Source organism: Psammomys obesus, unplaced genomic scaffold, assembly GCF_907164565.1.
Source record: "Psammomys obesus unplaced genomic scaffold, mPsaObe1.curated_primary_1811, whole genome shotgun sequence".
NCBI lineage: Eukaryota > Metazoa > Chordata > Mammalia > Rodentia > Muridae > Psammomys > Psammomys obesus.
In genome coordinates this window covers 16,921,354-16,992,548 of record NW_026585504.1, presented here as the reverse complement: position 1 = coordinate 16,992,548, position 71,195 = coordinate 16,921,354, and the positions used below count along the sequence as shown (strand labels likewise).

Here is a 71,195-nt window from a genome sequence, read left to right as displayed (position 1 = left end):
GGTCTCCGCTACAAATAACCAAAAAAGAAGAGGAGGAAGATACTTTTGTCATCAGAGTAATCGCCCCCATCCCATCACATCCCATCACAATTGACAATGTATCCACCTCTCTTTTGTGTTTAAGTACATAAGGGCCACTGAGGGAGAATCGCCTAGGTGCTAGAACTAACCCTCCACCTGCTCACGCTCCTCCTTCATTCTGTCCACCTGCTCACGCTCCTCCTTCATTCTGCTCCCATCTGCTGCCCGCCATCCTGTCAAATCTTCTTTTCCTTTTCTTTCTTCTTCCTTTGTTGTTGTTGGTTTTTAAGGATGTGTGTGTGTGTACATGTGTGTGTGTGTGTGTGTGTGTGCGTGTCTGTATGTCTGTGTGTTTTGAGATAGAATCCTATCCCAGTCCTGTCTCAAACTTACAAGCTCCTGGCCTCAGACTTCCAAGTGTTGGAATCACAGGCATATGCCACCATGTCTGACACCCATACAGATTTTCTTTAAAAAAAAAAAAAAAAGTGTCATGCTGGCATGGCATCTCACACCTGTGATACTGGCGCTTGAGAAATGGGAGTTCAAGGCTGCATATCAAGTTCAATGCCAGCCTGAGTGATCTAAGACCTGCCTCAACATTACAAGTGTTTCTTAAATTGGGTGAGAAGCCAAGAGTAGGTGTCGAGCTTGTGAAGCATTTTGCCTTACATAATTTAAATATGATGTGTCTGGCTGACGAGACGGCTCAGAGGTTTAAAACATAGGCCGCTCTTGCAGAGGGTCTAAGCTCAGTTTCCAGGACCCATGTCAGTCTGAAAACCATCTGTAACTCTAGCTTGAGGGTGTCTATCCCCTTCTTCTGGATTTGTGGGCACCTGTATTCATGTGCACACGCTACCTGCCACAAACAAATAAAAAATAAAATAAAAATTTCATTTAAAAAAACGATAAACTGGGCACAGGCACACACCTGTAATCCCAGCACTCAGGGAGGCAGAGGCAGGTGGATCACTGTGAGTTCAATGACAGCCTGGTCTACAAAGTAAGTCCAGGACAGCCGAGGTTACCACCGTCAGGCATGTGTTGAAACCTGACTGACATTGTGGCAGGATTGGTAAACAGGGCTTGCCGTCTGAGAACCGGGACTAAGGGGTTAGTTTATTCTGAAGCAATGTGAGCAGCCCTACGGTGCGGGAGCTCGTTAACATTACCTATCCTATAGAAACAACACAGTCATAAACCCATGCATTTATCAAGGGCCTCAGGAAGGGTATCAGGCGGATGGTGGGGTGGTTTGAATAAGAAGGGGCCCCAAAGGCTCCTATATTTGAATGCTTAATCGTCAGAGGGTGGCATTACTTGAGGAGGATTAGAGGGTGTGGCCTTGTTGGAAGCAATGTGTCACTTAGCCTTTGAGGTTTCAAAAGCCCAAACCAGGCCCAGTGTGCCTCTCTGTTCCTGCTGCCTCCGGATCTAGAAGTAGAGCCACTCAGCTCTTCCTCCAGCACCATGTCTGCCTGTGTGCCACCACGCTCCCTGCCAGGACGAGGACCTGACAACGGATTAAGCCTCTGAAACTGTAAGCAAGCCTCAATTAAATGTGTTCTTTTGTAAGGGTGGTGTGGTCATGGTGTGTCTCTTCAAGGCAACAGAACTAAGTGACTAAGACAGTCACTTACAGACTAAGATGGCGCCTGTAGTTTTCAGGTTTTATAGTACAGCACTGTTAGCTTTAGGGCACCAGTGGTCTGCTGAGTAGATACATTCCAAAGTTTTAATCTAATAGTCACAAAAATGCCAGCTCAGATAACAGAGGTTGGTGGTAAACAGCTATTAAGGGGACTAGAGGACCCAACAGAATTTGGCTCTTGAACGAACGACAACATTCCACCTCTCCGCAGTCATTAAATTCTAATCAGCCAGCCTGCACAATCTTCAGAGAACTTTAGTTCACAGGCCTGTGCTTGGTAGTTAGGTCATTAAAGGAACTAATGTCTTCCATGCAGGACCAGTTAATTCTTGAATGAGCTCTTGGTTTCAGGAGACTAGCTGTGCAAGCACGGCTGTTAGAGAGCATGGCTGCCCTACATTTTCCTCTCTTGCATGCCTTTCTGTTTTTCGCCACGAACTGAAGCAGTATGGGGCCGGCAACCCTGTTGCTTCTAGAACGGCGATCTAAAATCTACCTCTTTCTTTCACCTGGTTTCCGCTATTCATCATACTATGGCCAACTGACCCAGCCGTACTTCCTGCCTCCGTTTATGTTCACCAGGACCAAGCGCTTGTACCTCCCTATGCTAAGTGGCTGATTAGCTGAAGCTCAAAGGTAATCCAAGTCTTAGGCCATGACACGTGTTCGAATCACGGCCGGAGTTCCCATCTTGTGATGAAATAAGACGGCTCTCAAATATATTTTACATTATTTAAAATTTTCATCACACCTGGGGGTCACCCAACTTCAGCAGTATACAGCGGGTTGGGAGGAGAGGCTGGACAGTGGGGCGAGGGTCCCACAGCCCTCTCCACCCCTTTTGAGCTAATGAAGACGGCACCAGTGTGGCAAAGATCGTACTCTACTACCGTGGGCCTAACAGATAATGGTTTGTAAATGAAAACACTGGAAACTGAGTGGGACTAAAGAACAAAAGCTGTGACAAAGGCTGGCTAGGTACAACCCATCGTCCTCAGCCTTCCTGCAAAAAATGAGCTTAACCTCTTTGGTTAATGAGATTTTGGAAAAGTGATCACAGGTAATTGTGTTCCTTTGGCATATCTGGGCTTTAAGTAGACAAGGCAACTTCAAAGTCAAAACTCTCCCTGTTCTTGGAAGGTGAAACAGGTCTTCCTGGGGCTTTCCCATTTTCACTCATTCAGAGTGCTCGATAAGCGGCACACTTTGGAGTATATCTTTCCTGAGTCCCAACAGCTGTCTTGTTACTTTAGTTCTCGTTATTAGTTAATCTCGGTGGTTTGAATAAGAACGGCTCCTGTAGGCTCTTTTGGGTTTGAATGCTTGGTCCCCCATTATTGGCACTCTTTGGGAAGGATTAGGAGGTGTGGCCTTATTCCAGGAGGTGTGTTTCTAGGGGAGGGCTTTGAGCTTTCCAAAGCCCACACCAGGCCCAGTGTCTCTCTCTGCCTTCTGCCTACACGTCAGGATGTAAGCTCTCGGCCCCCTGTCTGCCCGACTGTTGCCGTGCCTTCCATCATACTGATCGTGGACACTAGCCCTCCGAAGCTGTAAGCAAGCCCTCATGAAATGCTTTCTTTTATAAGAGTTGTTCTGGTCATGGTGTCTCTTCACAGCAATTAAACAGTGACTAACACATTAATTAATTAATTAATTAATCAATCAATTAATTAATTATTTTTGAGACAAGGCCTAACTATGTAGCCCAGGAAGGCCTCAAACTCACAAACCTCTTGTCTCCAAGCTGTAAGTGGTGACCTGTTGTTTTTGTTGTTGTTGTTTCTTTTTGTTTGTTTTGTTTTGTTTTGTTTTGTTTTGTATTGTTTTTGATGTTCATCAATGTCTCTGGCTCTAATCACTAGATGTCAGCTGCACCCCAGTCAATGAATTCTGGAGACAAAATGTCTGCCAAATATACATCTCTAAAAGGAAATGCATGAACATTCTTGCCAAAGAACCTTGCTCAGCACAGTGTGGTCTTCAGACTAGCAGCCAGCATAATACCCCAAAGCTTGTCAGAGCTTCTAGTGCGCCTCAGACCTACAGAACCAAGATCTGGAGTTTTAAAACCGTCCCTAGATGATTCTTCTACACAATAAGGTGTGGGAAGCACAGCTGTACTGTTTATTCAAATCACTCTTTCTTGAAAAAAAGGGGGCCCCTATGAAGTGTTTCTCAGCGTGTGAATGTGTCGGGGGGATGCTGACATTTTATGATGGTTAGGGTTTTTTTTAATTAAATTTTTATTATTTTAATATTAGTTACAGTTTACTAACTTTGTATCCCAGCTGTAGCCCACTCCCTCATCTCCTCCCATGCCCCTTTCCAAGTCCACTGATAGAGGAGGTCCTCCTCCTCTTCCATCTGATCCTAACTTATCAGGTATCTTCAGGACTGGCTGCAATGTCCTCCTCTGTGTCCTAGCAAAGCTGCTCCTCCCTGGGGGGGAGGTGTCAAAGAGCCTGCCATTGAGTTCATGTCACAAATAGTCCCTGTTCCCCTTACTAGGGTACCTACTTGGATACTGCAGTTTTTTTTTTAAATGATTTAATTTTTATTATTTTTATGTGCACTGGTGTCTTGTCTGCATGCCCGTCTGTGTGAGGGTGTCGGATCCCCTGGAACTGGAACTACAGACAGTTGTGAGCCTCCATGTGGGTGCTAAAAACTGAACCTGGGTCCTCTGGAAGGGCCGTCAGTGCTCTTAACCCACTGAGCCATCTCTCCAGTTCTGACGGTGACATTTTTGGGCAGGACATCATTCTGGTATTATATGGAGTTATCCCCTCCACACACACTTTTCAAGACATCCTGTCAAAACCCAGTGAGTTCTTGTGTCCCAAAACAAGTAGGAAAGTCTTCTAACAAATAACCTCTGGCAGTCTTAGGGACACACAACTAGGTTGCGCGCCTTGGAGTATGACCCTGGAGAGAAGGGTTCTTTGCAACTGGGAGAGTCCTTCCCCTCCTAAGGCCTTCCGTACGTGCAATTTGCCAGACTCCAGCACTGCCCGTGTATAGATGGACCCAGACAGTGCAGTCGCCAAGACGTCATGGTGCTCCTTATCACACCCTTTCTCTTCCCCCTTGGTAGGAGCAGAAGATATAAAGATGGCAGGCATGGACCTGGCCTTCCCCAGCCAATGTCCATGCTGTGGACAGCAAAGCAGTGGAACAAGAGAGGGCCCTGGGGCCCTCCAACCGGTCGGACCAGCTGGGCCAGTTCTCCTTGGCCCTGGCACACTCAGTAAAGCAAACAAATGGGAACAACTTGGCATCAGAGAGTTACGTCTGGGGGTAAAGAAGGGAATGCATCCTGGGGGTGGGGAGTTGGGGGGAGAAGGGCTGGGCCTAGTCTGTGCCCTGCCTATGGTAGGACTAAGGGATTATCAAGCCCTTTTGTCAGGTGGAAGGACTACCTGACTCCATAGTAGAGCCTCTGGAGCTAGAGCAAGCGCTTAGAGGAAGTACTCAGATCGTAGGTACACACACCTCCACCCCCAGAACTGAGCCAAGGAGGCTGGGTTTTCCCTCCAACCTAAAGAAGGGATCAGGTCTGCCAGGCTGAGTTTGGCCTCTGACATTGCACTCACTAGGCTGTGGGCTTCTCCTAGACTAATACCGTTATGACTGCCAGCAATCCTTAGAGGAATTTTAATTCAGAACATGGCTGCCTGGCAAGAAGAGACAAAAGACCAGCCAGGCGAAGTGGTGCATACTTGTGATCCCAGCACTCTGGGAGGCAGAGGTAGGCAGATCTCTGTGAGGTCAGCCTGGTCTACAAAACAAGTCCAGGACAGCCAGGGCTACACAGAACAACCCTGTCTCAAAAATACCTCCCCCCCCCCCAAAAAAAAGTCAAAAGACCTAGGCTTGTGTGATCTGGTTGGAATACAGACACACCTTTAATCCCAGGAGACAGAGGCAAGCAGATCTCTGAGTTCAAGGCCAGCCTGGTGAAGAACAAGTTCCAGGTGAAGAAAAGCTTGGGTCCAGGCGTGGTGATACACCAGCACTCAGGAGACAGAGGCATGAAGATCTCTGTGTTCTGATTAGTTCAGTTGAGTCGGTGAGCTGAGAAGCAGCGCGGTAGAGTTCAGTTTGTGGTGGTTCAGTTGGTGCAATTCAAAGGCAGTTTTACTGGGAGAGTTTTACAGAGACAGATTGACGAGAGAACAAGCCAGAAAATGAAGATTAGAACAGATTTCTGGAGTTAGTTTGAGGCCCAAGCAGAGCAATTCAGTCAGAGGCCAAAAGAGAAGCCAGAACGGATCAGTCACCTTGGAGAGGAGTTTGAGCCAGAACAGCTGAGTTGAACCAATCAGCGAAAGCTCAGAAAGAACCAGAAAAGGCGAACTTATTCAGCAGTAAGTCTCAGAGGGTGAAAACATTCTAGGCCTAGATTAGATTGCATGGAGGCTAGAAGCTTCCAGAACTAGGCCTAGGTTAGCAGATGGAGGCAGTAAGCCTCAGAGAGGAGAATTAAATCGGGAGAAAAAAAGATACTTTAACACTCAGATGTCCAGTGAGCTCTCGTTTACTCTCCTTCAGGATTCCCTTTTGTTTGACCAGACCCCCCCCCTTAGCCGCTCACATTGAGTACCCCTAACTGCAGGCATGTTATAGGTTGTTTTTCTTGGTACAGGGCTTATGCTTTCTTCATCTTTATGTCCCTGGTGCCTGGCATAGCAGCTGACACAAAATATTCAAGAAATGTTTGTTGAGTGAACATATGACGTTTTTTCATGATCCAACAAGGCCACATGCTAGTATTTATTGAGCTCCTGCCTCAGGGTGCTAGCATTTGATGTACAGCAAAACCTGACATGCCCTGTCCTGTGGTTCCTTCACTCCTGTCAGGAAACACCACTGATCCAGAGCATTTCAACACTAGGAGGCTTTCTGGTCCATTTCTTTGTTTACAGTTGTGGAAGAAACTATGGCCCACGGACTTATTGTCATGGAGGAGTTTTCCTCATTGCAGTCACAAGCAATGATGTTCAGCATGAGGTCTGCTCCCAACACACATCTCACCATTGGCAGAAGCCAGCCTGTAGACTGCACAGTTTCCCAGCTGGAAACATGGACCAGAGTTCCCAAACATCCCCAGCCCTCTCTTGGAATGCCCACTGCCTTCTGCAACGCCTTCCCCTGGGTGGACATGCGGGCACAATTTCCCAAGTAGATTAGGAAAATGAGGCCCTCTCTGCAGAATGAGAATGTCTCCCACAGGCCCCAGCTGGTGGTGCAGTCTGTGGAGGCTATGGGACCTTTAGGAAGTAGAGCCTTGCTGTGGGAAGTATGTCCCTAGGGGAAAGCTTTGGGAATCTATCCCTTCACTTCCTGTTTTCTCCCTCTCCTTCTCTCTCCCTTTCTCTCCTCCTCTCCTCGTCCTCTGCTTTCTGTATGTGGATGGAGATGTGATCTGTCAACTTCCTGCTCTAGTTGCCTGCTGCCAAGCCACCCCCACTACCACTCCACTCCCTCTGGAACCATAAGCCAAAATAAACTCTCCTATAAGTTGCCTGTGGTCAGGGTGTCTTATTACAGCTGCAGAAAAGCAACTGATACATGATCAAAGCCAAAGCCTGGATAGAAAACCAGAAACAGGCCCAGCTTGTTTCAAGGAGGTGTGTGGCCCTCCCTGTGTCTTTTGATATTAGGAGAAGATAGTTTTATAATGCACCTGCCTCTGGATTCTTTTCTCTCTGCTTTGGCTTGGAGAATGTGCTGAAAGGAAGGCAATAAAATGTCCCAGAAGCAACATATGCTGAAGACCCCATGGAGAAGATTGACTGCTATGGTTCTGCACTGGCTCTTGAGACTAGGTCATCATCTGTGGATGGTTGAAGTTATGGTGGGCCAGGGTCTCCTGAACATCCCTTACAGCACTCTGGAGTCATCATCTCCAATGGTCCTCAATCTCTCAAGGTTATTTCAACAGAAGTTCAATGTTGACCAATTCTAGCTCTGGCCTACCCTCCAATCAATGTGTGTGTGAGAGAGAGACAGAGAGACAGACAGAGAAAGAGAGAGAGAGGAAAAAGAGGGAGACAGAGACAGAGACTTTGGGGTATAGGTGGGGACAAGGGCCAGATTAGCTTATCCCCTCACTTAACCCTTCTCTGAATCAGTTTAACTCCTACATTCAGCCGAACTGTGTTGTTTCCAATGGTATTGAGACCTCTGACCTCTGCCCTTTCCCCAGAAAAGCAATGGGAGCCCAGACTGAAAGGAACATGGTCCGCTACCCTACCCCGATGGCCCCTTAGAATGTCAGAAGCAAGCTTCGTACAGTGTGTAGCAAGCCAGGCCGATGTGAGGGTGAAGCAACCTCGATTTTGTACTTCCTGCCACCTCCCAGACTTATTTAACTCCACGGCTTGTCCTGTTTCTTTTTCCATTTTGGTGGAGAGGGGCTGCTTTGTTTGTCCCGTAAAGGGTCCCCTGTAGCCCAGGCTAGCCCAGAAGTCTCTATGTATCTGACCTTGAACACCTGGTCCTCCTGCCTCCACTTCCCACGTGTTCAGATTAAAGCCATCCTTGACTGTTTACAAGCCCGCCCTGTAGCTTCGCTTGTTCTCAGCCTATGGTCTGCTCTGACCTTTTTGGTCCTTTTCTGCCAGACGCCTGAAGATTGATGACTGGGACCTCCCCATTCTGCAGAGGCATTTATTGCATATATCAGTGGAAATTTGGGGTTAAGCGATGTCCAACGTTTTTTTGAGATGATCGTGAAAGTAGGATATACTTCTGCAGAAAAGCAGAAGTATAGCCCAGAAAGGAGTTTCCACTGAACTCAAGAGAAAAACCCCAGATTTTTTGGAGGGTTCCGTGGTACCCAGTCAGCAACAGCCACTACTGAGACACAACTGGGCAGCAGCCAGCAGCTTTTCCACCCTCCACCTCCCCTCTTCTTGGCAACAAGTTGGTTGGCTCGCTACACCTCTGTGTCATTGGTTCTCCCACCTCAAGACACCTAATTATTGGTAAATTCAACAAGTCCCTGCTACTCTGATTGGCCGATCTGTTGTCAGGGTAGAGGCCCCAGAGGGACATTGCCTTCTCAGATGTAAAACCCTCTGATGTTGCACACTGTTGCTTTACCCTAACTCTGTTACCCTTGACCTTACTCCTACCCGCAAAAGAGTCTCTCCTCCTGTGACTGTTTACAGCCAATCCAGGGATGCCCTGGAGACCCCGAGGTTCCTATCTTTGGATTATCTCCCATGCGAAAGCCATATCTTGTACAACCCATGAAAGCAAGGCAGAACTGGGCAATCTGCCATGGCAGAGTCGGGAACACACATGCCCTCACGACACTGAACGAGAGACCAAATATAACCAGTAAATCCATCTCAGAGCCACTCATGCAGCAAGCTACCACTTTGAGGAGAATTAAACGCAAGAAATCAAGGAGTTTGCAAGAACAGTCCCAGACTGACAAAAGTCGCCATTATGCCTGAAATTCCACCAGTTAAAAAAAAAAATTGTTTTTTGAGACAGGGTTTCACTATGCAGCCTGGAACTCTCTGTGCAGACCAGCCTGGTCTTGAATTCACAAAGCTCTACCAGTGTCAGCACCGCAGGTGCTAAGACTAAAGGTGAATACCATTATGCCTGGACCCATGAGTAAAAGTTATTCCTTTGTGAATTTTCTTCTATCAACACTCCCTGTTAAAATATAAAAAGCACCGGAGGGAGGGCAATATATTAAGTAATATATTCCCAAATCCATCCTGAAGAAAAAGCATGGAAATTTTTTTTTATGATTAAATAATTTCAGAGACACCGATGTATTTTTTCAATCTGAGGTAGCTAAATAATGGCCAGCCAAATGGTTCCTGTGACCACGTCGCCTTATATTGCCAAAGGGACCCGGCAAATGTGATTATGGTTCATGATTGGGGGCTGCAAAAGTTTTGCTGAGTTCCACCTGATCTCATGAGCCTTTAAAAACAGAGATAATTTCCTGGCTATGATCAGAGAAAGGCTTGTAATGATGGATGCCTGGCTGGGGAGATGTTATATCCCTGCCTCTGAGGAGGAAAGGAAGGAAGCATGAACCAGGGGTGCAAGTGATGCCTCCAGAAGACTGGCAAAAGACAAGCACATTCTCCGACAGCAATTCCAGAGAACAAGACAGAACTGCCAATGCCCCATTCAGCCCAGAGAACCTGGGTCAAACATCTCATCCATGAGACCAGAACGTAATGAGTTTGTGTCGCTTTAAGCTTTTGAGCTGGAGTGTTAGCTACATGAGAAACAGGAGTACTGGGGCCCTCAGATTCCTGGCGCAGTTTGACAGGGTAAGGCCTCAGGGGGGCTGTTCACATAACCCAGCATTTCAGAAACAACTGCACACCAAATCTCTAGCCCCCTATCACACTTAACTGGTGTTTTTAAAACACGTTAACTCCCAGGAACATCTTGTCACCAGTTAATTCTTATGTTTTCCACGTGATGGTTAGGTTATAACATGGAACATGAGTCAGGAACGTTTTGACAGGGTAGCATGAAGGCCCAAGAGGTGAGACCTAAGTGAGGAAACTCACTGCACGAGAGGTGGAAATCTGCCACAGATGCACTTCAGTTCCTCCAGAGCTTGGCTTGTTTCTGTGGATAGGTTGTGCCGACTCATCCTTCCCTCTAAGCTTCACTGTCTTCTGTAGAGAAATCCCATGGCTTCCCTTCCTACTCCAGAGCCTAGTTGGAAGCTCCTTCTATATGCTCATATGACCCTCCCCCGCCCTCCAATATATCTGCTTCCAGTTTGGGTATGGATGCACTGAAATCACTTATTTGTCCCCTCCACCAGCTAAAAGTTCTTAGAGGGCACAAACTCTGTCTGCTTCACCGATCTCATCTTTTCTGTCCCAACTGTTGCTCAGCGCCCTGAGGCTCTCCTTATCTCGGAGTCTCTGTCTTATCTGTCCTCTTTCTACTAACAACGTGTACAGCCTAACTTTGTGCACAGTACCACACAGGAGTCTTGTCTCCTAGTCAGTGGGCACAATACTGCTTGGGTCCTTCCCTAGTTAAGATAAGACACCACGGCCAAGACAACTTATAAGAGAGTTTATTTGCGGATTATGATTTCAGAGGTTTAGAGTCCGTGACCTTTGGGGCAGGGAGCACATCAGTGAGCATGGCGCTGGAGCACTGGCTGAGAGCTTACTTACGTCTTGATCCACAAGCAAAAATGAGGCGGAGAAAGAGGGAGGGAGCTAACCGGGAATGGTATGGGGTTTTGAAACCCTAAAGCCCACCCCTAAGTGACACACCTCCTAATCCTTCCCAGATACTTCCACCAACTGGGGATCAAGTGTTCAAAGATATGAGCCTCCGGGGAGCATTTCCGTTCAGACCACCACAGATGGGATCCAGATATTATGGTCCAGAATTCATGTCCCAAGGAATTATCACTCTCATTCTTGTTCTCACTCTCTCCTCCCCTCCCTCCCTTTTTTCTTCTCTGTGCCTGTGTGGTTCTAGGGATTACACAGGCCCTGATGCCAATGCTAGGCAAGTGCTCACCACTGAGATATAGTCCCTCCCACCCCATCTTCCCACCTTATTGTTTTTTTAAACTGGCTGGTGGTGATGTACACCTTTAATCCCAGCACTCCGGAGGCAGAGGTAGGCAAATCTCTGAGTTTGAGGCCAGCCTGGTCTACACAGTGAGTTCCAGGACAGCCAGAGCTACATAGAGAAACTTTGTCTTGACAAAAACCAAACCAAACCCAATTTTTTTTTTTTTTTTTTTTTTTTTTATTGTGATATAAGTTCTCACTAAGTTGTCCGGGATGGTCTTGAACTCCTGATCCTCATATCTCAGTCTCCAGAGTAGCTGAGATAAGGCCTGTACCACCAAGCCTGACCTTACCTCGGACTTTACAGGACATCTGGCTAGGCTGTATGAAAGCACAAACGGTACACCTCCATGATATTTTAAAGGAAGTTGGTCAAAGTTGGGAAGTTTTAGGGGTGAAAGGGCTGCCTGGGAGAGGCTAAACCAGTACTTGTGTAAAAAATAAAGTGAGAACTACAATCTAAACTTTTTAAATTCAAGGTTTCGACAGGAACCAGCTGGGTGAGAGCGGCCTGACGATCTCTGGACAGGTGTGAGACCTAGGATGCAGGCGGCCAAGATCGAGGGGAGCACAGCTGCCAGTTCTGAGCAACCCAGAAAAGCAAGGTCAGGCACATGCACTCAACGACATGTCACGACACTCAAAACATCAAAGAACCCTTGTTATTAAGGTGTCCCTCCCTGGGTTCGAAGACTTGCCTCAGAGCAGAAACACAGAGCGAACCGGCAGAGAATTCTCAGTGCCTGTGCCTGCTGCGGCGCCTCAATCCCGGAACTACAACTCTCAGTCTGCACCGCGCAGCTCGAGCTTAAACCCAGGACGAACTACAATCCCCAGAATGCTTTGAGAGAGAGGAGCGGGGCTACGTCGGCGTCAAGGGCCGTTAAATTTGAAATTTGGCGGCTTGGGCGTAATGGAGCGTGAGGTGGCGGCTTTGAGAAGGAGTCGGGAGCACGGGGTTCAAAGCTAGCTGAAGGGTGAGGAGGGAAGCCCAGAAAGCCTGCACCCCGAGGAAAAAGGTCTGCGGACGGGCCAGAGCAAGCGCCGGGAATGCAGGATGGCGGCGGCGAGGAAGGAAGGGCTTGTGGCGAGGTGAGGACCGGAGTCAAGGTGCTGCAGCTGGGTGCTTGGCGGTGAGGGGAGGATCGCGAGGTGAGCAGGCTCTCCCAAGCTCCCTTCCTGACGACCTGGAGCCGTGGGACCAAACTGGGAGTGTTTGGAATTTGCCTTGTGATCTGGGTTTGCAACTCACCTCAGTCGTTTTTTCTTTGACCTTGAAATGTCTTTTATGGGCGTCATGTATATATTAATACTGTTTTCTGGAGTTATGGGGAGAATTCGACTTATTAGTAAGTTAACTGCTTACAGCTAATAGGTGTTCTCATTTGGCTGGTAGCACAGGGGTCTAAAAGGCAGAACATTTGCTCCTTTTCCTCATCTATAAGAAAAGAGAGCAGTTTTTTCAAGTTTCGAATTTAGTATGCATTTAATTGTGGAATCCATAATATCTGGGTCATTGTCATGTCGTTAGCTTTTATTCATGCCACAGAATTTATTGACCACCGTTTGAACACTGAAGTGGACAATGAAAGATACAAAATTCCAACCCTTGTGAAGCTTAAGTTGGAGGAATGAAGGTGGAGAAACAATAAGACACATTTGAAATCAGATAGTAATCAGTACTAAAGTATAAAGCAAGAGATGACAGGAAGCATTGGAGGTGGAATTTGTGCAAGTTTCAGAAAGATTAGGAGCTGAGGGTGTAACTCAGGTAGGGCACTTGTCCAAGAAACTTGCACTGCAGGGCCTTGCATTCTTTACCTAACACTGACCTGGAAGAAAGATTTGAACAGAGTCCTCACTGATGGTATTTGGGTCAAAACTAGAAGTAACTAGTCACGGGCAGGTGGGATGATTGTTAGCAGAACTGAGGGCCTCCGTTTGGTCTCTAGGACCCCCACATGGTGAAGGAGAGAACCAACTCTCAAAAGTTGTCCTCTGGTTTCCACACACTTTAAAAAAAAAAGAGCGTACATCTCACAGAAACTTAGGAGTGGAAGCTGCTGCTGGCATGGTCATTGTCATTAGAGCACCATGAACCCAAAGAGTAGAAGGGACAGAGGCAAGGGTGGGGCTGATGGGGCTGGAGAGGTGGCTCAGCCATGAAAGGCTAGGCTCACAACCAAAATGTCGAGGTGAGTGTGCAAGCAGAGTAACTTATATAATGATTTAACCTAGGCAAGAGGAAGGGTAGATTTCTGGTATGTTTTGTTTTCCTTTTGTCTTTTGTCTTTTTTTTTTAGCGCTGGGACTAAAGGCATGTACTGCCATGCCTGGCTTCTATTTGTCTGTTTTAAATTGAAACTTGGAGCATGACATAATAGTCTGACTGACACTAATTTTGAATTAAGCCAGATTGTCCTGTGTTGGACACAAAACTGCTAGGTTTTTGGGTTTTTTTGTTTGTTTGTTTGTTTGTTTGTTTAATCTACTTTGCTAAATTTATGATGCTTTTAAAAATTATTTTTCCTGCCTTTTACTTTATTCGTTTAATACTGTCAACAACACCCTTGCCAAATTCTTCTCTCTTCTGTTGATCATAATAAACTTGGAAAGCAAGTGATAGGCTCAGAAGCTTAAGAGAATAATAATGGGCCGAAGCCTTTAATTCCAGCACTGGCCTACAGAGTGAGTTCCAGGACAGCTAGGGCTATTGCACAGAGAAACCCTATCTCCAAGAACTGAGAGAGAGAGAGAGAGAGATATGCTATCAGGGTAACCCAAAGACCACAAAAAATCACCCATCTGAAAATGGTCACAGTATAGTGCAGTAACAGTGGTGTAAGGGATGTTTCCGTTTCCTTCTTCACAGTGAAGCCCTGTCCCAAGAGGGAGATGAGTGGGAGCTGAGTAAAGAAAACGTACAGCCCTTACGGCATGGACGGATCATGTCCACACTTCAGGGGGCTTTGGCACAGCAGGAATCGGCCTGTAACACTGCTCTGCAGCAACAGAAACGGTATGTAATAGAATGGTTTGGGTTCAGTTTGTTAGCCCCAGCTGTGGTAGGGATCGTGGGTGCGAAGCTGCAGAAGGGCCTAAGGCTCTGATTCTCAACCTTCCTGCTGCTGCTACCCTTTAACGCAGCTCCTACTGTTATGGTAACCCCAACTGTTACTTTGTTGCTACTTCTGTAATTTCGTGACTGTTGTGAATCTGAGGCGGGGATATCTCATAGGCACCTTTCCCCTCCCCCTCTTTCCCTGGCACCCCCATGAAAGGATCCTGCAACCCCCAAAGGGATTGCCGCTCACAGGTTGAGAACCGCTGTCCTAAGGAATGCTCTTCCGTGGTAGTGTGGGAATCTGTTCTCCCAGTTTTCTGACTTGCATGCTTTTTAATTGCATGAGATAGTGTTTATTGTTCATTTTGGGCTGAAATGTAAAACGTAACCATACTCATTGAATTAGATTGCTGTAGAATGTTTATTAAATTCTAGAGGGCTTTTCTATGGCCCGGCTAGCCCCTGAGAAATTGAGACAGAGACCTAGTAGTTTATTTAAACAAGGCTGAAGCACAATAACTGGGCAGGTATGATTTACATTTTTTTAAGCTAGTCTGGCTACCTCCCAGCTGCATTCCCCAAGTTATTTGCCAATAACTCATCCTGTTTAGGCTGGATCTGTCTCCATCTTTTTCTCCTTCCTCCTCCAGCTTCTCCTGGCCTTGTGGTCCCTACCTGAAACCCCCAAGGCCTGGAACTGAAGCTCCTTCTGCCTCTAGTCTGCCCAGTAACTGGCTGTCAGCAACTTTATTAACTAATCAAAGATCAGGGAGCAAAGTTTACACATCACTTGGTGTGAGAATGTACTCATCTGGACTGCAACCAGATTTGGGGGGCCAGTAGTTAGTATTTGAATACACAGCAGTATCAGACCAACACACAACACGAGATCTTTGAAAACTGTTTTTTTATGATTTTGCTTTAGTATTCAGTTCTTGTTTTTGTGTTTTGAGACAGTGTCTCTCCATCGCTGTGGGTGGCCTAGAACTCATTATGTGGTCCTACGCTGGCCTCGAACTCACAGAGATCTGCCCGCCTTTGCTTCCCAAATTCTGGGATTACAGCATGTGCCACTGTGCTAGATGGCATTTTATTCTTAATGCCTGTTCCTGGTGCCTGCAGCTTGATCCTGTACTGGTTTCCCTGCTTGTGTTGAGTTGTCCTTGGTGTTGGCTCCCTGCTGTGTTCCATCCCAGTCTCAGCTCTCAGCTGCGCTTTTACAGCTACCATTGACAGCTCTTTCCTTCTGAGTGTCCGTTACTGTAACGCGTAGACAGTCCCAGGCTTGAGAAGACTCATGTTTTTATGGCTCTGAGTGAGGAAACGATATTCGTTTGATAGAAATCACACCTTGAAAGTTGCTCTTTTCAAGGATGAGGGCTATGCAGGAGGAGAGAGCTGCTGTCCCTAGTGATGCTGAAGCTGAGGCCGAGCAGCGTGCAGTACGCTGTGTTGCTAAGCTGCCGTGCCCGGCAGGATAGATGTTAGTGCTTTTTTTTTTTTTTTCACATAGGCTGTTTTCATCTGTGACAGGCTTATCTGGATGTCATTCTACTGTCAGAAATCTCTTCCCTCCCAAATGACCTTTCTTTTTCTACTTCTCCAGTTTGGTTAATGCTACAAAAACTCACCTGAATGACTCCTATTCATTGCTCTCTCACTTTCTTGTAAAATAAGGTATTTACTTTCAGTTATGTGTATGTGTGTGAGTATGTGTATGTAAGTGTGAGTACAAGTTCCCAAGTTGGTCAGAAAGGGGTTTGAGCCTCCCAGAGCTGGAGCTACAGGCTGATGTGATCTGCCTAGCATGGGTGCCCTCTTCAAGAACAGTATGTCCTCTGAACCCGTGAGTCATCTCTCCAGCCCTCTCATCCTTTCTGGCACTGGCCCTAGGGCCTCCGGAATACTAAGCACACATTTATCACTGAGCCATTGCCGCAACGCTGGGAATTTCTTTTGAGTATAATTTAGATACAGCGAGTGCTCGGATTTTTATGTGTGCTGTTAAAGCCGTGCATCTCGTCCTGACTCCTTACCGTAGGAGGCTCTCCCTTCTCCTCCTCAGTCCTTCTCCCCTCTCCGTGAAGCACCTGCTAATTAGATTTCTGTCAAATTAAGTCACTTTGGAGTTTGGCTGTTTGTTTGTACAGATTGTCTTAACCTATAGCCTAGGCTGCTCTCGACTTGGGCTCTACCTCCCAGATGATGGATTGCAGGTGTGTGTCACCATGCCCAGCTTGTCGTAGAATTTTATATACATAGAATCATATGGATCCTTCATTCAGCGGAATTTTGAGTACTTTTCATGTTACATGAAAAGCAGTTGGTCCCTTTTTACAGCTGAATAAGTACTCTGTTTACCATTCACCAGTTATTGGACGTGTTGGTTCGTTGTTTTGTGCTTTGTAAATCAAGCCAGTGTGGATATTTGACAAGGCTTTTTGTGGACATAATCCCTACCACCACCCTTGGAATGGGATTGCTGGGTCAGAGGGTAGCTTAAACCCAGGACCTTAAGGGCAGATGATCTACTAAAAAACTTCCTTTTTTCATTAATATATTATTGTTGCTCCCCAGTTCCTATCTCATTTTCACCTCTTATACCTTCGCTGTCTCTTCTTGGCAAGTACCATGCCTGCTTTGTATTGTTGATTGTTTTGTTTTGTTTTCACTTGTGTACTTTGCCTTTTTTATTAGGAGTATAATTCTTTTGTGTCAGAATCTGTTTTGTTTATCTACTGTGTGTGTGTGTGTTTGACGGGACTTCCCCAAATATCCTAGACTGCCCTTGAACTCACTATGGTAGCCCAGACTGGCCTTGAACTTGCAGCAGTTCAGTCTCAGTCCCCATTGTGCAACAATTACAGACATGTGCCACTTTGTCTGGCTATTTTGTTGTTAAATTTTAAAGGGTTTTGGGTTTTTGAATTTTCAAGACAGTGTGTGTTTCTCTGTGTAGCCCTGGCACTTTCATATGTGTATATAATTATTTTGGTAACTTTCACATCCTCCCCCTTTACCCTCTTATCCCTCTTCTGCCTCCTGCTGAATTCCTCTTTTTATTCCCAACAAAAACCATTCCTATTTTCATGTCTCTTTTTGTCTTGTGTTGTAGGTTTTTTGTTTTTTTTTTTTGGTGCATATGTTTGACCCACTGAATTCAGGTTGAATTTGGGTTGCTTGTGTGAATCATGGGATCTGGATCACGGGTAACTAATAGTGACCATACCCTGAAAAAAATGACTCCACCCTCCAGGAGCCATTAACTGCTAGGAACCCCTCAAGGAAGGGCGGGGTCTCCTGGCACCTTCCCCATCCATGGCTGAATGTTACTGACCTCATTTTGATCCTACGTTGCATTTATTTATATACTTATTGTATGTGTAGAGGTCAGGGGACAGCTGGTAGGAATCTGTAGGGTGATTCATTTTGTGTGCATGGCCTCTAAAGGACCCTATGCCCTTCAGTGTCAATTGCTTCTTGGACTTCTAGGAACCAGAGAGGATATAAAAAGCCATCAGAGGCTGAGAGCTAGGAGAGTAGGATTGAGAAGTAGACAGGAGGGTATTGGCCTTCCTGCTCCGATGGAAGGGTATCCTGGGACTCAGAAGCCCAGGCCTCACACAGTGCTGAGGGAGAAGGTATGCTCAGTGAAAGTGTTACAGCTCTGAGGAAAGGAATCCTAGGACCTGGGAGCCCAGGGACCACACAACTCTGAGAGGAGGCCCCCTCAGCAGAGGTGTTGCAGCCTCCAGCCGAGCTCAGGAGGTTAGGTACCTCAGCCCCACTCTACTTCTCTTCATTGCTTTTCTTCTTTGCCGCTTCTGATGAGAGCGTCACACCAGACAGCAAATCTCTTAAAAGAGATTTATTGGAGGGATGAATCCAGAAGAGGAGGTACAAATTCAGGAGTGGCTGCCTTTGCTCCCAGGAAAAGGCAGCAGGGAACTGGGCATGGGTGGGCGGGATTTTAAGTCTAAGCTTGGGGAGTTTAGGGATTGGTGAGCTTTCCTGCTCAGGGATTGGTGGGTTTTTGTAGTGACACCAGTACTTATGCCCAGAACTGTTAGAAAGAGTATGAACTTAATTGCTGTATATTATGCCATGTCACTATAAACCCAGTGACGGGACTGGCAAGGGCTCTTCACCAGGTACCACTCCTAGTTTTGGAAAAAGAAACACAAGGGCACACATCCCAGACTATGCAGCTGGTAGGCAATGGTATACATGAGTGCTGCAGATAATTGAGGCACTGTGACTGTTTGGATATAGGGGCAAGGTGGCAGTACTAATGGTTAGGGTTTTATTACAGTGTCTGGACCTCATTGTGCACACGAAGTGTGTTCCTGGGGAATTAAAGCAGTTTGTGATACCAAAGAGAGAGACTGGGGAGAGATAAGGGTTGGTAGAGATATTTGGCTTTGGGCAACTAACAAGTGGTTAAGTGAAAGAACCTAGTAAGACAGTGGGTGAGGCCGTGAAGCTGTGAATGGTGATTGTGAGTTTAACCCAGGAGGGACACAACCAGCATTCCCCAAAGCAGTTAGGCAGAAAATTATTTAATAATTGATGTGCACAGGTTAAGGTCTGAAACAGGAGATGGTATGACAGGGAAGTGGGATCAGTATTATAAGAAACAGATGTGAGGGCCTTTGAGGAACCTTGGACCACTTCTATACCCAAGGGTTGAGGGAGTGGGGTGTGTATTCTCTTTATTTTTGTTGTGCCTGGTGGGTGGCTGTGGTGAATGCTACAGTAAAGTTTACTAATGACCCCTGTCTCCCATCTGGGGTGCCATGGGTCTTTAATGAGGATGTAAAAGATTCCCAGTTCTGCCTAAAAGGTAGACTGTCTTGCTGAACGTGCATCATGTCTTCTACAGGACCGCCAAGGACAGCCTGTGTGTCTGGCCAACACTGACAGTAATCTCCAATTTGATCATTGAGAAAGCAAGAGTAGGGGCAGGTATTTTAGAAGTCGATTTAAGTGTAACAGGGACACACATCTCCTTTTTGCAACCTGCTGGTGAGCTGTCCCACCATGCAAGTGGCCTGCTTGAAGCGTTAAGTATAGGTTTCCCAAACCTCTGAAATCTTAACGTAACAATAGCATCTTAAGTATAGGTTTTCCAAACCTCTGAAATCTTAATGTAACAATAGCATCCAGGGCGAAAGAAATCTGAAACATTTTTCATCACCTTAAGTCATTTTCTTATGCCTTCAGAACTTAGTAAGCTTTCATAGTCTCAGGCCTTTATACACTTTCTTGGACCCTCACAACTTACTTAAGGCTTTCAGAGGGTCCAGCTGTCAAAAGAGTAGGATCAGAGAAAACAGTTGGTGTAGGAGAAAGAAGAGAGAGTAGGGCTAGAGAGAAAAGAAAAGAGATTGAGCAGAGTGAAAATAAGAGAGTTGAAAGTGAATTGGACCAGCAGAGTGAAAAGACAGTTGGTGACAGTTGAGCCAGGAAAAGCTGGGCTGAGTCAGAGAAGTTATTGTTAAGAGAAAGAAGAACCCAGAAGGTAACAAAGTAGACAAGAGAAAAGAATAATTAAACAAACAAACAAAAAAAGACATTAAGCGACAGGACAGGAGTCTGTTCTCTCCTACCATGTGGTTCTAGGGATCCAACTCACGTCCTCAGGCTTGGCAGTGAGTCCCTTATCCACTAAGCCATCTCTCTAGCTAGTGGGCCCTTTCTCATTCAGGTCTTGTGCAGGTAGCCAGCTGCTGTGAGTTGGTGATTGCTGTTACAGTTTTTATAAAACGGTTCATTTCTCTGTTTCTTTCTAACCTGGCTATTACACAAGTAATTGAGACTCTGTTATATTATTTTAACAAGCTTCACAGCACAAAAACTAACCAGTTATTACACTATTCTTAAATCTCTAAGCTGATTTTGTTTCCTCCCAGTGACTTCCCAAGATACTTCAGTCTTTCCTGCTTCAGCTCCTCTCCTGATACCTCCTGGACCTCTGCTAGTTCTAACTCTCCTGCTTCCTCCTCTAGCCCCTCCTTCCCTGGCTGGCAGGAAGTCCAGCCCTGTTCTCTTTCCTGTTTAGCAATTGGCTGTAAGTTGTTTTATTGGCATACCAGGAGACGACTGTATGTACAGTGTATATAACACTGAGCTAGGGGATTCTCAGAACAAGGATTGCAACCAGATGTGGGGGCTGGGGTACAGAAATAAGAATTTGAATACACAGTAACCTTATGTCTACTGGTGCCACAGCCGTGTTGTGTCCAGGAACTTGATTGTATGATGCTGTTCTCCATCCATCTCTTAAAATCTTTCTGCACTCTTTTGTGATGCTCCCTGAGCTTTGGAGGAGGTGATACAGAAGCTATGTACCTGCCAGTTACTATTCTCAGTAACTGCTTTGAGCAGTTATGAGTCTCTGCCTTTACTGTCCCACTACAAAAATAAGCTTCTTTAACCAAGCTGATATGCATTCCCTTTTCTGACCGCCATGGGCACCTATACGCACATACCCACACAGACGAGCATTATTAAAAATAAATCTATAGCCGGGCAGTGGTGGCAATCCCAGTACTCAGGGAGCAGAGACAGGCAGATCTTTGTGAATTCGAGGCCAGGGTGGTCTACAGAGTTATAATGGGACTCTCTTGGACCCGCCAACGGATGAATAAAGACACAGAGACATTATTATTAGTCTCAGTGGCTCATGCCTAATCTCAGCACTTGGGGAGGCAGAAGCAGGCAGATTTCTGTGAGTTCAAGGCCAGCCTGGTCTACAAAAAAGTCCTGGACAGAAAAACTGCCTCCAAAACAAAACAAACAACAATAACAACAAAAGCACCAAAATTGATGTATATGTGTATTTGGGTATGTTCGTGTGGGCACAGGAGCCTGTTAAGGCCTCAGATCAGATCCCTGTCACCTGGACTTTCCGGTGATTGTGATCCACCCTCTGTGCGTGCTGAGAACCGAACTTGGATGCAAGAGCCCTGTTTTGTTTGTTTGCTTGTTTGTTTGTTTGTTTGTTTGTTTTGGAAGGGTCAGACTGGAGAGATGGCTCAGTGGTTTAAGAGCACTCACTGCTCTTGTGGAGGATTCAGATTTGGTTCCCAGCATTCATGGCTGCGCACAGTCACCTGTACTTCTCTCATGTTCCCTTCCAGCCTCCTTGGGCACTACACGCGTGCAGTGTGCGTACATACGTGCAGGCAAACACTTGCATCCATGAAATAACGCTGTGGGAAGTTGTGAGCCGCCTGGTGTGGGTGCTCGGAATCAGACTCGGTAGTCTGCAAGAGCAAGCAGAACACACTTGGGCTCTAGTTGGTGGACCAGTTTGGGAAGGATTAGGAGGCGTGTCCCTGTTGGAGGAATGGTGCTGGTGGGCTTTGAGGTTTCAAAAGCCCACACCAGGCCAGTGAGTTCCGTCTGCCTGGTGCTTGTGGAGCAACACCGTAAGCTCTCAGCGGTGCTCTCATCATGCCTCCCTGCTGCCATGCTCCCTGCCCCGGTGGTCACAGCCTCTCATCACCTGAGACTGTTGGCCCCAGTAAACCCTTCTGTCAGTTGCCTTGTCAGCAACAGACAAGTAACTGCCGAGCCATCACTCCACTCTAAATAGGATCTCATAATTGATTTGGTGTGCTTTTTGTTGTTTTGTCCTTCTGCCCCACTCTTTTTTTCTTTTTAAACTGGCCACTGAATCTGCTAGGGTGTTGAGTACTGTACCACTGAGTGAAACCCTCCATCTTTTTTTTTTTTTAATAAATTTTTCAAGCTCTAGTACAGTTATTTAGCTCAGTGTGAACTGCTTCAGATGTGAATGGAATGGAAGTAGGACTTAGTCACTGGCTGCGCTCAGAACTGTATGTGCTAATATGTTCTGTTTCAATTCTAGGGCATTTGAATCTGAAATTCGCTTTTACTCTGGAAATGACCCTCTGGATGTCTGGGATAGGTGAGTATTTTTATATGGGAAGAACAACGAGGCATTCACTGATTTTTTTGTTTGTTTGTTTGTTTGTTTTGGGTTTTTTTTTTTTTTTGGCTTTGTGTCTCAAGAGGGTCATGGCATGGGGAACAGAGCATGAAGTGCTGTCTGTATAGCCCAGAATTTTACACATGCCGAGGAAGGGCTGGACTACTGAGTTAAACCGCAGTTTCTCTGAGGATCGATCAGAGTATGACACAACTTTGAGCTGAGTCCTTCTATCCCTTTCCCCGGAGCATTTGTTACAATCAAAAGAGTGAGCGATAGAGGCTTAGTGTATGCCATTGAGGACTTCTGAAGAAGCATGCTTTGAATATATTAAATATTTCTGCCTAAAAATCTAGACCAGAGGGCTGGAATAATGGCGCATCTGTTAAGAGCACTGTCTGTTCTTGCAGAGGATTGGGTTGGGTTCCCAGCTCTCATGTGGAAGCTTACAACCTTATGTAACTCCAGCCCAAGGGATGTGACGCCCTCTTCTGGCCTCTGGTGGCCCTGCACAATTGCAGTGCACAGACGTACATACGCACGTAATAAAATAAGTCAATCCAGAATGGGTTGGGTGTGATGGCACATTCTTTTAATCCCAGCTTTCAGGTGGCAAAGGCAGTCGATTCTCTTTGAGTTGAGTTCAGTCTGGTCCTGTGGTTGAGTTCAGGCTAGACAGGGCCACATAGTAAGACTCAAAAACAAAAGCAAAAACCCCATTCAAAATGAGCCTTAGCAAGAGTATGCATCAATTCAAAATGTGTTTTTTTGTTTCCCTCCCACGCAGGTATATTAACTGGACAGAACAGAATTACCCTCAGGGGGGAAAGGAGAGCAACATGTCAGTGCTACTAGAGAGAGCTATAGAGGCACTACAAGGACAGAAGCGCTATTACAGTGACCCCCGCTTTCTCAGTCTCTGGCTCAAATTGGTAAGTGTCATCTGGATTCAGAATAGTAGATGGATATGTTTCCTGTAGAGGTATCTATTGTGTGTGTGTGTGTGTGTACAAAAGTGGAGCCATTTAGCAGTTAATTTACATATATGTATATGAGTTGTTGAGCTGCTTTGACTTAAAAACTTGACTAACATTCTGAGGTTTTGCATTCTTTAAGATTGATCATAAAGTCTATAGATTTTTTTTTTTTTTTAGTGTATATAGGCTTTTTGTTTATTCATTGTAAACATAGTTGAACCATGTAACCATCTTAGAGGAAGAATATACAGGAGAAGCTGCCTTGAGGAGCCTGGCATCCCTCTCTCTGTTCTATGAGAGTTGCTGCCAGAAGAGGTGTGTTTTAGTGTTTTATTGGTTTTGGACATCTTTCTCCCAGGATATTGCTGTAGCCAAATTGTCTCCCTGCACATTTAGTACTTCCTCCTGACATGCTGTGCCTTTATATCTACAACATAGCTGAGGAGTTTCTCCATGAGCATATATTTGTCACAAAATAACCCCAAGGTCTCTCAGACATTAATTTTCTTGCTTTTGTCTTAAAAAAAATTTTTTTTTAAAGAAACTCTGGTTTCTTTATAAACTTTATAAACTTCAGTTTATAGCTAAAATATATTCTTGAGGACTCATTCAAACTTCAGATAAATCAGGTGTGGTAGCTCATGCCTGTTTCCTCAGTAGGAGGATCTTGAGTTTAGGCTTGCTTGGGCTATAAAGTGAGTTCCAAGCCATCCTGGACTACATAGCAAAGCTAAAATAATAATGCTACCTAAATCACATATAGGAAGTGATGTGACTCCCGAAAGTCAGATTTCTATGGGATGCTGGCACATTTTGACATCTTAGTCACAAATTAGAATTCATCTTCGAGATACTAGTTACAAGGGACTGCTCAGAAAATGTTAAATATATTTGCTGCTCAGAATCTGTGGATCCTGATGACTTGTCAAGAGTTCGTCCTTCATTCTATCCTGTGTAATAAATGTGTGTGTGTGTGTGTGTGTGTGTGTGTGTATATATATATATATATATATATATACACACACACATACATTCACCTACACATACACACACAACATACACATACACATACACACACGTGGAAGCCAGATGTCAATACTAAATTTCTTCTAATTTTTTGAGACAGAATCTCTCACTAAACCCAGTTTGTCTAGGCTGGCTATCCAATGAACTGAGGGATCTTCCTGCCTCTGCTTCCCCTGTGCTGGGAATACAGATGCATGCTGCCACAACTAGCTTTCTAATGTGGGTCCTGGAAACCCAAATTCATCAGTAAGCACGCTGCCAGCTGAGCCATCTGCGCATTCTCTGTAACAGTCTTATAAGTGACTCATTCAGATGCTACTGAATACACTTTTCAAGACATTTTTTCCTAGGAATTCATGACTGTATTTAATTGGAGTTATTTAAAGTAGCAGTTAGAGGGGCTGGAAAGATGGTTCAACAATTAAGAGTTCTTGCTTCTTATCCAGGGGACCCCAGGTTGGTTCTCAGCACTACCTCAGGCAGCTCCCAAATGCCTATAGCTCCCGCTCAAGAGGATACAAACACTGGTATCTGAGGGCACCTGCACTCATGTGCACACACCTCCTCCACATCCACCAAATTAATAATTTCTTAAAAATCAATTAGAATAATGTCTTTGTTCAGTTATGCTGTCTTGATGTTAGAAAAATGGAAGAATGATGTTATGGGGTGAAAAGCATGCTACTTTAGGCTGGTTATAGTTCAATAAGAGAACATTTGCCTACCTTTCATGAAAACCTGGGTTCAGTCTCTAGCACAGAAAAAGAAAATGCATAATCCACATCTATAGAAGAAGTTATCCATAGACTGTTCAAGACAGTACAAAAATTAAGAGTAAACATTTGGAAACTTGAGTAACCATTTGAGCAGTGTTTAATGGTATACTTGACAGGCTGAGGCTGAGAAGGAACAAGTTTGATACGGGTCTCCTACATAGTCAGATTCTGTTTTATAAAACTAACCAAGCAAAAGCCTTGAGGGGCTGGAGAGATGGCTCAAGAGGTTAAGAGCACTCACCGGCTGCTCTTTCAGAGGTCCTGAGCTCAATTCCCAGCAACCACGTGGTGGCTCACAGCCACCTCTAATGAGATCTGGTGCCCTCTTCTGGCGTGCAGGCACACACGCACACAGAACATCGTATAAATAATAAATAAATCTTTACAAAGTTTTGAAAAAACAAAACATGTTGAGATTAGGAGAACACCTAAACGCACCATCATTTCTTAGTAGCTTCTATGTTTATTTTTTTTACAAGACTTTATTCATTTTTACTTTATGTGAGTGTTTTCCTGCATGTGTGTAAGTGTACATGTGTGTTCTGTGCCCTCGGAGGGCATTGGATCCCCTTGGAACAAGAGTTTCGGTTGTTTGTGAGCCTCTCTGTTGATGTTTTGCACGGAAGCTGGATTCTCTGCAAGTGCAGATCCTTTTAACTACTGAGCCAGTCCTCCAGCCCCAACTTCTGTGTTTGATGACCACTGTAAACCCAGACCTGTTAGTACAGGCCCGTGATCCAACTCCTTGTGAGGCTGAGGCAGGAGGGTCACAGGGCAAAGCCTGTCTGGAAGTCAGTAAGACCCTAATTCAAAATACAGAAGGCAAGAAGGGATCAATTTCCCTTATGGGTCAAGTGCTTGCCTAGTGTTCAGTGGTGGGTTCATACCCAGGTAATGGGGAAAAATTATCAGTCTGTAGTGAAATAGAAATCCTCTCTCTCTCTCTCTCTCTCTCTCTCTCTCTCTCTCTCTGTACATGGAGTGACAAAGAACATATTAAACAGCTTTACTTTTTCTTTCTTTGTGAGGGTGATCAAAGGTGTAACTGAAGGATTCCTTACCCTGTCCCTGTCTTTTGCTTTATGAAAAGATTTTTCTAGTCAAAGTTGGTATTTTGATTTGTTTGATTTTGTTTTTGGAGACAGGGTTTCTCTGTGTAGCCTTGGCTGTTCAGGCTGGCCTCGAACTCACAGAAATCCACCTGCCTCTGCCTCTGCCTCTCAAGTGCTGGGATCAAAGACATGCCCCCCCCCCCCCCCCAGCTCAGAGTTGTTTTATAAAGGATCCCTATAATCTAGCTAAGAAGAAAATTATCACTAGAAAATCAGTATTTTTAGTTGAGGAGATAAAATTAGCGTAATCATTTAGAAGTTGCCAAAAAATGTTTATTTAACTTCTGAATCTATTCATCCAGCCATATTGTCTTTTTATTTATGTTATATCATAAGTGTTCTTATCCGGCACTGAGTAATTTGACCTTTACTGGCCACATACAAGAGCACAGGCCACTCAGAAAGCTGGACATACAGATTGTGAAGCTTTATTTGTGTGATGGCAGAACCACAGAATGGATTTTAAACTGACACCACACTCAGTAAGTTTTCCTAAAGCACCATCATGAGAAAACGTCCCTAATTTAGGTGGAAACCAAACCAAACTCGAACTGTGAAATGATGATTATTTTTGTTAAAGCTATAAATGGGAGCTGGACAGAGTAGCACAGGTCTGTGCTCACACTACTCCAAAATGAGAAGCAGTAGGGTCCTCACAAGTTTGGCCTATTCTGGCCTAACAGAGAGTCTGGAGCCAGCCAGAGCTACGTGACAAGATCCTATTTCCAAAAGCCAAAACAAAATAAGATTTTAGGTGGAATGCTTGATTCCATTCACATTTATCAAATGGAACATTTCATTTATTCCAGACTAGTCATAAAATGCTGGTCAGAGGGAGGGATAGTTGTAGGTAGCAATTGCTTTCTACCTTTGTGGAGACTATCTTATTAGAGTAAATATATTTGAAGCCATTGAGTGTAAATGTGGCTGTTATACAGAAAGAAAAATCCCAAATGTTCGATTTTTACCAATAAAGACTCAGGACCCATCTGTTGGAGTGAAAACCTGCTAGCTCAGAGAGACAGAGAAAGCACCCAGCTGGCCTTCCCACTCAGTCAACATTCCAGAAGGAAAAAGCCAAGAGATCAAGGTCAAAAGCCTGCTAGCTCAGCTGACTGCCTAGGAGGAAAAAGCCAAAGAGCCCAAAGCTCCTTCTACTCCAAACTGTCTTAAATACCCTTCAACTCAATGCCCCTCCTTTCTACTAAATCCCTGTCAGCTGGTTTCTTGTTGGTTAACCTTATTTCATCCTGTGTACAGAAATTAGATTAAAGGTGTGTGCTAGGGCTGAGCCACAGCATAACCACCAGTTTACAGTAAACAGAAAGTTCTTGGATTTAAGGTGTGTACTAGGGCTGAGAAGCACCAAACAAAAGACAGGTTTTTACAGTTCACAATGGGATCAAATATCTTGCAACAAGTAGCAAAGCCTCAGAAAAGGCTGCATATGTTAAATTGTTACAGGAGGGTGTAGGACCTCATATAGAGACTAGTGTTGCTGGGTAGGAACAGCTCAACATGAGAGCAAAGTGTGACTTACTGAATTTTAGCATTTCAAGTTTCCATAACCCTTTTAGAAAGCAACTTAGGACTTTTAGCATTTTAGCAAACTTACTACTTTGATCTCTAGGGGTTTACTGGCTCGCTTCCTGTGTGTGTTACTGTGTATTTCTGCTTATGTGAGCCATCTCCCCAGCCTGCTTCAATTATTTTTAAATGGACGCATAGTGTTGATACGTCTAGTTGATGTTCTCTAACCTGTTAACCAATTTTTCTGTATTTAAACAACTTCTAATTTCTCCCAGTTATAAATAAATGTTTAAAAAATCCCTTCGTGCATTTTACGCTTGCCTCTTCAACTTCTAGAAGGGCTGGAATGGTGGCCTGGTTGATAAAGTGCTTGCTGTACAAGCGGAAGGACTGGGTCCTGGTGAGGCCCAGCACCCATGCAAAGCACCTGTAGTCCTAGTGCGGTGAGTCCTGGAGCTTGGTGGCTCTGGAGGAAGGCACTTAATCTCGGGCCCCCGTAGGCACCTGTACACCTACCTGTACACCGCACACATACAACACACACAGACGGAGGGGAGACAGGCAGACACAAAATTAATTGGAAATAGTTCCAAAAGCATGGAAAATGATGCATGCTGTAATTGGTGTGGCTACTCGGACTGTCAGGCCTGTGCAGCAGCTGGGTAGCCCTCTATCCATCCTTACTTTCAACTGGGATCATTTTGGGGGCTGGGCCCAGCTGCTCATGTACCCTTTTTGCATAAAGAACTTCCTGCCCTTTAACTGCAGGAAGTACTGCTGCCCAGTTTCCAGCCGTCGGGGAAGAGCCCTGATTTCAGCCGAAGGTCAGGCTCCCTTCCTGGGGCCAGAGGCCTTTGGCGGCTTTGTGTGGAGAGAGAAAGGCCCAGCTTCCCTGTCTCAACTGGCAAAACCCCTGTAGACCCATCCTACCCAGGAGGTCTCCCCCATGGGGGTCCTTGTGTTTGCATTAAAAACGGAGCGCTTGTCGTCCTGTTCTCTTTCTAGGGGCTGATCCTCAAACACTCCTCCATTAACCTTCCAGTGGTGTCTGCCTTCAGCAAGACTGGACTCCCCAGTTCTCTGTAGTGCTTAAACTCTGATTTGGATTAGTTTCTAATAGTTTAGTGGAGTGAGTGACTGAAGTAGACTCTGTGACATCAGTCACAGTAATGCAAACTGTGTAGACTTGCTGTACGTTCTGAGTGCAAATTTGCTGCTTATTCTAATTATGGACTTGTTGTGTTAAGTGACATTGAATTGTTGCTCAAGAGAAATTTGAGGCCAGGTGTTGCAGGATATTTGACCCCATTGTGAACCCCAAAACTGAGCTGTAAAAACCCTGTTTCTTTTTTGGTGTGTTTGAGCCCTGCCGCACACTTTTAATCCAAGAACTTTCTGTTTCTTGTAAACGGGTGATTATGGTGTGGTTCACCCAGCCCTAGAACACACCTTTAATCCAAGAGCTTTCTGTACACCGGATTTAAAAAAGTTAACCCCTAGGTCAAGAGGCAGAACAAGAAACCAGCTTATAGGGATTAAGGAGTAGGAGGGACTTTGAGTTGAGGGGTGTTTAAGACAGAGTGGAGAAAAAGAAAAGGCTTTTTAGTTTAAGTTCTGGCTTTAGCTTAGGCTTCAGCTCCTCAGCTCCCTGTCTTTTGGGGTTTAGGGCTTGCAAGCCTTTGGCCTTGGGGTTTTTTGTTGTTGTTGTTGTTTTGTTTTGTTGGCCTTTTGCTCCTGGGCTGTCAGTTGAGCTAGTGAGCCTTTAGGTTTTTTCCATCCGGACCTGAGCTGAAAAGGAAGGCCAGCTGGGTGCTTTCTCTCCCTCTCCGAGCTAGCAGGTTTTCACCCCAGCATCTGGCTGCTGAGTCTTTGTTGGTAAAGTAGAATGGTTGGGGTTTTCATTTTTGTTTATAACAACAGCCAGGTGTGGTGGCTCTGTAGTACTAGCACTTGAGAGGCGGAAGCAAGACAACTACCACTGGTTCAAGTCTCCTAGTCTACATAATGAGTCCAGGTCAACCTGGACCACGTCTAGGAAATCAATAAATGTATGTTATGTATATATGAAAGAAGACTACAGTGAGATAAGATTTTCCTATAGTCAACAAATGTGGACATATGTCAAAGCATTTAGAGTATGGAATTTTTATTTTTCCTCTCTTGCTATTAAAATTGTAAACACTAGCCAGGTGGTGGCACCACAGACCTTTAACCCCAGCACTCTGGAGGCAGAGACAGGAAGATCTGAATTTGGGCCAGTCTGGTCTACAGACTGAGTTTCAAGATGGCCAGCGCTACACAGTGACATCTTGGACATCTTGTCTGGGGAAAAAGAGAAGGACAAAAAAAAAAAAAAAAAAAAAAAAAAAAAATTCTACACTATTCCTGATCTTAGAAAGTTCCTTAAATACGAACTTGACCAGATCTTACCTTTGCTTTTAAATCTCTCAGCCCAGAATATATTTACTATCAAGTAGAAGCAAAATCAATTAGTTTGATATTTTTTTTTTTTTATTCATTGACATTTAAGACTTTTAACAGCCCTTTAACTGGTAACAGCCCTTTCCTTCAGACTCCCCGCCTACCCCTGCCCTGAGAAAGCTTGTCCTTGTCTTCACTTAGGCCAGACATAAAGGGAATAAATGCCCTTCTCTACTCATTCTGCATATGATGAGGGTCCAGTTCTCTGTCAAGGCAAAGTCAAATGTCACCTCCTGTTTGAAGCCTTCCCTTCCCTTCCCTTTTCCTCCCAGTTTGATCTCCTATTCTTTCTCTTTCTTGGGTTCTTATCCCAGGTATATTTTAATTCTGGGATAATTATAAGATTCATATTCTTCAGTGCAAGAACTGCATGTATTTTCCCCAGTGGTGGTTTGGCACGAAACAGGCATCTGATAAGTGAAGGAAATCTGTTAACTGTTACCACTTTTAATATATTTCAGGGGCATTTGTGCAATGAGCCTTTGGATATGTACAGCTATTTACACAGCCAAGGGATTGGTGTTTCCCTTGCCCAGTTCTATATTTCATGGGCTGAAGAATACGAAGCTAGAGAAAATTTCAAGAAAGCGGACACAGTGTTCCAGGAAGGGATTGAACGCAAGGCTGAGCCCCTGGACAGACTGCAGTCTCAGCACAGGTAACCTGGGACTTGGAGCCTGTCTTAACCCTTATTTAAATACCCAAAGAACACTTTGTCCTGTTAAATTAAGTACTGTTGGGCATTTAAAGACTTTCTTTGTCTTACTATAAAATCCATTTAGGTGCGGTTATGTGTTTGGCCATTCTTAAGTATGAAATGATTCCATTCCCTGAACAGAATCCAATTCTGTGTTTTTTTTAGTGCCTATTCCTTCCCTAACCCTCAAAAACACCCTTCTGTCCTGTAGTTTTGCTTTTCCCAGGATGTCACAGAACAGCCAGTTATAACCTTTTGAGTTTAGTTCCTTTAACTAATACTGCTTTTAAGAATTCCTCATATGAGCCAAGCGTGGTGGTACATGCCTTTAGTCCCAGCACCTGAGCGGCAGGGGCAGGCAGATCTAGTCTAGGACAGCTAGGGCTACACAGAGAAACCCTGTCTTGAAAAGCCTTTTGTAATGTATATGTAAATATTTTTTCCTAGAACAAGTAGTTTTTATTTAAAAAAAAAAAAATATGGTGTTGGGAGATAGAACCCATTAACTTCATTCATTAGTATCTGTCTAGTCTAATTCCTAGCACCAACATGGTGGCTTGTGTTCTGGAGAACCCAAGGATCTAATGTCTTCTGGCTTCCACAAGCCCCAAGTACATATATGGTGCAAAACACCCAGACATGTAAAATAAAAATTAATTTTTAAAAAAATGCTTTTACTTTTATCTGATGCAACATAGTTATAATAACTACTTTAAATGTCATTCGCATCTTGGTAATCTTGGTGTTGGTATTTGTTACTTGTCTTTTTCTGTAAGAATTAGTCATATTTGCTGTTTCTTTATGTGTTAAGGAAGTATGAATTACATACACGGCGTTCACTCTGATAGTGTGTCAGATCCTGTTGATTGGCAGTCTCTAGAGAGTGAGTGGTGATGTTGTCTTAGGTAACTGAATTCCAGATGTCACAAATTCTTACCTTATGTTGTCAGTCAGCTTTAAGACCTTTGTGATGCTGTTTTTATTTGTCTCCTACATGTACTGCTCAGGTTAATGTGAGGCTTGGGCAGCGGATTACATCATAGTTCTCAAAGCCTCTTCTGTGTGCAGAGCTCAGTAGTGAGCTCAGGGCAGTTAGGAGTTCCAGTCTTCAGCATATTCCTTTCCAGCATTATTCTATAGCTTTTGGCCCTCAGAATCCCCAGTTCCCCTTTCTTTGGCCAGAAAGATAAGGTTTCTTAAGGAGCTGTAGGTTTCTCAAATCACAGTTGCAGTGGGTCAAAAACCATAAGAGAATAAAAGCTCAGTGGAGGGTGAGCTCCACTCTTACACAGTTCTCTTGCTTTTGTTGACCTTCCAGAGTCATGGGTTCTTTTTATGTGTTTAGAGTTTTACATTTAAGTGGTGGGAAAGAGAAGCTGCAGTGGGTATGATTGGGTCCTACCCAGCACCTACAATCTATTTGCTTTTTTGTTTTTCCGATATACTTTAAAATCATAGCAGCAACAGCCAAAAATGTTAGTTTTGAAATTTCTGCCAGCTGTGCTAAAGTAAAATGTCATGTTGTATGTAAACTCATCTCATATGGGTAAGAAAAAAATTGTGTATGTTGAGGAGGGGATAGATGTGGCAGGGTACTAACATTTGGTGGGTCTGGGTGAACGCTATTTGGGTACTCATTTACCCTGTTCACAATTCTGCACATTTTATTTTCAGACTTATAATAAAAAGTTTCTGAGAGATGAATTTCATCGATTTTCTAGCCTTAACTTATCCTTAGATCAACCTGATGATGACTTTAGAGTGTTTTCAGTTGGCCAAACGTACATTTTTAAGGGACTCTTAAGTCATCCTGGCCAAGATGTCCTTATGTCTTAAACTCACTCTCCTTCTTCCTAGAGAATTGTTTTTTTGGAATAGTTGTGTTTTTTTCTCTAGTCTGCTGTTATTGTAGATTTTTAAAGTCTGGTAAGAACTGCTCGTGTCTATTGGAAGCTGATTGCCCTTTGTCTTGCTTTAGACAATTCCAGGCTCGAGTGTCTCGACAAGCTCTCTTGGCGCTTGGGAATGAAGAGGAGGAGGAAGTCTTGGGGTCTTCTGTACCACAGAGAAGCACACTAGCCGAGCTGAAGAGCAGAGGGAAAAAGGTGGCGAAAGCACCCATCAGCCGTGTCGGAGGTGCCCTGAAGGGTGAGCTCATTAAATGTTACCTGTAAATGTGTTGTAGGCAGATTCTGTAAGAAGGCAACACATAAGTGTATAGGAGGGTGCTGCCCTAGTTTTCTGAGCGCTAGGTAGCAAAAAGGAAAGCCAAAAGACAGCTAATATCATAGGGTGCAGGGAAGCCAAAGGTGGCGGTTATAGGTTGGGACTTGGAATGAATCTGATATTTGAGATGTGACATTTTCTCTTTCTTTCTTTTTTTTTTTTTTTTTTTGGTTTTGGTTTTTCGAGGCAGGCAGGGTTTCTTTGTGTAATAGCTCTGGCTCTGGCTCTGGCTGCCTGGACTCACTTTGTAGACCAGGCTGGCGTTGAACTCACACAGAGATCCTCCTGCCTCTTGCCTCATAGTGCTGGGATTAAAGGTGTGCCACCGTGCTTGGCTGAGATGCAACATTTTCTAAACATTGTAATTGAAAGAAGATGTATATAATATAGACGGTATTATCAAAGTAAAGCTTAAATGCCCTAGTTTCTTCGAGAATGTAGTTGACACCATCTTCAGCTGTTTGGCACCAGAAATGGACACTCTCTGTGTACCCAAAGATGGCCAACAATAGTTTTTCTCTTTTTATTGAGTCAGCTTCACACAGTTCAAGTTGGCTTCAAGCTTGGAATTTTCTAGGGTCTGGCCTTGAACTCCTGACTCTTCTCTTTCCACGCACAAGTGTAGGACTGCAGGCATGTGCCTCACACTTGGTATAAACTTTTTTTTTTTTCTTCTTAACTAGCAATCAGAATGTGGATTGGAGAGCTTAGACCTGGGGAGTAGGGAGTAGGGAGTATCTAGTGTCAGAGGCTATTCCATGACAACGATCGCAGTGGGGCTTAAAAAAATAATTTGTCTTACCATAGTAGGTACCCCTAATAAGTGGGCTAGCTTTGTGTTCGGTGGTTCTAGTACATCTCTATTAATTTCAAGTAAGAGAAACTGTAAAGCTGAAAAAAACTTAGGTTAGTTTCTGATAAAACTAGATAACGTGCTAAGTGTGGTGGTACACGCTGTTGATCTCAGCACTCCAGAGGTAGAGTCGGGGGAATTCATGGGTTCGACGCAAGCCTGGTACACAGAGTGAGTTCAAGGACAATCAGGTCTACACAGAGAAACCCTGTCTCAAAACAGAGAAACAAAAACAACCCTAAAACCAACAAAAATATTAGACAGTATTGTGACTGAAAGAAGATGTAGGAGTTATGGAAAGACTGGATGTGGGGCTTGTCTGGCGGTGGGCTCCTTTTGTATAGCACTTAGAAGACAGGCCAGGAGATCTGTGTGTGAAGCCGGCTCAGTCTACATTCAGTTCCAAGACAGCCAGAGCTATAGATAGTGAGACTCTGGGTGGAGAGAAGGCCCAGGCGTTAGAAAACGCGCAAAGGTTAAGAGTACTTGCCATTCTTCCAGAGGACCTGAGTTCTGCTCTCAGCATCCACACTGGATAGGTCATAGCTACAGGGGACCCAATACCTCTGGCCTCCATAGGCACCTGCACTCACACACACATACCCACGTGCAGACACATACCCCTACACATAATTAAAAATAATAAAGACAAATCTTAAAAAAAAAGGAAAGACTGAAGTGTTAGGACAAAGGAAAAGGTAAAGAGAAAATAAAGTTGTTATTAGTTGGAGAATTCATTGAGAATTTAGTACTATTTTTCACTAAGATTTTATTTATTCTTAATGATTAATATGGTTGTTGTTCTGTGTATGGGTGGGTCCGTGTGAGTGCAGGTACCCTTGGAGGCCAGAGGAAGGTTTCTAGAGCTTCAGGTATTATGAGCCACTCCATGGAGGTGCTAGGAACTTAGCTGCTGAGTCATCTCTTCACCCCAACTTAAGGTTTTAAGAAAAAAAAAATTATTTTCTTTTTTTGTTTGTTTTTTGAGACAAGGTTTCAGTGTCCCGGAACTCACTCTGTAGATCAGGCTGGTCTTGAACTCACAGAGATCCGCCTGTCTCTGCCTTCCAAGTGCTGGGATTAAAGTTGTGAGCCACTACCGCCTTGCCTGGAAGGAAAAAAGAAAAAAAAAAAACCCAAACCTTTAAGTCTCATTTTGAGTCTGTGGTAGAGGAAATGGTCCTCTAAATTTGGAGCAGAGGGTGCATATCTTATACGGATTCCAAGTTGATAATGCTTTTACATGACATCCTCATCTTTTCCTCCTAGCTACGGGTCAGAGCAGAGGATTCCAAAATACGGTTCCTCAGCAGATAGGCAGTAATCGCAGGATCACTGTTTTTGATGAAAATGCTGACAGCACTTCTCGAGAAGAGTTATCTAAGCCTGTTGTCCAGCCATGGATGGCGCCCCCTGTCCCTAGGGCCAAAGAGAAAGAGAATGAGCTTCAGCCGGGCCCATGGAACACAGACAGGCCCTTGGACTATAGGGTAAGGACGCACAGTATTTGTCAGTCTAATGAAGACTTCAGACTGGTCTGTCTTGGTTTGATCTTGTTTATGTTGTTTGTTTGAGACAGGTTCTCATTATTTAGCTTATGCTAACCTTGAACTTGCTATGTAGTCCAGGCTAGCCTACAACTTTTCATGTTCCTGTGTCAGCTTTCCCTGTGCTGGCATTATAGTCATGCATCGCCCTGCCTGGCTGGAGTTTTAACATCACTTAACTCCTTGAATATTTAGAGATTGTCTACATAAGTTGTGGTAGAATGATCATTTTAATTTTTTTTTTTCATTTTTAGCCTCATGGCAATCCAGTTCCAACGGCATCTGTAACCACTGTGCTTCCCAGCTTTACTCCATATGTGGAGGAGAGTGCTCAGCAGACAGTAATGTGAGTAGCTCGCAGAACTGTTTGCAGTGGGACTTGCTAAAGGTGGGCAGAGGTACCTGTTAGAGTCCCCAACGCCTTTTGTGGGAGTGAAGGCAGACACGGCTCTGTGTCTCCTTTGTATTCACTGTATATGCGGGTGAACTTAATAACTAAGGTTATGGTCTAACAGACATGACCCTATAATAATCCAAGTGAGACATGCTCTAGTTAGAAAGTGGAGTTTTCTCTCTCGCTCGCTTCTCTCTTCTGGGTGTCTCTCTTCTCTTTCCTAATCCTTAACACAATTATAAAAAAATTTGTTTTAATGTGTATGAGTGTTTTGCCTGCATGTATGTATGTACCCCACATATATGTCTGGTGTCCACAGAGGTCAGAAGGGAGCACTGGATTCTCTGGGACTGGACTTACAAGCAGTTGTGAGCTACCACGTGGCTGCTGAGAATTGAATTTGGGTCCCCTGAAAAGAGCAAGTGCTCTTAACTGCTGAACCAACTCTTCAGCCCCCTAAAATTTTGGTTATAAGAAAAATTAGGCTAAATGATAGATAATCAGCCTAAGCTTTAGTCTAATCTTTAAAGATTGTAAGTTCTAATACTAGGTTCAATTCTGAGTTTCAGTGTAAGAGTTCTCATGGCTGGGGCTGGAGAGATGGCTCAGTGGTTAAGAGCTCTGTCTGCTCTTCCACAGGTCCTGAGTTCAATTCCCAGCAACCACACATGGTGGCTCATATACCATCTATACTCTTTACTGCCCTCTTTATGGCATGCAGATGTACATGCACATAAGAGCATTCAAAATAAATCTTTTTTTTTTTTTTTAAAGAGTTCTCATGGCTATACGTGTATTTATTTTTTTAAGACAGAGTCTTTGTGTAGACCGTGCTAGCCTTGAACTCAGAGATCTACCTGTCTTTGCCTCCCGAATGCTGGGATTACAGACACACAATACCATGCCTGACTCTCTTAGCTAATTTATAACTCACACTATCTGATAGGAACCATAAGAATCTGTCTGAGCATGAAACACGGGAACTCATTGGAATCTTATAGAATTGATGTTGAGCTTTATGTCATTTCCATTTTTAAATTTATTTATTTTTATTATTTAATTAAATTAAAACAAATTCATTTGTTTGTTTTGAAACAGGTCTCACTATGTACCATGGCTGTCCTGAAACTTGCTCTGTAGACCAGGCTGGCCTTGGACTCACAGCAATCTACCTGCCTCTGCTTCCCTAATGCTAGGATTCTAGGCATGTGCCACCACTCTGGCTAGCTTTTAAAATTCTATTGTAACTTGGGCGTGTGTGTATGCAAGGGTGCATGTGTGCATGCCTGCGTGCATGCCTGTACATGGTGTGTGTGGCTGAGAATGCTGCAGGGCGTGTGTGGAGGTCAGAGGACCACTCACATGCTGGGATTGTACTGGAGCACCCTCAGGCCCAGTCAGGTTGTCTTTCTTTAATGATTTGTAGTTGTTCTTCATAGGTTAGGAGAACCATTCTCTGCTGGAGTTTCTCCAGCCTATGTTAATCAACTTTCTGTCACCGTCATATACTGACACAGCCAGCTCCTAAACAGAAAAGATAATTTTTAGCTCAGGGTCTCAGAAGTTTCAGTATGTGGTCATTTGGACTTGGTGACTTTAGTTTAAGTACTAATTCTCTTCAAAGCACAGGCGGCTCGCAGAACCCATACCTCCCCGCCCCAGTGTTGGGGAGCAAACTTTGTACCTTGATTGTTGTAAGCAAATGTTCTACCTCAGAGTCCTAGAACATAATTACTGGTGGTTCTTGTGCATTATTTTCTCCCCTTTTCTAAATGTTACTATTTTGTTTGTTCTTTAAACAAATCCATAGAGCCCCACTGCTGGCATTGTCTGTCTGTTTGGGCAAAACAAATAAATAACTCATTTTGATTTTGGAGTAAATGATAGTTGTTTTGCTTCCTTAGGACACCATGTAAAATTGAGCCTAGTATCAACCATGTTCTCAGCACCAGAAAGCCAGGGAGAGAAGAAGGAGACCCCCTGCAGAGGGTTCAGAGTCATCAGCAAGGGTGTGAGGAGAAGAAGGAGAAGATGATGTACTGTAAGGAAAAGATTTATGCCGGAGTGGGGGAGTTTTCCTTTGAGGAGATCCGAGCTGAAGTGTTCCGGAAGAAACTGAAAGAGCGAAGGGAAGGTACGTGGGTTGTCGTAAGAAACTCTTTCCAGGTCTGAGAGAGGTTGTCTCCATCACCCGTGCTTTCGTGTGATGATGTTTCTGAGGTTGTGCAGCTTTTCTCTGTATGTACAAATATATATATATACACTGTACATATGCTGAATTCTGATTGCTGCCTCCCATAAAACCTCTTGATGGAGGAAGCAGTCTGCTCAAGAGAAAAGCAGAAAAGATCGACTGCGGGAGCATCCATTGCTCAGCAGAGGTAGGCAGCTGTGACCCTGCCACGCAGACAGAGCGCCTACCCCTCAGGTACTTTCTTGATACACCTGCAGTCATATCTCAGTCACTTAGACGAGTTATTTGCTCCTATTCTTTCTCATGCTGATATTAAGGGACAGTTTGGAGATTGAGGGGAACAGAAAGCAGTCCCTGCTCTGGGCTGTATGTTCTGGGTATTAGGAGGCAGCAGACGGAGCAGGGTGTGCTCATCCACAGAAAGTGAGTGTTGGAGGCTTTAGGGCGTTAGAACAAGAGGGTAAAATAAATTTCAAATGATATGTAGGAAAATGGCCCCTGTGTGCCTATGTGGGAAGAAGGTAAGGCTACAAAGTGAGGGGCCAGCTGAGTGAGGCTTTTTGCTTTTTTAGTTTTGCTGGTTTTGAGACAAGGTCTCATCTCACTGTGTAAAGCAGGTTGGTCTCAGCCTCTCAAGGGCTGGGATTAAAGGTGTGTACCACTACCCCATACTGAGCACTGCCTTTTTGAACTCAGGAACTGGAGGTCTGGAGAGATGGCTCAGCAGTCAGGTAGGTCATTAGCTGCCCTTCCAGAGGACGCAGCACACATGTCAGGGCTCCTTGCCATCTGTAACTGGTGCCAGGGATCCAACCCCCTCTTCTGTGGCACCAAGTACACAAGTAGTACAGAGGCGGGTGCAGGCAAAACACCCATACGCATAAAATGTAAAGAAAAAATAAAAACAGGAGCAGGGGGTCAGTAAACCAGGTAAAGGAATTTGCTGCACAAGCCTGGTGACCTGAGTTTGACCCCTGAGTTTGATCCAAAGATGGATGGAAGAACTGACTCCAGAGCAGGCACATCACATACTGTGCACACCCACGATAATAATAGTAAGTTTTTAAAATAGGAACGAGCTGAGGGTGAAGCTCAGTGAGGAGAGTGCTTATCTCGTATGTGAAGACCTGGGCTCAGAAGTCCCTGCACAGAAAACCCCCCAAGCTCCCAAAGAGCCCTATCAACAGGAGGTACCCTGGTAAAAATATTTTCTAAGGAAAATTATTGTGGAAAGAATATTAAAATCTAGAGGGCTTCTCTACCCCATCTAGTTCCCAAATAATTGAGACAGACCTTTTAGAATAATAAAAGCTTTAAGGCACCATAACTGAGCAGATATCAACCCTCTAAGCTATTTTGCTGTTTCCCACTTACACGTCTCAAGTTACTTGCCATAATTGTTCCTGCCTGAGCTTCTCCTGTTCCAATCTGGCCAGCCCTGATGGTCAGGTGCTCATGGTCCATACTGTCCCATGGCGACCTCCTCTCTGGCTTCCTCTTCTGCTGCTCTATCTTCTGTTCCTCTCCTCCTCCTCCCAGCCTTGTGGTCCCTCTCAGGACCCAAGCTCCACCTACCTCTCCTGGAACCGAAGCTCCACCTACCTCTCCTGCCCAGCTATAGGCTGTCAGCAACTTCACTTAACCAGTCAGAGAATATTGGTGAGCAAAGTTTACACAACATCACTTATTGTACATGAGAATGTGCTCATGTAGATACCAACTAGATCTTGGTGCCCAATATTTAACATTTGAATAATAGCAGCACCACATCAGCCCCAACAGAAAATTTCTAGTTCATACCTCTATATGGAAGTCAGATACATTTTATTCTCAGACATAAACCCCCATGCTGAGTGGGATTTGGGTAGATAAACTCAGTTTTCTCTCATATTTTCAAGTCTTAACAACTGTATCTCTGATTTTCTCCCACTTCATTGAGAGAACTGAAGCATTTCATTTCTTATCACTGTCAAACCTGCCATCTCTACCCACTTATTTTGCCAGGCATTCGTTCTGTAAATACTGTTTGCATTTCTCTATTATCATCATATCCGTGTAAATCCATATTTTTGAAGTCCTTTATTATCCCCGTGTTGTTCTCAAGCCATTAGCTCATCTTTCCACTTCCCCGAAGAGCAAACTTTCTATTCTTTAAAAAAGAAAACAACATCAACAAGAAACTCATATCTGCAGGGGAGGGGAGCCTGTGCCCTGCACTCACGGGGAGGCAGGAGGACAGTGTGGTCGTTTCTCTCTACCTTTAGCTGACTTCTGGAGACCAGACTCGGGTTGTCAGAATTGCACCTTGGGGTGGCAAAGGCTTTATCACTGAGCTGTCTTCCTGGCCCCCTTTTATTTTTCTCAATGTTTGTATGTTGGGGGTGGGTATAGGGTTTGCGTTCTGTCTTAGTTACTGTTCTGTTGCTGTGAAAAGACACCATGATCAAGGCAGCTCTTAAAGAAAGTGTTTAATCGGGGCTAGCTTACAGTTTCACAGGTTTAGTACGTAAACCTGTGGGACTTAGGCATGGAGAAGGAGCTGAGAGTTCTCCAACCGAATCTGCAGGCAGCAGGAAGACAGACACTAGGCCTGGCTTGGGCTTTTGCAACCCGAAAGCCCCCAGTGACACTTCCCCAACGAGGCCACAACATAAGGCCATACCTTAAAAAGGTTGTATACCTCCTGATCCTTCTTAAGTAGTACCACTCTCTGATGACTAAACATTCAAATATATGAGCCTATGGCCATTCTTATTCACACCAGCACACATCCACATATGTATGTGGAGTCACATGTGTGAACATTTTTGTGGAGACCCGGGGTTGACCCTGGGAGTTTTCCTCCATCACTCTTCACAGTCTTCATGGAGGTATAGTCTGGATGAAAGCCAGAGCTCACATGTACTACTGGTGGGCTAGCCAGTTCTCCCTGGGGATCCTGTCTTCCCCACCTTCTAAGTACTGGAATTATAAGTGGGCCAGCACCCTCACCCAGCCTTTTTTTGGGTGCTGGGAATCTAAACTGCAGTCCTAATGCTTGCATCCCACACACTTTTAACACTGGGCCATCTGCCCGACCCCAGACTTTCTTGGAAAGTCTAGTCAATCTTCTGGTCTTGCCAGTGTTCTCTTAGGCAGTCCTTTTACTCTTGTCAAGCGGCTCTGCTCATGGTCATTAGAAGCCCTTTCGCCAAAGCCAGTGCCTGTTTCTTCACAAAACACCATTTGACGACCTCTCCAACCCCTTCTTACTATGCAACAAGCAAGCTGGCTTTCCTCTGGATTCAATACAGTAGTCTTCCTGTATTGACAAACCTTCCCTAGTAGACCTTTATGTGACTGATCCCTCATTTGGGCTTTAGCGCTGCATCAAAATGGTACTGGTCTTTAGTATATCTTCATCCACTCATTAAACACAGTTTTACTCCCTCCATTTGGTTCTGCTGTTGTTCAGGCTTGTACTATAAGCTGAGTTCTCTATCACTGGGCTATAGTCTCCATACCACCTCCACTTAAATTTGGTAGGTTTTTGTTTGGTTGGTTTTGGTTTTCCTTGCTTATTTGTTTGAGAAATGGTCTCATATATAAGTTAGGCCGGCCTTGAGTGTGCTGTGTATCGGAGGTTGATGCAGCCCTGTGCCGGGTTCATGCAGTCCCAGGGTTTTGCGCAAGCAAGCACTCTGCCAACTGAGGTACATTCCACGCCCTGTTTTCTAGATAATTTTGGTGTTTTTGAGACAGTCTTGCTTTGTAGCCCAAGCTAGCTTAGAACTCTGAATGATTCTCTTACATCTTTGTGTGCATATTTCAATGTTAGAATTACATGGCCAAGGACTTTGTAACATCATTGGAACCTATTTTCCATTGTACTTGTGCATAATAGGTATTCCTTTTTTTCTTAAGTAGATACCTAAAAGAATAGAAACCCAGATCTCAAATTGAGGACCCTGTTGGAGGTTGATTTTTGTGTGCTGTGTGTTCAGATGCTGAATTCTGTGCCCCGAGATCAGGTTGCAGTCCGGACATGGGAACTGTCATGATTGTTGAAGAGTTTCCTGTATCAGTGTTGTATAAGGAATGCTCCCCAATTATCTGATTGGCTAATAAAAGAAACTGAACTGCCTACAGAGGGCAGGAGAGTTAAGGCGGGACCCCCATTTTCAGTCTGGGGTCCCGGCTGGACCTTTTTTCCTTGACTAGATACATAAAAGAATAGAGACTTGGACCTCAAATTGAGGGCCCAGTTACCCTTTCTTGTTTTCATCAGTATTGACATGCATACTGAGGCTATGAGGCTAGGGCAGTTTTTGCAGGATGCCTTGTGAGGAGGAAATACCTCAAGTGATTCCATTGTTTCTAGCTGAACTGTTGACCAGTGCAGAGAAGAGAGCAGAAATGCAGAAACAGATTGAAGAGATGGAGAGAAAGCTAAAAGAAATCCAGACTATCCAGCAAGAAAGAGCTGGTGACCAGGTACATTTTTACTGCTTTTTAATACAGAAAATTCAGGCATGCCAGGCAAGAGTTTTACCTTTGATATACATGCCCAACCTGAAAAAAAAAATTTTTTTTTTGTTAGTTTTTTAGTTATTACTAGTAGGAAGTAATTTAACAAGTGACTTTCAATGGGATTTATGGCATGTGAAATTAGTGATGTCATTCATTGACTTCTAGATTATATTCTCATCTTGTTATTCTGGTTTTAACTTTATATTTTGGTCATGATCCATTCAAATGGAGTTCCTTTTTAATTTTTAATATATACTTAATACTGCTCATTTGAGTATAACAACATCAGGTTGACCAGGACCTAAAGTATTGGAGATTGATCGGTCGGCAGATGTCTAGAAGGTGATAAAGCAAATGTTAGCACAAGAGCTTAAAAATAGCCTTTTCCGTATGGGAGGGACATTGGCTTATTTATGTTAATGTAAAGCAGCAAGAAGAGACGATGCCTAGAAAGGAGACAGCCAGACTGCACACTGCTTCAGAGTCTCAGGAAATGCCGGGAGCATCCCTGTCCTGGCCCGTCCATCCACTAAGCTCATGTCCCAGGTAAGACCATGGTGGTGGAAGGCGTTGTGCTCACAGAGCATAGAGCAAGCTTTTGGCTCTGGCCATTTGAAGTTTCCTTAATGTTTTGACAGCCCTAAGCCACGAGTTGTACCAATTTTAGCAAGGTGTCGTGCTAAGAGGGAGTATGTGATTCTGACTTTTCCTGGGTGAAAATCAACAGTGGAACCTGCCTGGAACTCTGTAACTTGAGCCCTGAGAGGTGGAGGCAGGAGAGTCAGAACTGCAGGGCCAGTAACTTTGAGACGAGCCTCGTATACATGCGGCCCTACCTCTATCCCCACCCCCAAAATACATAAACATGGTGGTACAGTCTGGTGGGTCAGAATGCTCCGATCATCAAAGCCAGTCTAGCTGATAAGATAAAGTCTAGGAAGACCTTATCTCAGAACAGCAAAGTGTGGGATGAGGAAATATACATAAAGCATATTACGTATTTTTGCATAAAATGTCCTTATAAAACCCAATCCAGTACTGTTTACAATAAATATATGTTAATTAAAATCAAAAGTCGGGCATGATGGCACATGCCTTTAGCCCCAGCACTTGGGAGGCAGAGGCAGGCGGATCTCTGAGTTGGAGGCCAGCCTGTTCTACAAAGTGAGTCCAGAACAGCCAGGACTACTCAGAGAAACCTTGTCTCAAAAAACGAAAACAAGAAAACAAAAAAAATATTTCAAAAGTCAAAAAATGACCACACAAGATAGCTGCTGTCCATGCTAAAATGTGCCTTCTGTGGTACTGTTATTTTTGTTTCATAAAATTGGTGGCTTACCATTTTGTAATCTGCTTTAACTGTTGTTGTGTTATCAAAAAATTTATAGCATTTTCAGTGTGTAATGGTTCCCTCTTGAATAGGATGAACAAGATTATGCTTAACAGAAAGTCTTCAAACTTAAATAAAAAAGTATGACTGTGGCAGCTGCCTGTTATCCCACCTCTGGGGGGCATTTCAAGGCCACCGTCCACCGCTGTTATTTGGAAGCTGCCTGGATAGTATGAGCTCTGCCTCTAAAACAGAAGGTCTTTCTGTGGGTATTGAACACATGTTTTTTTAAACAAATTTCTTTACAGGGAAGCTTCACCTGCTGAAAACATTTTGCAAGAACAGCCTGACTCTAAAGGTAAGTTGAATTGGACAGCGTTGTGACAAATACTAACTCAAATGCATTTCACAAGACCCAGTAAATGCTCTTCTTTAATTATAGTAAAATAATTAAAAGAAGAAAGATGAGTTGGCATAGAGTCTTATTTTGTCTTTAAATAAAGGAATTAATTATAAACACATATAATCCATTACGTGTGATTTGAGAGAATATTTTCATAAGATTTCTCACCTTTTGAAACACTCAGTTCAGGGCCAGCAAGTCCTGGCCGGTCACGGTGCTTGCTGTGGAGCCCAAACACCTGAGTTTGAGCTTCAGAACCTGCTGACCTTCACGCAGTCACCTGACTGCACAGATATGTAACACACATGCAAAACAGTTGTTTAAGTCTACACTCAGGCAGACGTAACCAGCAGCAGCTTTGTAAGGAAAGCAGCTCTTGGAGAGGGGGATATTTTGAACTGTTTTATATTCATATTGGTGTTCTCTTCTGCTAGCAGTATGTTAAAAATATTAGGCTTCCCATCTGTTAAGCTTAGTTGAAAAGATGACACATTTTCCCTTTCCGTTTCTTTTCGCATCAGTGATTATTGTTGTGTAAAAGCTATTAAAGGCAAAATGTAAGCTATGAAAAATAAAAGTAAAAAGAGACCTAAGGGCTGGTAAGATGGCTCAGCAAGTGAAGGCAATTGCCTAGTGAACTGAGTTCAAGCCCAAGACGCATGGCGGGAAGAAAAACTGACTTCCACAAGTTTTTTTTCTGACCGCCGTATGTTTGCCCACACATGTACACACCAAAAAATAAGTATTAAACAAAAAGACTCTACATACAAAAATGGTTTTAAGTGGCAAAACATGAATATCCACTTGAAATTAGTTTTGTAAAAATAAATCTAACGGGCCTCGAACCCTACCAAACAATATATAGGGAGCACAAAGCAGGAAGAAGCGTGTTGAACAGTAGGGAGAAAATAACTGGCAAAACCCAGCATGAAGTGACCAAAAAAAAAAAGAGTTGGATTTTGTGTGTGTGTGTGTGTTTTTCATACTTATTTGTGTATGTGTGTGCTTGCATGTGATTGCACATGTGGAGGTCAGGACAGCTCTCAGGAGTCAACTCCCTCTTCCATGTCAGTTCCAGGGATCAAACTCAGTTGTCAGGTACATGACAATAGCCTTTTATCCACTGAGCCACCCCCCTCAGCTTCAGAAGGAGGCGTTTGAATCATTGACAGTATACAGATCCTATTATGCGTTTCCAACTCAAACACATTTTTAAAAAAAAACATTGTAAACAGTTACTAAAATGTCGAACTGGCTAGCTATTCAGAGATTGTTAGTTATACAGATACATAATAATTAATAAAAAGATAAACAATAAACCACAGATAAATAATAAGAGCCTTTTAAATGCTTAGAAAATCATACCGAAATATTTGCAGATGGAATGGCCCTGGACCACTGTCAGGGCCGTGCTGTGTTTGGGGAGTAGCTGCATGGCTGGAGAGCACAGACGTATTAAGATCATGCGTATTTAGGGAATTATTACGAAATGATCTACTTTAAATATTTTTTTTCACTATAAGAACAAATCAGAGGCTGGACAGGTGGCTCAGTGGTTAGGAGCACAGGTTGCTTACAGAGGGCCCAAGTTTGGTCCCCAGTACACAGGTGCGGCTTCAGGGGATCTGATGCCCTTTTCTGACCACTTCAGATACCTGACTCACTAATGTGTGTGTACTGTACCCGCACACAAGACACACACGTGTGTGCATGATTAAAAACCTATTTTCAACTGTCATTTTTCCTTCAAACAGCAGTTTTCATTACTTTCTATAGTTTTCTTGAATTAAACACTGATAAAACTTTATTCTCTTTCTATAGGTCCCAGTATGCCTTTCTCCATTTTTGATGAGTTTCTTTCAGATGAAAAGGACAAAAGGTTTGGTTTTATTGTTTTTTGTTTGTTTGTTGTTACGTTTTTAAAGAAATAGATCTTCCTATATACGAACACTTAACTTAGATTTTAGATTTAAAAAAAAATTTTAACTAAAAAAAAATGTTATACGTGTTGGTGTTTTGCCTGCATATATATCTGTACACAATTTGCACAGATGGCCAGAAAAGGGTGTGAGAGCCTCTGGAACTAGAGTTACCAAGCTGGTGTGAGCTCCCATGTGGGTGCCAGCACTCGAACCCAGGTCCTCTGCAAGAGCAGCGAGTACTTAACTGAGCTATTTCTCCAGCCCCTTACCTTAAATTTCTTGAAGACATGTATTATGTATCATGTGTATGTGTATATTACATAAATACTATCACATATAATATATTATACACACACACACACACATGTATTTATGGGGGTTTGCATGCCATGGCACATATGTGGAAGCCAGAGGACAGCTTTTGTGAATCGGATGTCCATTGGGTCTCTCGGGTCGAACTCAAGTCATCAGGCTTGGACTACAAAGCACTGGTACCTGCCGAGCCATGTTGTTCCCCAATATTCTCGCCCTGTGAGTGAGGGTAGCCAAGCACTCTGATACACATTAAGGGCTAGGAAGGAGTTGAGATAGGAAGACCATGGGTTCAAGGCCAGACTGGAGTGCATAATACAACTTTATCTCAGCAAACAACCAGAAAGACATAAATGAGAGGCTGGCGGTTGTCTCTGCCCACAGACGAGGGAGTGTTAACTGGAATGTGTCTTTTCCCAGTCCTGCTGCAGACCCTCCACAGGCTCTCAGAGCCCAGCGAAGACCCCTCGCAGTTCTCAAAAGCACGGAAACCATCGCCTCAAATGAGGACACATCTCCTGATGCCTGTGTAAGTTAACATCCATGGGCTTAGAGAGTTATTTCACTCAAATCTCTCAGAAGTTTAGCATTTGGCTGGTTAGATGGCTCAGTAGGTAAGGGCACTTCCTGCCAAGCCTCGTGACCTGAGATTGATTCCTGGGTCCTACATGGCGAAAGGAGAGAACTGACTCCCACAAGTCGTCCTCTGACCACATGGCTTTCCCCGACACACACATACAAATAAATGTAATAAGTGAGAAAGGTACTGTCAGTTCTCCCGTTTCAGGTAAAATTGTTTTCGAGAGGACATTAAGCAGTTTTTCTGTCTATAAAGTCCTCAAGTCCTTTTTTTTTTTTTTTTTTTTGAAGTATAGTTTTCTTTGTTAACAAAATCATTTTCCTCAATGCTGTCCTATGCTTTTTAAATTGTCTTCAACTAGAGGTCCTGGTATGTTATTTCTAGATCCCATGTCATTGATCTTATGTCGAAGATTTAAAAAAAAAAAGCATGTGTATGTATATATGTTTCCTATCACATTTATTTGATATATGTGATATACATATCACATATATATCACAACAAATATATTCACACATATTTGTTGAACTGTCTCAGCTAAACTGTGTTTTGTTTTTTATAGGATGAATTTACAGGAATCGAACCTTTGAGTGAGGACGCCATCATCACAGGTTTTAGGAACGTCACTCTCTGTCCTAACCCTGAGGACACCTGTGACTTTGCTAGAGCAGCTCGTTTTGCATCTACTCCGTTTCATGAGATACTGTCCTTGAAGGGCATCCCTTCCGGTCCTGAGGGGCTGTTGCAGGAAGAGGATCTCGATGGGAAGGCCGAGGGCCACCACACTGCGCCAGCCACTATGTATAACCAAACCCTCAGCATCAAGAAGCTGAGGTGATTGGAGTGTGGGCTTCCTCGGTCTGGGGGCTAATCCTCGGTTACAGTGACTAGGCAGGAGGCTCTCTTCCAAATGCTTAGAGATTCCAAATGCTTAGAGTGGAGATCACATGCTGGTTTGGGTTTGAGGATTAGAAGAAGTAATTTTGGGTGGTTCTGAGACCCAGAGGTGCAGGAGAGGTGGCTCAGCAGCTAAGAGCATTTCCTTGTAGAGGACCTGGGTTTAATTCCCGGCACCCACATGGCAACTCACAGCTGTCCATGACTCCAGTATTCATTGTCCTCTTCTGACCCCTACAAACATGGGGCACAAACTTGTGAGGGGAACGCTCACATACATACAATAAATAAATCTTACAGGAAAATGTTTTTTTTTTTTTTTAATCTATTTCTGATTTGGGAAAATTATGTGCTTTAAAAATGAGGCTAATAAAAATCATAGCATCTATAAATTATTTTAAAATAAATTTTATCACAAGATTAGCTCAGTGTAAAATTTATAACTTAGAAGTGTATAAAGCTGGGGCTAACGAGATGGCCAGTGGTTAAAAACACTTGCTGCTCCTGCAGAGTCCCAGGTCAAGTTCTGAGCACCCACAAGGAGCTCACAACCCTCTGTAACTCCAGCTACTGCCATACATGCAGACAAAACAGTTATAAAAGAAAATAGAGGGGCTGGAGAAATGGGTCAGAGGTAAAGAGTTTCTGTTGGCTGCTCTTCCAAAGGTCCTGGGTTCAATTCCCAGCAACCACATGGTGGCTCATAACCATCTATAATGAGATCTGGTGCCCTCTTCTGGCATACATGCAGGAAGGACACTGTATGTAATAGATAAGTATATAGAAAAAGTAAATGGATCTTCATTAAGAAAATATATAAAGTTTTAACAAGTTGGAGAATATATCCCTGAGGACAGCTTCACTTTTGTTTCTCGCAGCCCAATTATTGAAGACAGCCGCGAAGCTACTCATTCATCTGGCTTCTCCGGATCGTCTGCCTCTGTTACAAGTACGTCCTCCATCAAAAGCCTTCAGATTCCCGAGAAGCTGGAGCTGACTAACGACACTACAGGTAGACCCATCCAGCCTGCGGGCATGCTTCTGACCTGCCCAGTGAATGCAGACTGACGGTCAACTAGTGAAGCTGCCACAGTTGTCAGATTACCAGATGAACCAGCAGTAACCCAACGTAGTTTCATCAGAACCCAAGGCAAATGGATGTGGCCACATTAGCAGCGTTGATTTGTAGTGTTGGAGTGTTTCCCCAATCCATCACCGCACACCTTTGTTTTGTTTTGTTTTGTTTTGTTTTGTTTTGTTTTTCCAAGACAAGTTTTCTCTGTGAAGTCCTAGCTGTCTTGGAACTCACTCTGTAGACCATTTTGACTTTGAACTCAGAGATCTGCCTGCCTCTGCCTCCCATATGCTAAAATTAAAGATGTGTGCCACCACTGCCTAGCCCCCATTCTGTTTTGTTTTAAGGTTTAATTATTATGTATGCAGTGTTCTGCCTGCACGTACACCTGCATGCCAGAAGAGGGCACCAGACCTCATTATAGATGGTTGGGAGCCACCTTGTGGTTGCTAGGAATTGAACTCAGGACCTCTGGAAGAGCAGCCAGTGCTCTTAACCTCTGAACTGTCTCTCCAGCTCCTCCACCCATTCTGGTTTCTTGTTTTGTTTTTTGTTTTGTTTTTTAATTCTTTTTTATTTGCATGTGGTGGAGGTGGGAGAGTTAGGGGAGTTAAGAATAGAGGGAAAGAGAAAGATTATGCAAAGCCCAAAAAAGGGGCATCAGCTCAGGCAGTTGTGAGCAGTGAGACAGGAGCCGAACTCAGATCCTCTGGAAGATCAAGTGCTTTTAGCCCCAAGCCATCTGTCCAGCCCCTTTAGTACCATGTGGTGAACATTAGTTTTTATGTTTTTTTTTTTTTTTTTTTTTTTTTTTTTTTTTTTTTTTCAATTTCTTTTCTCCTCAGAGAATGCTGTTCAGTCACCCTGGTGTTCACAGTATCGCCTACAACTGTTAAAATCCCTGCCAGAGTTAGGTGATTGTACAGAGTTGTCTGTGGAAGATAGACCAATGCCTACCTTGGAAATAGGAGAGGAAATTGAGTTTGGTAAGTATTGCTGAACACCTGTTCTTTTGCTTGTGACAGCACACAAATAAGTGATTTGGACACCGTAAGCCCTTGAATGTAGTGTGTCTAACACAGTGATAATTTCATGCCACAATAACAGCTGTACTTTCGTTTGCCTCTTTTAAATATTTTTTTTAGGTTTATGTATTTTATCTTATGAGTGTTTTGCCTGTGTGTATGTGATGCCTGTTGTGTCCCTTAGAACTGAGGTTACAGGTAGTTGTGAGCCACCATATGGTGTTGGGAAGTAAACCCGGGTCCTCTGCAAGAGCAGCAAGTGCTCCTAACTGCTGAGCCATCTGTCCGCTCCCCCTTCGATTTTTAAGCGAATGATTTTGAAAAGTATTCTAGATGCCACTTATGGGCAAAAACACTCAGACCTCTCACGCTTAAGCCAGGAGGTAAAGTGTGAGGACCTACATATGTTCACAGTGACTTTAAAATGGAATCAAACCTTTCCAACAGGTAACGAAGATTACTGCATCAAACAGGAGTTCCTGATCTGTGAGGATTACAAGTTACTCTGGGTGGCCCCAAGACACTCCGCAGAGCTAACCATGATAAAGGTGAGGCTGACCCTTCGTCAGTGCATTAGCTTGTAAATAAACAAGGAAGATGGCTGTGCCCAGGGCCCTGTCGGCCCTGTCTAATGTCTGCTGGCTCATTTGCTGAGAAATCAGTGAGCCATCCAAAAGTCAGTCACCATTCTGGGTCAAGATGACAGATCATACACAGACTATTTTGTGAAGACTCTGTGTCCAAGCATACTAGGCATACTATTGTGTTGACTTGATGGTGTTGAGAAAATACGCCCTGGAGTATGTGGACTGCTCCCCTCTGGTCAGACCAGATTCTAGTCTTGTATCGCCCTGAAATCTCCATTCACCATTACTGTAGGATAGCTTCATTATGTTTTTCTTACTTTGGACACCCAGATATCTTTTCCTTCCAGTTTCTTTTCTTTCTTTTTTTTTTTTTTAATGATTCCTTATTCATTTTTATGTACATTGCTGTTTTACCTTAATGTAAGTCTATATGAGAGTTGGATCCCCCGAAACTGGAGTAACAGAGAGTTGTGAGCTGTCGTGTGGGTGCTGGGAATTAAAACCGGGTCCTCTAGGAGAACAGCCAGTGCTCTTATCTGAGCCATCTCTCCAGCCTCCCCTTCCTTTCTGTCTTGGCTTAATTCCTCTTCTTTTGGAAAAGGACATTCTTCAGAAGCTTTCTGAGGAAAAGAAGGTAAAGGTTTTTAAATCCTCTGGGTCATAGGATTCCTTATTCTGTGTCTTTTCTTGATTGGTAGTTTGACTGGATAGAGACTTCTTTGTTTTTGTTTTTGTTTTTTATAATTTTAAAGGCTTTTGTTCTAACCTTGTTTGGTTTTCTTTTCTGTTGTTGTTTGGCTGATTGGTTTGGGGGGGGGTTGTTTGTTTGTTTTTTCTATAGTTTTAGAAACTGAAGATAGGCATTGCGTAAGCAAATGTCCAAATACTGGGCCACATCCTCGACTCCTCCCTAGCCTTACTTTGGAAGTAATTTGCCACGCTAATCTTTATTTATTTATTTATTTAAGTTTTATTTTGAGCTCAGCAAATCAATTTTGTTTGCAAAAAGAATGTGCTAGAAACCAAACCAAGCACAGACATTGACTTGGTTTTTATTCTAACGTATGTGGCAACTGTGTCTTTTCCCAATTGGCTAGGGTGCAACCTAATATCATTAGCTTTGGGCTAGTTTTAAAAGAATCAGCACAAAGGGAATGAAGGAAAGGGGTCAAGGGTCAGCCACTCCGTGCCATCAAGTTCTAGAAGTGCAGTGGGCTTTAGGGGGAACTAAAGCTTTACCTGTGGGAGTTAGTTGTCATGAGGTGTTTTCAAATAAAGGTCTATGTAGACCTGGTTGCCCTCAAACCAGTAATCCTCCTGTCTCTGCCTCAGGCATACTTGGATTGCAGGCATGTGTCACCATGCCCGGTTATCACTTTAATCCTTTCCAGATTCTGTAAGGTGTTATTTGTCGCCAGCATGGAAGGTCTCTTATCACCCATGTGTTAGGCAGGTAGTCAGCAGAACTTTTAGTCTGGAAGCTCATTCAGTCTTGACATTTTCTTTGCTTTCTCAATTTGTAATTTCTTGTATTAGGGTGTAAGTTTTCCTGTACAATTATTTCTTAGTTTAGCATTTAATTATTTGAGTTTGTGTATGTGTGTATAGATCAGAGGATGGCTTGTGGGCCTCTATTCTCCCATCATATGGGTTCTGGGATCCGTGAAAAGCATCTTTACCCTCTGAGCCATCTCACCAGCCCTATTTTGGAGCTGTACGTTCTGGTTACTTCATTGGGTTCTTTACCTACTACCCTTCTCCATACCCATCCCTTGCAACTCCAACACTAGGTAGGAGAGAAAGAAGGATGGAGAGGAAAGGGGTGTAGATCTCTTTAGGCTACTTCCTGCTGATTAGGGGCATCGAGTTGCTTGCAGCAAGTCCAGTCTTTATCAGGATATCTCAAACTAGCAGCCAGCAATCCAGCAAATTGTAGTCAGCAGCCAACAAAAGCAGCATCAGAAGGACCAGCAGTCACCTTTCTTGGGGCTCTGGCATTGATACACCCACTGCAGAGTCCCCAGAATTCCAACCAAGAACTATCTTCAGCTGGCAAAATCACTCCCCTGCCAGGGCACAGGGCAAATCATAGTCACCTACTGTGGGCAATCTGAAGCCACCCCATAGTCCACACCTGGGATTAAAACAAAAACACAACCACAGCCTGGTGCAGCGGTGCATGCCTGTAATCCCAGCACTCAGGAAGGCAGAGGCAGATGGATCAAGGCCAGCCTTGAACTAAGATGTGAGTTCATTAGAGCCAAGGCTACACAGAGAAGCCCTGTCTCCAAAAAAAAAAAAAAAAAAAAGCAAACAATAATCACATAACAGCTGAGTTTTTAAAGAAACCAAGATTCTCACTACACTATTTCCTGTATGTTCTCTCTCTCTCTCTCTTCTTCCCTGCACCTATGCTGGGCAGCTCACAAGACCTGTGACTCCAGCTCCCCAGGATCTGAGCCCCTCTTCTGAGGGACCCTCTCCTTGGGCATACATAACCGCACACAAACAAAAGTAAAATATTTTTATTCCTCCTGTAGCTTCTCCTTTGTCTTACTTTCTGTAGTGCATTTGTCTCTTGGTAGCTGCAGGGAATTGCTTCTAAGACACTTCCTACCCGTGCCAGAGACCTCAGCCTGAGGGTGCTCAAGCCCTTTATATAAACTGACATAGTATTTGCAAACAGCCTGTACACACCCTTCCATATGCTTTCAGTCGTCACCGTGCTACTCATAATACCTGACATAATGTACAAGCCATGTTACTTATCGTGTGCTGTTGACCCGCACGACCGCACACCCCAAGTATTTTCCATCCGTGGTTGAGTCTTGCACCATACAACCTGTAGATTCAGGCTGATTTAAAACCGTAGTTTGTTGTTTTTGTTTTAGACAGGGTCTCACCCTGAAGTCCTGGCTGGTCGGGAACTCAATATGTAGAGCAGGCTAGCCTAAACTTGAGTTAGTCCCTCTGCCGTTGCCCTCCTTACAGTTCCTTCCTGCCTTCATGCACGGGTAGTTGAGATTCTGTGTATGATAGCAAACAGAGCCTGTTTGTCCTTTTCTGTCTGGCTCATTTTACTTAACACAGTTCACTTTCCTACAATTAATGCGATTTTGTTCTTTATGACCAAGACACGTGTTTTCCAGCTTGGCATGGTGGTACACACTTTTTATTCGAGGAGGCGGAGGCAGGTGGATCTCTGGGTTCAAGGCTAACCTGGTCTATATAGAGAGCCCTAGGCCAATTCAGGGCTATGTGGTGAGATCATGTCTCCAGTTGGGTTTTCAATCTCCCAGCCATCACCCCATCTTCTAATTGCCCTTACATTTTATATATTATGTCTCACAGGCATCTTCTCAACCTATCCCGTGGGATTTTTATATCAACCTCAAGTTAAAGGAGCGTCTGAATGAGGATTATGATCAGCTTTCCAGCTGCTGTCAGTACCAAGATGGCCATATCGTTTGGTACCAATATATAAATTGTTCCACCCTTCAGGTTTGTCATACTAAAAACATACAATTTAAAATTAAACAAATTTATTCTACATTTATGAAAGACTTTAATACAGAGCTGGTGAGATGGCTCAACAGGAGGGGACTTGCTGGCAAGTCTGACCTAGGTATGATCCCCAGGACCCAAACTGTGATGAGAGAATACTAAATCCTGTAAATTCTCTTCTTTCCACTCTCACATCATGGCACGCACGCGCACACACACACACACACACACACACACTAATAAATAAATGTAATTAAGAATTTAAGATATTTAATACAAAATTCCTCTCAATTATCCAGAAATAGACCAGCCAGGCAGTGGTGGCGGACGCCTTTAATCGCAGCACTTGGGAGGCAGAGGCAGGCTGATCTCTGTGAGTCTGAGGCCAGCTTGGTCAAGAAAGAGAGTTCCAGGACGGCCAGGGCTACCCAAAGAAAAAGCCTGCCTCAGAAAAAGAGAAAAGAAGTAGCCCAGTTGTTGTTTGTTATTTATTTAACACTCACTCTGTGTGTGCGCGCGCGCACCATGGTGCGTATGTGGGAATTGAGGATAATTACAGGTCAGCTCTCCTTTGAGCACATGGTTCCAGGGCTCAAACTTAAGTCAGCAGCCTTGGTGGTAAGTGCAGAGACTGGCTGGCCTCAAACTCTTCATTCTTCTATCCCAGGCTTCTGAGTGCTGGGATTACCGGTGTTCACCAACATACCATCTCTAGAGAAAGACAAAGCCAATTAAAATTTAACCGTTTCGATGGCTCTTCTCAAGTGACAGTTCATTGGCTGGTTAGGTTTTAGTGCTGACGATGGGCCAGCTCCCAGTACAGACTAGGCAATCACTCTACCGCCGGGCTGCATTCCCAGCCTTCTTTTCAGAGTGGCTTTGATCGTGTACCTATTTGGTATTTTAACAGTTTATCCTGAGAGGGGAGAGGGAGGAAGCAGTGAATGAGTCACCTAACTAGAATAAGCATCATCTTATTCAAAGCAAAATGGACTTTTTGTCTTGCCCTTACTGCCTCCCCTGCAACCTTTTTAAAATACAGACATAATATATCATTTTATTCTCTGCTGTATTCTTCAGGATTTGCTACCAGTTTTCTGTTTTGTTTTGTTTAAATAAAACACTTTGTAGACCAGGCTGGCCACAAACTCACAGCAGTCTGCCTGCCTCTGCCTCTGCCTCCCCAAGTGCTGGGATTACAGGCGTGTGCCACCACACCCAGCTACAAAATAATATATCTTTTTTACAGATTTATTTATTTATTATGTGTTGTAAGTATACAGTGTTGTGTTTTCATGTACACCTGCACTCCAGAAGAGGGCAGAAGATCTCACTATAGATGGTTGGGAGCCACCATGTGGTTGCTGGGAATTGAACTCAGCACCTCTGGAAGAGCAGCCAGTGCTCTTAACCTCTGAGCCATCTCTCTCTCCAGCCCCAAAATAATATTTTTTAGTGTTTTACTTTATTTACATGTGTGTGTGTGTGTATACATGAACATGCACATCCATGTGATTATCAGAAGAGCTTGCAGGAGTCCTTTCTGTCTGTGTCCACCAGAGATCACAACGCTCTTCTGGCCTGGCAGCAAGCACCTTCACCTTTCCTTCATGCTCTTCATCCAGTCTCATTAAATCCTTACAGTCTTAAGGAGGAAGACCTCAGAGCTTACGCTGGGGCAGGGGCGCAGGCTGTGTTCCTGTGGGGAACAAAAGGAAATGTGCACAGCAGGTGTCCTAGGGGAGCGTGCTACGGATGTGGCAGCTTGAGGAATAGTTTGCTGTCCTTCTGTTTCCAGGATCTTCTTCAACACAGCGAATTCATTACTCATGAAATAATAGTGTTGATTATTCACAATCTTTTGACAATCGTAGAGAAGCTACACAGAGCCGAAATAGTTCATGGAGACTTGAGTCCAAGGAGTCTGATCCTAAGAAACAGGTTGGTCCTTTTCATTTCCCTACATCGGCTGTTTTTTGTTTTTGAAAACAAAGGTAATTGTCATATTTATGCCTTAAAAAAAAGTGTGTGTGAGTGTTTTCTCTGCTTGTATGTCTGCACCACGTGCATGCGTGGAACCCAGCAAGGACAGAAGTAGGAGTCGGGTGGAACTGGAGTGACAGATGGTTGAAAGCTGCCATGTGGGTGCTTGCCTTGCATGGGTAAAGCCCTGGGCTCCAACTGAGCACCGGGAAGAATATAAAAGGACATTATCTTTTATTTAAGAAATTGGACAGGAGTATATATAGTCATAAGATAGTAAATACAGAAGAGCCTTTTTATTATATACGTAAAATGTGTGCTTGTCTGCATGTGTGGATGCGCACCACATGCACGCTTAATGCCAGTGGAGGGCAGGAGAGGGGCCTGGGATCCCGTGGAACTGGACTTACAGGTGGTTGTAGGCCACCATGTGGATTCTAGAAATTGAGCCCCTGTCCTCTGCAAGAGCAACAAATGCGCTTAACCTTTGAGCCATGTTTACCCCCAAGAAAGAGGCTTTTGAAGCGCTTTGTTTATTGTGTATGTAACTTGTGAGGAAAATGAGATCGAGGGGTTGGGAGACTGCTCAGTGGTAACGTGATTAATAACTTGGGTTTGGTGCCTGGAGAGGGAGAGGAGGAAGAGAAAGGTTTTGCCCATGGCAACGCTAGCAGCTGAGAGAGAGCTAGAGAACAGTTATGCTTCTGTATTAATCTGTGACGCATTCTCTCGAGCTTAGAAAAAATGTTTTAAGTGATCATAGTTTATAAAAGCAAAATTCAGTTGGATCTATGCCAAAAAGAAATGCTGTACATTCCGAAATCCTTCTGCTACAGAGGTGTGTGATTCATGTCTTGTAAAGCCTCTCTTGGTACCAGTGGGGAACTGGAGGTAACTGATGGAGAAAGGAAACAAAAGGCTATTTCCCCCCTCAAGCAAATTGTTTCTGGATATTCATAGCGAATATTTTATGAAATACACTAATTGATAGTAAGTTTATGTTTTGAAGTATTTTCTTAGAAAGTAAGAGATAAGGTTACCAAAAAAGTAAGGTAAAATATGGTATTGGTTTCATTGAAACAGGAAACTTCACGATATAGGTAGCAGTTCACTGGAAAATAACCTCATAAACTTTTTTATTAAACTTCAGAGGTAGGTCCCTTGCTACTTGGAAAGCCCACCTGTTACAGTAAACAAGAAGGGCTCTGACTCCTGTGTGTGGCAGAGCCTACTTCTAATGACAATGCCTGCTGCATACATGGTATAGAAACTTGAGATGTTCTGTGGTGACCACACGCTGTGGTTTAGATTAGAGAGATTCTGTGTGACCAAAGCCATCTTAACCCTTTGGGCTGCCCTTGCCATTACTTCTATGTGTGCGTTTTCATAACTAACCACTGGAGGGCACTGTTGCCAAGGCTAAGACACACCTGCAGTCCTATTTTAAAAAAAGAGAACTAAAAAAAAAAGGGCCAGCTCTGCAGCTGCTTTCACAGCCTCTTTCTATTATCTCCTCTTGAATCTGGCTTCAGAATCCACGATCCCTATGATTGCAGTAAGAACGATCCCGCTGTGAAGATAGTCGACTTCTCCAACAGTGTTGACCTGAGGGCGCAGCTGGATGCTTTTGCCTACAGCGGCTTTCGGACTGTACAGATCCTGGAAGGACAAAAGATCCTGGAGAACTGTTCTTCTCCCTATCAGGTAAGTGGAAGGCAAGCCTGGACAAATATGCCAGACAAGCTGTGAGAGCTGGTATTTCCTGGCACTGACTTGCCTAGAAAAGCTGGCCTAGTTTTCAAGTAGTGTATCACCATGCAACTTACAGTTAACCATTTTTCCGTGAAGAACTGTAAACATACACATGTAAATACGGAACTCGGTGACTTAGGTGCTCAGGCCATCTCTGTTATTCACCATCCACGTCATGCCCTGTGACTTATTCCCTTTGCTTTTCACTCTGCAGTGAGGATAGCAGCCTCTGCTCTTTAGACATCAGAGCTGTGAAGAGTAAATGCAGTGATACATAAAAAGGACATTAGGGCAGACGTAAAGTGTCTTATGCAAACATCTTCTGGCTTAGCTCTAGACATAAGGTGTCTGTGGACCGGATATGTGGCGTGTACCTGAAGTGGCCACGTGGGCCGCAGTAGCTCACAGCTGGAGTCCATGCGAGGATAGTAGCTTTGCTGATGTAATTTGGTAATCCACATCATCTGTTGTCTTTGGCTCTTAAAAAAAAAAAAAGCTGGAGTTGGTGGTGCATGCCTTTAATCCCAACACCTTCAAGGCAGAGGCAGGAGGATCTCTGTAGGCCAGCCTGGTCTACAGAGTGAGTTCTAGAACAGCCAAGGCTACACAGAGAAACCCTATCTCAGACAAAAAAAAAAAATTCTGTCTCGAAAAGCTAAAATAATAATAATCCCTTAAGTTATCTCTGATCTTTTCTTTGAGGAGCTTGTCCCCATCCTGTAAAGATAAAGGACCATCCACTAAAATGTGTCATAAAATGAACAGTTAAGCTCTGCCACACTTTTCAACTCTTATGTAAATAAGTTGATAACAGGCAGAGACGGCCTTGGCTCATGGAGCGTTTTGTGATTTCAGGTGGATCTGTTGGGTATAGCAGACGTAGCTCACTTACTGTTGTTCAAGGAACACCTGGATGTCTTCTGGGATGGGCAACTGTGGAAACTGAGCCAAAATACTTCTGAGTAAGTACTGGACCTGGCAGGGTGTCTGCCCATCCTGATAGTCTCCCTCCCTTCAGCGGCCCCTGCTGTAGAAGGTAACCTTAGTTTTTCTAAACCAAGTTCCGTGATCCCAGTGACTTCTCTCTGCAGGGGACCTGGTGCAGGGCACAGGAGTTGCCGATTGAAAATAAGACAGACTTTTCAGAACCGCGACATATATAGGAGTATGGAGGGTTCTTAGTTTAGAGATATCAGAAACATTTTAGAAGAATAATTCTCTAACCAATTGGTGCTAGTTTTGTTTTTGTTTTTGTTTTTTTGAGACAGGGTTTGACTGTGTAGCTTTGGCTGTCCTGGACTGGCTTTGTAGACCAGGCTGGCCTCAAACTCACAGAAATCCACCTGCCTCTGCCTCCCCAAGTGCTGGGATTACAGGCGTGTACTACCACTCCCGGCTGGTGCTAGGCTTTTTCACAGCTGTATTTATCAAAAGTTAATCATCTTTGGAAGGAGAGTTAAGTTTCCAAGTTATATACTGATTTTAGACTATCATATGTTAAATGAGTAGGTAGAACCAAACCATAGAACAAAATCTCCCGGAGCAAAAATAAGTGCTATCTCAGGACATCAGCACTTCTCAGGCCTCTTGTGAGCCTGTTAGATAGTTTATGTGCTGCGAATGGCTTCTCAGCATAAGCTCACCAGGTAATGACTTGTTGCCCATTATTAGGTTTGTTTTAATTTTAAATCAGTGTTGAAGATTTAATGCTCCTTCCCCATTTTCCTCTCCAAAACCTTAAGTTGTATTTTCTTCTCCATTTGATTCAGAACTTGGCCAATCACATTTGTCTCTCATGTGTATTTTTAAAATAGGTTTGAGCCTGATCTGTTTTTTAATTCCAGAACTTGGGAAGGCAGAGGTTCAAGGCCAGCAAGGGCTACATGGTGAGACCTTGTCTCAAACCAAAACAAAAATAAATACATTAATGAAATAGCTTGAAGCATGCTTTCAGACCTGAAGGGTTAATAGGCATCTCCAGTTGGCTTTGGACCTGCTAGTGATAGTCAGCACAATCAGAAATAGCTGGGGTGGGTGTCCCTTCTCAGCCCTCCACAATAGTAGGTGTGTTCAGAGAAAAGACAAAAGAATAAGAAAGCAAGTCACTTTAATCGAGGTCAGGATCCAGAGAACCGTGAGGATGGCAGAGCCTGATGTGTGAGTGATGTCACTTCCTGGCGTGCTGTCGAGGAAAGCCAGCAGGTACCACTGTAGAGAAGCGCTAGCAGGTGTCACTGCATCTTGGTATACAGAAGAGACCCGTGGGCTTGGGTGAGGGAATGTGATTTCTCTTATGTGCCTTCAACACCACCGTGCTAGACTTGTTTTTGAGTTCCTCCCTGAGCTTTCAAATGAGTGCTTGAACGATCCCCAGCCTTAGAACTCTTGGTATTACCCTACATCACTTTGGCACATTAATGGACCGCTGAGCTAAACTGAGAAAGAATTCCGATTTTCATCTGCCTGAACTTGATAGAAATGATTTTTATATTTTCTTAGGCTAAAAGACGGTGACTTATGGAGCAAGTTCTTTGTGCGGGTTCTGAATGCCGGTGATGAGTGCACAGTGTCTGTTCTGAGGGAGCTTGCAGCAGAAATGAATGGGGTTTTTGACACCACATTCCACAGTCACCTGAACAAAGCCTTGTGGAAGGTGGGGAAGACAATTAGTCCCGCAGCTTTGCTCGTTCAGCAAGACAGGCAGTCGGGTCTCTCACAGATCCCTGCCTAAGCACGCCTGTGGAAGCTGGCCTGGAGATGCTGTAATTTAATTTAGAGCACACTTAGACACTTTACTAGTCCTTTTCTACCAGAGGGTTACTCCAAGGAACACAGCTTTCAACAGACTGCTGTGCCCCGGCAGCCTCGGCAGCCTCGTCTGTTTTATTCAAAATGGAGCCCATACAAATGGGTACTTAACCCTTTTGTCTCTGCTTTTCTCTTTTGTAATTTTTGTAACATGTACTCTTCCACTCACTGTGTATTTCATAATAAAATAGTTTTTTTAAATTTGTGCTTCTGGCATTTCCTCTGTATTTGCAAACTAAGGTAACAAATGGTTTAATTTTTTAGGATAAATTATTTTACCATGGAAACTTGTGTATCCTAGATTTAGAACAGCTGCCCTTGGGTTATAACAAGCCAGCTGGCCAGCCATTTCTTCAGAGGTCTCTGGCCTTCTAGCAGGTATCCAGCCGGGAAGGAGGTAAAATGAGGTACACAAGACCAACTCTCCTTAAGTTTTAAAGTTGTGTTTTGGATGTGGCTCACAGTTGAGTCTTTTCCGTTTTATTTGGTGGTTGCCGAAAGCTCTTAGCCACCTGTGGGAATGGGACACTCCATGTTCTGCCATTGTATGCAGAAGGAAGGAAGGATTGCCGAGGAGACAGTCTCACACAGACTCGAGGAAGCAGGGGCCAGAACATAAAGAGGGCTCTGAAGTGTGTACTCTATGGAAGAGAGCAATTCTGATGGAACACTGGACACCCAGAGGGGAGCATCAGCTCTCACGGCCTTGAGGGTTTTGTTGTTTCAGTAGGAGTAATAAAATCACCTATTTCTTTCATATTAAGACATCAGTAACCTAATGTTCATCCTTGCTGGTACCTCATGTTTCCCCTCTACTTGTCACTGATATTGCTAGAAATCAAATAGCCTAATTAAATGTCTCAACTGACAATATTAAGCAAACCGTACAGGTCAACCTGGAAAACATGATTTGGGCCTGAAAGACAATTAAGAAATATTTTCTCTCCCAGCCAAAATACAACTCTTCAAACATCCTCAACTTCCCTTTTATACTGAAGATATAAAATGATGAAACTATCTTTCTGTAATAAACCCCACTCTGCTCTGCTCTGCTCTGCTCTGCTCTGCTCTGCCTAGTTTTCAGTTCTCTACATTGCCCAGGAAATCTGGAGCCTTTAACTTAGGTAGGCTTCCATCTAGAGAATCCTTCAGCAGAGTAGGCAGCCAAGTTACTGTGTGGACAAACCCTTGTTTCTAAAAGTACAAGCAGGAATTGGTGGAGCAGTGCCTGTCATCACTTAGATTTTCTCTACAAAAGCATAAAACCACAAAATAGGGTCCTTTGCGTTTCCCTCTCATTTTTCTTACCTTTGAGATAGGATCACTAATGTAGCACAGGCTGACATCAAACTCCGGGTGTGCTGGTCACCGTCTCCAGAGTGCTGGCATTTCAGGTGTCCACCAGACTCCCTTGTATTTTATGCCTATTGTCTTGGAGGAAACCTTTGTCTTTCTGCAGAAGGTTCAGATGGCTCTTAATCTGGTCTCAGATGAAGAGCGTAACGCTGGGCCTGAGAGAAGGGAAAAATGATACCCAACTGGGAAAAATAGGATTTTTACTTATTTGAAAAAAGACTGGAATAAGATATCCCCATTCACAAAGAATGTGTGCCCTCACTTGCTCTGGGGCCTGTTAGGGGCTTCCTCCCCTTGAGTCAGAATGTTCTAAGTGATGCCAGACTTTAACCTAGAAGTGAAACCTTTCCTACAAGAGAAGACTTGGAGTTTTGCTTGAGCTGTTAGCTCAGGTCAGTAGAAAAGCCTTTCAGGGGTTAGCATATGGCCGTTCAGAATAACTTGTTGATGTCCTTAGGTCAAAATCTAAGCAAAGAAGTGCTTTTCACTGCATCGAAAATGAGGAATTCTTTTTCTTTCAAAAGTTATTCTATTCTGACTTCAAAAACTGAGCTCTCTAGTGAGCAGGGTACATTTGAAACATGTTTTTAACATGACAAACTTTGGCCTTAATGAGGTCAGAGGCATAGAAGCTGAGTATTTACCAAGATAAAGATGACTCAGTGGCTAAGGGCACTTGCCACTAACCCTGATGACCAGAGCCTGCCCTCTGCACGGTGGAAGAGAGAACAGACTTCCCGTAAGTTATCCTCCGACTCCGTACACATGCATGTCGCACGAGCCCAAACAAATGCATACAGACCCACAATAAATAAACATAAAGAAAAAATTTTAAAGATCAGCGTGAGAAAGGATGGACTGCTCAGCATCCAATGTTGACACCGTCACTTAAGCTTGAACCCTATTCCTAGTGCCTCGTCAGCTCATAGAATGCCTTCATGTCAGTGAAAGACCCTGCCCCACGATTTCCCAGCGAGCCACAGCTCAACGGCATTTCTACCCCTCTAAACCCCCTCTGGTGCCTTGTGAAGAGAATGAACTTCATTTCCTTATGTTGTGGTCTAATCTGTTGAACTCCTCGTTTCCCAGACCAATTTGGATAGGTCAATTAAAAAAAAAAAAGATCTCATGCAGTCAAGGTGGCCTTGAACTCCTGCCTCCCTCTCCCAAATGCTGGGATTCCTGGCATGTTCTACCACTACCAGTTTCTGGTGATTTTGGAGTGTTCTGCAAGATTGAGTCCAAGAGGCTTTGTTTTTCCAAGCCAGGATTAGCTGAGTCTGTGAACGTGGAGGGTCTTCTGTTCCTCAGCAAGTGCTCATCACCTCAGGTTCTAGTCACTTGCTTCTCCCACGTCCCCCAAGCCATCTCAGGACACTCCTCAGTGGTTCCTGCCCCATTCCCTAACTCCTCTTCGCCTTCCTTACTCAATATATCAACTCACGTCCCTCTTGCCATGTTCTTCTGCCTGGAATTCTTTTCCATTTCTGTGGATGGCTTATTTACTTTCTTCAAGAAGGTGCTTTCTCAAATCTCTTGACCAGAGAGGTCCTCCCTGTCTGCCTTATGCGATGTAGCATCCCGTGCGTTTTTCGCTGTTGCTCCCTGTCCTTTTTTGCCCTTTGTATTTTTTTATAGCACCTTTCACCATGATGTGCACATGGGAGTGATCCCATGTATGCTGGTATGTTCAAACCCCTTTTCCATACCCTACTACTGCAATTTAAAGGAGTTTATGTTAGTTCTTATCTTAACTCTGATACGTACATAGAACAGCACCTAGGTGTAAATAAGACCATTTACCAAAATACTGAAGAACAAGAAAAACAGAACAGAAACACACAGGAAGTGAACAGCCTACTAAGACATTTAAGTGAGAAGGTCAGGGTCACTTTAATGAAATACAATGAAACTACATCATTTACAGGAATGAGTATTGTGTTGGTGAGAGGCTGGAGAGATGACTCGGGTTAAGAGCACTTGTTGCTGTTTTAGAGGCCTAGGCTTGGTCCCAGGACCTACATGGTGGCTCAAAATCATCTGTTATTCCAGTTCCAGGGGATCCAGCCCTCCTCTTCTGACCTCTGAGGCCGCCAGGTATGTAGGAGGTACACATATATACATACAGGCAAAACACTCATAAAATCTATGAGTGTGTTTTAAATGTATATGCAATTTATATTACCAAAACATTGCTAGAGTGCACTAACACTGCTCTCAGTGTAAGACTCATTTTCCCCAGGAAGGACACGTTGTCACACCCATGTGACACCCCAGACATCTTGTCATTAGCACCAGTTTGCCATGAGACCTCCTTAGAGATGACAGAACCTGAGACAAGCAGTCACTTCCCGCCTGTGTTTAAAAAAACAAACAAACAAACAAACTAGGGTGCCAGTCATGGTTGCCCATACTTTTAATCGCAACTCTCTGGAGGCAGGGACAGGTGGATCTCTGAGTTCAAGCCAGCCTAGTCTACATAGGCAGTTCTACGACAGACAGGACCCTGTCAGAAAGAAAGAAGGAAAGGAAAGGAAAGAGCAAATTTAAAAGCCTGGGAAATTAAGGAAGCGTTATCATTTTTGTTCATTCTTAAGGATTTGTTTATCTCATCTGTGGGTATGTGGTGGTTAGAATAAGTCTGGCCTCCATAGACTGTATGAATGCTTGGCCTATAGGAAGTGACACTGTTAGGAGATGTGGCTTTGTTAGAGGAAGTGAGTCACTGTGGGGCCAGACTTCGATGTCAGCATTCAGGGAGGCAGAGGCAGGTGGACTGCTGTGAGTTCGAGGCCAGCCTGGTGTACAAAGTGAGTGCAGGACAGCCAAGGCTACAAAGAGAAACCCTGTCTTGAAAAAACAAACAACAAAAGGAGTTGCCTTGGTCATGGTGTCTCTTAGCAATGAAACCCTAGCTAAGACAGAAGCTGATGCCAGGAACTAAAGCATTGCTGTGATAGGCCTGACCATGCTCAAAAAAACAAATTAGGGGGAATGTTGATTTGGGGACTTTGGATTAGCAAAACAGTGGAATGGCATAAATGGGGCTTACTGGGTCATACTAGTAGAAGCATGGAAGACAGTGATGCTGAGGGTGATTTGAACTGGGGGCCTGGCTCAAGAAGTTTCAGAGGAGAACTTTAGTATGTGGCCTAGAGATCCTTCTGTGATGTTTTAGTGAAGAATGAGGCTGCTTTTTGCCCTTGTCTGAAGAGTTTGCCTGAGGCTGAAGTGAAGACATTTAGATTAATTGCATTAGCAAAGGAAATCTCAAAAGAGCCCTGTATAGCTGTTGTGTGGTTGCTACCTTCCATTTTGATGAAAAAGAGCAAGCTAAGCAAGGAAAAGTGCAGAACGTGAAAAGGGGCACCAAAAAGCAGAGTGGAGCTGTGTTCAAGGAGATAAGCAGATTAAGAAATGGAATAAGGGATCCGGGACCTCAGGGGAAGACCCCACCCAGCTAAGATTCTATCTTGTGAAGAGAACAGTTTAGGTCCACTTGTGGTAGTACATGCATTTAGTCCCAGCACTCAGGAGACAGAGGCATGCAGATCTCTGAGTTCAAGGTCAGCCTGGTCTATAGAGCAAGTTCTAGAACAGCCAAGGTTGGGCAGTGAAGGAAACCATGGAAAACAGAAAGCTGATAAAGATGTCATTGAATAAGGAGTCCATGTTCCAGACCCAGCAAGCAGCAGTACTTGGCAGCTAGACCACATGGTTCCAGCTTTAAAGTCAAGAATAGAAGACAAAAGAAATGACAAAAGAAAACCACTGAGGCCAGGCATGTGGCAGGAGTGTCCCTGCATTGGAGGCCCAAAGAGGCCGTTGTGTGAAACAGTGAAGGTGAAGCCTGGACTGCCCCCCCCGCAAGAGTTAGAGGTTAGAGATGGCAGAGCCGTGGGAAATCTGCAGAGGAAAACTGCTAACAGGAAGTGGAACCAGCCCAAGAGAAAGAAGTGTGTTACAGTCAATAAGCTGAAAGGAGTGGAGATCTGAAGAGCATTTCGACATCGGACATGGAGATGCAGATTTTGGAGTTTGCCCAGCTGGTTTTTGGTCTTGCTTTGATGCAGTATTTTTCTCACTAAGCTCCCTTATCTATGTTTTGGAACAGTAATATATATAGATATAGATATAGATATAGATATAGATATAGATATAGATATAGATATAGATATAGATATAGATATAGATATAGATATAGATATAGATATAGATATAGATATAGATATAGATATCCTGTGCCATTATATGGTGGAAATATGTGATCTGCTGGCTTTGGTTTTATAGGAGATTGCATGAATGTCAGAAGGGAATTTGAACTTTGGACGTTTAAACATTGCTGAGGCCGTGATCGACTATGAGGACTGAATGCACTTTGCATCGTGTTAAGGCTTCAAGCCTATGGGGTCCAGGGAGTGGAGTTTGGTGGTTTAAATACATAGACCCATGTGTTTGAGTGCTTGGCCCATAGGGAATGGCCCTGGAGGAGATGTGGCCTTGCTGGGGTGGGTGTGGCTATTGTTTTTAACAAAATTGTTTGATTTTACCAATGAAAACTGGGAGCCAGATGCTGGGTTGGATGCCTGATAGCTCATAGAGGTAGAGAAAGCACCCAGCTGACCTTCCTCCTCAGTTAACATGCTTCTTCCCTACAGTGGCAGCTCAAACACCCCTCAAACTGAATGTCTCCCCCTCCTACTTCCTGTGGGTCTCTCTCTGTGTCCCCCTGACGTCCTCTTACCCTCTGCGGCTTTTTTTCCCTTTTTAATGTTCCTTTTTTTTTTTTTTTTTTTTTTTTCCTTTTTGACTTTCTGTCAGCTGGTTGCTTTCTCTGCCTCTTGACCTATGGTTGACTTTATTCAATCCCTGTTTACAGTATTCAAACGGAAAACCCTTGGATTAAAGTTGTGTGCTAAGGCTGAGCCACACCATAATTAGAAACAGATTTTTCCAGTAAAAAAAAAAAAAAAAACACACACCTCAGTGTTCACAGTGTGATCAAATGTTCTGCAACATGTGGCCTCATTGGAGGAAGTGCATCATTGTGGAGGTGGGCTTTGAGATCTCCTATTGTCAAGCTATGCCTTGTGAGGCACACAGTCTCCTCTTGCTGCCTGCTGATCAAGATGTAGGACTCTTAGCTAATTCTCCAGCACCGTGTCTGCCTGTATGCGTCCATGCTTCCCGTCATGATGATAATGGGCTAAACCTCTGAAACTTGTTAAATGTTTTCCTTTGTAAGAGTTGCCAACAGCAATAAAACCCCAGCTAAGACAGGGCATTTTGCCAGCTTGGATGTTCATGCACAGCTTACGTACCTACTGCCTGTGGAAGTCAGATGAGGGTTCTGGATCTCCTGGATTTGGAGTTACAGATGGTTGAGAGCCTCCATTTAGGTGGGTGCTGGGAACCAAACTTGGGTTGTCCGCAAGAGCATCAAGTGCCCTTAATCACTGAGCCAGCCCTCGGTTCTTCATTTTGAAATCATTAGAGAGCCAGCATCTAAACTTCTGTTTGTCATAGGCTGAAAATTAGTTTGTGTCTGAATGTTTGTAATATGTTAGATAATACTTCTATAACCACTATGTCTGTTCCTGTTATGCTCTCTTAGGTCTGTGAGCAATCGATTGAATGACATACAGTCCAACTTTTGTTTTCAAAATAAAATATTTAAATGGCCCTTGAAATAACTCAGTGGGAGCCAGATAGTGGTGGCACACGCCTTTGATCCCAGCACGTGGGAGGCAGAGGCAGGTGGATCTCCCGAGTTTGAGGCCAGCCTGGGCTACAGAGTGAGTTCAGGACAGCCAGGGCTACACAGAGAAACCCTGTCTTGAAAATCCAAAGCACCAAAACAAAAACAAAATCCTCAGTGGGTGAAGGCACTTAGCAGCAAGCCTGACCGACCTAAGTTTAATACCTGGACCCCATATAATAGGCGAAGAGAACCAACTCCTGAATGTTGTTCTCTGACCTCCTCGCGTGTGCATCTGCGCGTGAGTGTGTGCAGGGAGATGGCTCATCAGATAAAATGTCTCTGAGCTTGACGGCTTGCGTTAGATTCTTTGGCCCCACACGCTGTGGAAGCACAGAACAATCTCTTGCAAGTTGTCCTTGTGCCTGCACACATACACAGATAAATAGATTAAAAAAAATAATAATAAATAAATAAATAAATGTAATTTTTAAATATTTCTGAATAAAAGCCTGAGCTGTCACAGCCCATGTTGTACGGTTCTGAGAGGCTCGCTGATGGATGTCGGGTGAACATCTGTAAGCGCGCTGTTTCCCCCACCCGGGCATCTGCTTCCTCTGTTGCTCCCGAGAGGCTCCCGCCGCTGACTTGATGCTGAGCGGTTATCGTTCCACGAGTTCCCATCCGTCTTTCCCTGTGTCACCGAGGCTGCTCAGGCTGATGGGTCTTTCAAACCGCTTGTAAGCGAGGGACTGTGTGTCTATTATCCTGGATCCAGAAATGTGTGTAATTCTCAGGAACGAAAACACTGGGAGGGGTACGGCTACAAATTCAGAGACAGGTTATATCGGTTCTGAGGTCGATGCCTGCCCTTGGATCTCACTTTCAGCGTGCCACTTTAATATGCTGTTTTAGCGAGCCAACCGACTGTTGGATCCACTGTCTGGGTCGCCCCTTTCAGGAGAAATGTCATGCCAGGTGTGGTGGTGCAGGCCTGTAACCCAGCAGGAGCGGGGCTTCGAGGTTGGGGTCAGCCTGGGCTACATACAGAGACTATTTCTAAAGGCAAGTGATTTCAGAAGGGTCCTCTCTGTGGAGGGTGCTCTTCTTCATCTCCATGCCTGCTTCATCCGGGTTTGAGCTCAGCTGAGGCAGCCGGGGGCCTCCACGCCGCCGCCGTTTCAGGGTCTGTTCAACTTCCCAGCCTGAGTCGTGTGATGCTCTTTGCCGCTGTTCTGAGATTTGCGGGTTGGGGGGGGGACTGTACTTCCTAAAAGCAAATGCCAGACTAGGGATGTGACTCGCCTGCCGGAGCCAGCTCTGCATACCCCAGCTGTGGTGATTCTTCCGCAATCCCAACACCTGGCAGGTGAAGGCAGGAGGTCCCGAAGCTGATTGTCCTCACCTGGATGGTGAGTCTGTCGCCTACCTGGCCTGAATGTCACAGACTGGATGAAAAGCCATGCTTGGTAGCACACACCTTTGGTCCGGCACTCTGGCAACAGAAGCAGGGGGATCTCTGTGAGTGCCAGGCCAGCCAAGGCTACGCAGGGAAACCCCCATCCATAAGTAAGTAAAACCCGCTTAAAATCTTTAAAGGAGACGAATCTGTATCTGTTCGCTTTTGTGTTGTAAAGTGGAAATCTTTTCATGCTAAACTGACGTGCGAACAAGGGTGGGAAAGGTGCAGCACGAGGGAAGTTTCGCCAAGGCTGGCTCCGAGGAAACACCACGAGGATGAGCGAGTGTACCACCGTGATGAGAAGTTGCATTAAGCACAGGAGTCAGAAAGATAATAGAGGCAGCGGAAGCAAGCTGCCTGGTAGCGTCTTCCAGACCAAGGGCATGCCGTCACTACCCAGACAAGAGAGGCGTTGCTCAGGGTTCAGACAGGCAGGCCCTATCCCCCAGCGAGGCCCTTGGGGCCACCCCATAGCTAGCTCTATGCTTTTGCTTCTTCATCTGCTATCTAATGAGTTGCATTTGCCTTGTGTTCTTTGCGTTCCCAGTTCAGGCCAGCTCTGTGGAGGTGGGGTCAGGCTCTACATTACAGGGACCAGCTTTTCAGGTCTGGGCCTGCTTAGTTCTCAGTGTGGTGTTTGCCTGCCAGACGGGACAAAGTGTGGAGGCCGGAAATCTGCCTTGTGTTTGTTTGTTTGTTTTTAAGATGGCCTCGCTATAAAGCACTGGTAACCTAGGACTTGCTGTGAAGACAAAGCTAGCTTTGAACTTATGGTGATCCTCCTGCTTCTCCCTCTCAAGGCTAGCTGGAATTATAAGTGTGTATACCACCTTGCCAGGCCTTTGAAGACAGAATATTTGGACTTGAATTTTAGCTGTATACCTCAATTCCCTGAGCCAAAGCCATCTTCTGAAAAGATTTATTATTGATACAGCATTCTGCCTGTGTATATGCCTGCACGCCAGTAGAGGGCACCAGATCTCACTAGAGATGGTTATGAGCCACCATGTGGTTGCTGGGAATTGAACGCAGGACCTTTGAAAGACTAGTCAGTGCTCTTAACCTCCAGGCCATCTCTCCAGCCCCCAATGCCATCTTCGAACATGACGGTAACCCAGGAGCCTGCTTCACAGGTGTTGAAAGCTGATGATCTCAGCACACTTGTTTGTGTTGACTTAGTTCTAATGTTTCACGGCCCAAGGTTCCATGAAAAAGCTCTCAAGATTGGGATCTCAGCTGATTGATTGGAGCCTGGCTATCATATGTGTACACACCAGTGGTCTCCTGTGCTTTGTTATAACCCTTCTATCAAGACACACCGCAATGCTAGCAGGTTTGTTTCTTATTACATTTATTTATTTGTGTGTGTGTGTGTGTGTGTGTGTGTGTCACACATGCATGCCACGCACTTGTTGAAATCAGAGGACAACTTTCAGGAGTTTCTCTCCTACCGTGTGGGTTCAGAGGGTTGAACTCCGGGAGCCGGGTTTGGCAGCAAATGCTGTAACCTACTGAGCCATTCATTGTGTGTGTTGTGGCCGGTCTCTAGAAAGGCCCTGCATGCAGCCCTGGCTCTCCTGGAACTCGCTGCGTCAACCAGGCTGGCCGCCATTTCACACAGGTCCTACCACCTCTGCCTCCCGAGTGCCCGGATCAAAGGCCTGTGTCACCACACCCTTGCCCCCCCCCCTTGACTGCAGACTTTCCACACCCCTGTTTTAGGAGGTGCTGAGATGGAACCCAGGGCTCTGCATGCTCTCCAGCTCACATAACACCCTTCAAAAGCAATTATAACCTGGTGGTCCTACATTACAGAGAGCAGAGCAAAGCCACTAACTCTTAGAAATCCTGTCTGCGCCCAAGCTTCAAAGAATTTGGGTTCTTTGCTTG

At 44.3% G+C, this 71,195-nt stretch overlaps 1 protein-coding gene across 4 annotated transcripts; it reads left to right on the top strand.

Annotated features, from left to right (window-relative positions):
- Positions 1-12,188: 12,188 nt before the first annotated feature.
- Bub1b (BUB1 mitotic checkpoint serine/threonine kinase B) lies at positions 12,189-60,990 on the top strand. 4 transcript variants are annotated; one of them, XM_055603797.1, is made up of 23 exons: positions 12,189-12,360; positions 14,141-14,287; positions 22,209-22,268; positions 23,077-23,221; positions 30,653-30,849; positions 32,867-33,036; positions 35,237-35,457; positions 35,769-35,860; positions 37,813-38,042; positions 42,463-42,575; positions 43,042-43,157; positions 44,250-44,299; positions 46,166-46,223; positions 46,999-47,107; positions 47,721-47,992; positions 48,934-49,067; positions 49,976-50,116; positions 50,603-50,703; positions 54,094-54,243; positions 56,045-56,187; positions 57,762-57,933; positions 58,837-58,943; positions 60,481-60,990. In XM_055603797.1, the coding sequence occupies exons 1-23, from the start codon at positions 12,326-12,328 to the stop codon at positions 60,710-60,712; spliced, it is 3,195 nt and encodes a 1,064-aa protein (XP_055459772.1). In that variant the 5' UTR covers positions 12,189-12,325; the 3' UTR covers positions 60,713-60,990. The 4 variants fall into 4 exon arrangements, with proteins under 4 accessions (XP_055459772.1, XP_055459788.1, XP_055459780.1 ...); XM_055603813.1 differs by having other exon boundaries at positions 43,039-43,157; positions 48,934-49,004; XM_055603805.1 differs by having other exon boundaries at positions 43,039-43,157; positions 57,786-57,933.
- The last annotated feature ends 10,205 nt before the right edge of the window (positions 60,991-71,195 follow it).

What these genes read in the sequence shown, in the direction of transcription:
- Bub1b (XM_055603789.1), top strand. Translation starts at nt 12,326, where the DNA reads ATGGCGGCGGCGAGGAAGGAAGGGCTTGTGGCGAG. An exon ending in TCAGATGAAAAGGACAAAAG is followed by an intron (nt 46,224 to 46,998) that starts GTTTGGTTTTAT and finishes GTCTTTTCCCAG; the next exon opens with TCCTGCTGCAGACCCTCCAC. An exon ending in CTGAGCCAAAATACTTCTGA is followed by an intron (nt 58,944 to 60,480) that starts GTAAGTACTGGA and finishes ATATTTTCTTAG; the next exon opens with GCTAAAAGACGGTGACTTAT.